At 41.2% G+C, this 72,089-nt stretch overlaps 1 protein-coding gene across 1 annotated transcript; it reads left to right on the plus strand.

The window, feature by feature from the left end:
- Positions 1–6,175: 6,175 nt before the first annotated feature.
- HAS2 (hyaluronan synthase 2) lies at positions 6,176–36,812 on the plus strand. The gene is made up of 4 exons (XM_049632945.1): positions 6,176–6,843; positions 17,887–18,513; positions 31,702–31,803; positions 33,635–36,812. The coding sequence occupies exons 2-4, from the start codon at positions 17,887–17,889 to the stop codon at positions 34,562–34,564; spliced, it is 1,659 nt and encodes a 552-aa protein (XP_049488902.1). The 5' UTR covers positions 6,176–6,843; the 3' UTR covers positions 34,565–36,812.
- The last annotated feature ends 35,277 nt before the right edge of the window (positions 36,813–72,089 follow it).

The following is a 72,089-nucleotide window of genomic DNA, read 5'->3' on the forward strand; positions in this document are numbered from 1 at the left end:
ATTTTGATAGACCAATAATATGAAAGTAAAGCTCCCACATATTCAGTGGTTTAAGGTGCAGTTCCAAAAGATAAAGTTTTCTTTCGATATATGTAATTAAATAAACTCTACATTCAATGTGGGGCTACAAGTCACTATCTTACTCGCATGCTCTACTGACTGAGCCAGCCCAGCATCTCTCTTTATTCTTTCTTAATGTTTATTTATGCTTGAGAGAGAGAGAGAGAGCATGGGAGAGGCAGAGAGAGAGACACACACACAGAATCCGAAGCAGTCTCCAGGCTCCGAGCTGTCAGCACAGAGCCCGACGCGGGGCTTGAACTCATGAACAGTGAGATCAAGACCTGAGCCGAAGTCAGACACTCAACCGACTGAGCCACCCAGGCACCCCAAGTCATATAATATTTTAAAGATAGTTTCCTCACTCATGGAAAGGAATGTTAGAAGGTGGTTACAAAGAGTGTCTGATGAGAAAGGGATTTCCATCCCTTTTCTTTCATTTGAATAATCCTTACAACATAATTCTAATAATAATCAGGATGTAATCTGAAATGATCAACAATTGATAATTTACTACTCTGATATGGTAAGATCTTCAAAAACTATAATAAAATATAAACTATCCTCTTCTACCTTTATCAGTGAATCAATAAGTATTTGGTCTTTTCCAATGTGTTTATTCTAATTTCCTGGATGTCTGATAGATGCTTCCATATCTCCCTATATTCACATCTTCAAATTTAGTCATAAACACAGTTAGCCATACCCTTTTCAAAATTTGGTCTGAATGAAAAAGAGAGCCTCAAAGTTTAGCCTTGGAATTAACATGAAAAGTAGTCTGATATCTATGTGATTCTGGAAACTCCTTCACATTATCCAAACTGGGATCTAGAAAACTAAATTCCAGTTCAATCTCTTTCCATTTTTGCACAGCTCAGACTCACAAACTTCTATGTTTTGTAAAGCTGAAAAATGTTGTGTTTTAATCCCTACTGGGGCACAGTCTTAGGGTTTAGAGAATGTTACATCTCAAATGTATATAGAATAAGGAAATACAGGGGCGCCTGGGTGGCTTGTCGGTTAAACGTCCGACTTCAGCTCAGGTCATGATCTCATGGTCTGCGAGTTCGAGCCCCACGTCGGGCTCTGTGCTGACAGCTCAGAGCCTGGAGCCTGTTTCAGATTCTGTGTCTCCCTCTCTCTCTGACCCTCCCCTGTTCATGCTCTGTCTCTCTCTGTCTCAAAAATAAATAAACGTTAAAAAAAATATTAAAAAAAAAAAAAGAATAAGGAAATACATCAACATTTGAAAATCCTGCATTACTCAGTGAAAGGGTATTTTCCAAAGAATCAATTCACAATGTAAATTCATGAATGGTTGTAAAGGATGCATTTAAATTGTAAAGTAAACCAACAGATTTTAATGTAACAGAGTATACAAAGTTCATTCCTATTGTTTTATTTTTTATTTACATTACTATTGTTTCAGATACAACATTGCAATTTACCTTTATAAAATTACTATTTGGGAGCGCCTGGGTGGCTCAGTTGGTTAAGCTGTTGGTTAAGTGTCTGACTTGGGCTCAGGTCATGATCTCACGGTTCCTGAGTTCAAGCCCCACCTGGGGCTCACTGCTGCCAGGGCAGAGCCTCCTTTGGATCCTCTGTCTTCCTCTTTCTCTGCCCCGCCCCCACAAATAAATAACATTAGAAAAATAAAATAAAAATAAAATTACTATTTGTTGGGATGCCTGGCTGGCTTAGTCATAGAGCATGAGACTCTTGATCTTGGAATCCTGAGTTTGAGCCCCACATTGAAAAAAATTTATTATTTTTATTACTTAAAAAAAAATTATTGGGCTGCCTGGGTGGCTCAGTCGGTTGAGCATGCTACTTTGGCTCAGATCATGATCTCACGGTTCTTGAGTTCAAGCCCTGCGTCAGGCTCTGTGCTGACAGCTCAGAGCCTGGAGCCTGCTTCATATTCTGTGTCTCCCCCTCTCTCTACCCCTTCCCCACTCATGCTCTGTCTCTCAAAGATGAATAAACGTTAAAAAAATTTTTTTAATAAAAATAAAAAATAAAAAAAATTATTACTGGTCAAGTTTTGACATAGTGCCAAAGAATATCTAAAAAGACGACTAAGATACTTCTCTAGTTTCCAATTACATATCTGTTTGAAGCCAGATTTTTTTATATACTTCAGTCAAAACAACAATTGGATGTTAAAGCAAATATGAGAATCCAGCTGTCTGCTATTAAGCCAGATAGTAGAGATTGCAAAAATGGAAAACAATGTTACATTTCACAAAAGCATTATTAAGTTGACAAGCCATTGTGTTTATTATTATTTTAAATGAACTAGTAAATATTTTAAAACTTTCAGTCAGCTTTTATATCTAATCTGGTAAATATTGATAAACATAAACCCTATAAGCAAAGCTTTGTGAAGTCTGCAATAATTTTTAAGAATGTATAGAGAGGTCCTTTACATCAAAAAGTTGAGAGCCCCTTATGCCTGGAATTGTGAAGGTACCAAATCCTTTTTCTGGAAACTGCCTCTCAGACATAGTGAGCACTTCTTTTGTGATGTGGGAGGAGGGAGATCAGCAACAAGATACTAACTCACATTAACTAAAGTAAAACTCCTACCTCTGAATTTCTTTGCTACATTGTCTTGTGTAGTCGACAACATAATAAGTAGAAGTTGTATAAGGTAGGAGTTAGGATGTCAAAACCTGAAACACCTGTCATCTGCTGATCCAAATAGCTCATGTTTGGGGCACCTGGGTGGCTCAGTCGGTTAAGTGGCCGACTTCGGCTCAGGTCATGATCTCGAGGTCCGTGAGTTCGAGCCCCGCGTCGGGCTCTGTGCTGACAGCTCAGAGCCTGGAGCCTGTTTCGGATTCTGTGTCTCCCTCTCTCTCTGACCCTCCCCTGTTCATGCTCTGTCTCTCTCTGTCTCAAAAATAAATAAATGTTAAGGAAAAAAATTAAAAAAAAAAACAAATAGCTCATGTTTAAAATAGAAGTTATATTTTAAATTAATTATCGAATGTTATTCAGGTGGTTGGTGCTGTAGATTGTGTAACTGAATCTCATGTCCCCTAATTTGCTGCTTGTGGATCAGTACTACATGGCTGGTGGCCATAATTCAGGCCTACGACTCAGAAGGGAATTTTGGTTAAATGTGAAGGTTTGGGTGTATCCATGGGCACAGAGAAATATTCAATCCATGAGATTCAGTGAGATGACAGCAGGAAGCTGAAGTAGGTCAAATAAATGAGCACAGGATAAAACCTCAGTCAATGCTCATCAAGAATAATATACAGAATAGAAAGCCAGGAGAAGGGTACTGTTGTTTGAATACCCACAACGGTTCTATTAGCAACCACTAGGTTACATTTGGAACCCCTAGCTTACATTACCTAAGAGTAGATTTTAGCCCTACCCTTATCTCCTAATATAATTTGACAAATTATATCATCATAACAACAGTGTAAAGCAGGTATTTTCTTCATTTCTCAACTAGGAAATAAAGGTCTAGTGAGGTGAATATGCTTCCAGGATCACACAGATTCCACATCACACAGTCCCAAATCAAAGACAGGGTTTGGATTTCAGGTCTCTCTTGGGGCACCTGGGTGGCTCAGTTGGTTAAGCATCTGACTTCGGCTCAGGTCAGGATCTCATGGTTCCTGGGTTTGAGCCCCACATCTGGCTCTGTGTTGACAGTTCAGAGCCTGGAGCCTGCTTTGGATTCTGTGTCTCCTTCTCTCTCTGTCCCTCCCCCACTCAAGCGCGCGCGCTCTTTCTCTCTCTCTCTCAAAAATAAACATTAAAAAAGAAAAAAAAAAGAAAATCTGATATATTTAAATATATATATATATATATAATATTCTACCCTTGAGGAACTTTCATTTCTGGCTTGAAATTGTACTAGCCTTTTCCCTATTCTCTTGAGGTAGGGGGAACTGATAGAAATGCATGGATATGTAATGAGGTTTTATATTCATTCACAGTCAGGTAACATTTTACTTTTTCTTTATGGGCCATGAATTGCAAGTAAAAGGGGACAAACAACAAATGTGCTTTTGTTTAATAAAGAAACCCAGTTTTACTAAAGGTTCTTATTGCTGGAACTATTAGCAAAGGGGCAGCTAAGTGCTACTGAGCAAAAATCTGCAATTCTGCATTACAAATAATAAGCATAGACATTTAGAGCTAAGATTGAGTGTTCCTGTGGGGTCCCACAGCTAGACACTTGGCACCCACAATTTTCACCGTACCCGTAAATCGGCTTAATCCGCATTATATGTAAGAGTACATAAGTCAAATAATATGTTTTTTTAAATAAATTTTTTTAGCGCTTTATTTTTGAGGGACAGAGACAGAGCATGAGTGGGGGAGGGGCAGAGAGAAGGAGACACAGAATCCGAAGCAGGCTCCAGGCTCCGAGCTGTCAGCCCAGAGCCCCAGGAGGGGCTTGAACCCACGAACCGCCAGATCATGGCCTGAGCCGAAGTCAGACGCTTAACCGACTGAGCCACCCAGGCGCCCCCCAGATAATATATTTTCAATTACAACTTAGCCTTTAAAAACTATCATACAACTAAAATTCAAGAAACAGTCTAAGTGGGATGAATCCGGCTCTGAAATTTAAGCCAGTTCCTCAAGAGTTGAATCACTTCAGGCAGTGTTCACACAAAGGCTGAAGCCTTGAAGATTTGTTGGGGAAAATCAGTGAGTGGGTTTCCCCAGACCAGCGTGAAGTCATCAGGCCAGGGCAATGCTTCCCAGAGGTGTAACCGCGGCGGGAGGGGGTGGTGGTGGTGGTGGTGGTGCGGGTGGGGCGGAAACGCGCGGTACTTTGCAGGTCGGCCCCTGGGGACTGGGTTGGCCGACTACCTGGCCTGGTATTGCAATAAAATTCTTGACCTCTAAGCACATCCCCTAACACCACACCCAGCGCGAACTTGTTGAAAAGCATCGTTCCTAGTTTACTCGGCTTTTCTGTTTTGACTTGTTCCTTATTGTCCAAAATACGTGATAAGGAGCAAGACCCCACTTTTCAAGGCCTAGCTGAGTTCCAAAGCAGTTCACACTTCAGAGGATCCTTGGAAGGTGGGGGAGGAGGGGGGGGGAAGCAAAGGAAAGGAAAGAAATCTCTTTTTACCCTGCAATAATTACAGCGGAACCTTCAATGGCCAAATTAGTGAATTTGTAAACCCACTCTCATTTTTTCCTAAACAGTGCCACCTAGTGTCCATTTTAAGTCATCAGGAGACGCTTTGGCGAGGACCAAAGAGAAAGAAAGGGGAAAAGAGTAACCGGGAAGACTCTTTCCAGCTTTAGGGCGTTGGGGAAAAGATGGAGAAAAGAGCGTCTCAAATATAAGTATTCTGATTCGTTTTCTTAGAAAGCTCGAAAGAAGCAGAAGCCATTTAAGCCATTCCCTTGGAAATGGCTTTTTCTAAGCGCGCTACTTTCGAGTTCTACGGAGCACGATTTTTATTTTGTTTTATTTTATAATGCTCGCTGCTTGCGTGTTTTTACGTGAGGGGGCCAAGTGAAGGAAAAAAATGTAACTATGTTTCCACTTTTCCCGCCACCCAAGACCGAAACTTCTGTGTAGGTAGGACTTTGACACTTGACGTCTGCTCAGAAACTTTTGAGCTACTGGGAAGAAAGGGTTAACACGCGGTAGACCTGTGGCCGATTTTATTTGGAGTCGCTGCCGGCGTTCGGAGGTTCCAGGTGTGCACACACACACACACACACACACACACACACACACACCCCTCCCAGCTATCTCTCCCCAGGGCTGTTACTTAGTAGCCTAAGGGCACCATTTGGCCTCACAGCAAATTAGTTAAACCGTTTGGGGAGTTTATCGCGAAGAGGGAATCCTTGTAACTCAGACCGGAGCTGAGGGATTTCTGCAAAGCGCGGCCTCCCAGCTCCGTCGCTGGAGGGAAGGAGGGAATCAGGTGGTGGCCAGCCTGTGCGCAGTGCATTTCTCTGCACACGTTAGCAATCAAGTTAATTGAATTCATTGGAGTTTAGAACCGGCCTCTAGCTCAGAGAGGGCTTTGAATGGCCAATTTCTCTTTCTTCCTCTCCCCCTCCCCGCCTCCCGCCCGCCCGCCCGCGCTCCCAGTTCCCTCCCCCCGGGTTCCCCAGTCCGCACCTCCCTTCTCCACTCCCCTCAACCCCCACTCCCTCCTCCGCCCTATTAAAACACCCACCGGCTCACTTGTTAAGACCCCCTTAAGTTGGAGGAGGCAGAAAGGCAACAACAGCGAGGAAGGAGAAGTCAAGACGTCTGGAAAGAATTACCCAGTCCTGGCTTCCAGCAGCCCATTGAACCAGGGACTTGAACCAGCCCCAGCCAAAGACTTTCTCCCGATTCTGCGCTTCCTGGGTTCTGCTGAGACTTCACCGGGCTTTTCTTGATACGAAAAAGAAAAGAGACTTTCCGTTATCAGGGGAGGGGGAACTGGAGCAAAATAATAATAATAATAATAATGATAATAATAAAATAAAAATAAAGTTAATTTATTTTTAAAGCACAAATTTTTCTTTTAAGAATTAGACTGAAGTGCAACGGAAATATTAAAAAGAATAGTGGTGAAATTTCCTTTTAAAGTGGGGGTGAACCAAACATTTCAGACTCCCCCCCATCCTTTTTAAATGTTGTTTTTAAATTTTTTATTTTTTTTGGCCGGTCGTCTCAAATTCATCTGATCTCTTGTTACCTCAATTTTGGAAACTGCTCGCCACCGACCCTCCGGGACCACACAGACAGTCTGAGGACAACTTTATGACCAAGAGCTGAACAAGGTACGTTACACTGGCGCGATATGGTGAACCAGGAGGGCCCCCGAATAGGCCAGGGAGAGGGAAGAAATTACCCACATAAGTGTTTAAAAATTGTAAAGCTAGTTTTCGACAGAGAAGTTTGAGGTCTGATAATTTCCAACAGACTGAAAATCAGGGGATATTTCAGATCACTGTCAGGCTTGGCAATACAACCCTGGCTTTCCCCATCCCTGCGGCGCTCGGCAGAAATCCGCTGCCTTTCTGGGAACACAGGTAACCTCTCTGCCTGGGAAAGACTGCACGTCCCGAGAGGTACTTTTCCACTCCTCATCTTCCGGAGCCGCAGAGGGGCTCCCGGGCTAGGTAACCAGAATTTCCACTGTGCAAGGAAAATGCATTCCGCACAGCTACCCCCCCCCCTCCTTTGCCCCTTCCCTTCCCATCCCTTCCCTTCCGTTCTTTTCCCCCCACACTCTACGTTGGGAGGAAAACCCTGGAACAGCCAGCTCAGTGCCTTTTACTTGTAAGTGGGAAACCCGCTTCTTACTTGGAATGCAAAGGGTTAAAGTGATTTGGACTCCCAGCTCCTGGGAGCCGAGACCCTCCGAGAAGGAGGGTCCTTCGCCACCTCCTCGCAGCTACCGGCCTCGCTCGGCCACTCCCACTTTCCCGGGCTTCCTGTCCTTTGCACTCCCTGGACCCCAAGGCAGTGTCAGGCTCGGTCTGCCCGGGCTCAGACCGGCTCCGGAAGCCTTACTTGGGCCAGGGGTCCCGGACACAGGCGGTGGCAGCCGCCGACCCGAGCGGGTGGAGGGCGCGCGAACCTCTGCTCGCCGCCGCCCGGGGGCAGGGCGTGCGTGGGGACCGCGCGCTGCAGCGCAGGCAGCTGCAACGTCCCGGGAGCCAACTCCGACGTGGCACCGAGCACGCTGGCGCTTCTCTTCGCAGCTGCAGCGCGGGGCCGCGCGGGTGGGGGGCTTGGGGGTGCCGTCCCCAGCGCCCGGCCTGGGGAGGGGGGACGGGGGCGCGCGGGAGCTGGGGCGAAGTGGGAGGCGAGCCAGAGGCAGGGTTGGGATGGATAATCAACACCTTGGGCGGAATTGGTCACGCTGGTTCCCGCCCAGCGTGAGCGAGGGCTCCGAAACGGGTCCCCGTGAACTGGAGGGCGGGTCTGAAAGGAGGGTCTGTGCGCGGGCCGGACGGGGAGGCGAGAGAGCACTTCCCCTCCGGCCAGGGAAACGCAGCCGAGGGGAAACGGCGCTGAAAGGATAATTAAGGCTGGAAAGAGGGGCTGGGAGCGGAGAGGCGGTGCCTGGGGAGGAGGGTTTACAAGACCCGGGTCCTATTACACCGGCTTAGGTGCCAGCGCCTCTTTTTCCATCCCCCGAACGCGCGCGCGAAGTACTTGGACTCGGCGACCCTGCGCGCCTCCAGGGCGTGCGAGCCGCTGCAGCCGCGCGCCCAGAAGGTGCGTGGAGGAGCCCTGCCGGCCCCTCCCCGCCCGGTTCCCCACGCTTGGGGACCGTTGCAGCCGGGCGTCTCCCGAGCTGCTGCCCAGAAACGCTGCGCTCCAACCCACGTGGCTGGCCTGGGATTGCCTTTGACGTCACACCCTGGGGGGGAGGTGTGACGCAATAGGTCGGGGAGCCCTGATTGGCCGCGAAGGGCTTTCCCGAACTGGAGGCCTGAGTATATATAGACTCTCAGCTCAGTATTGAGAGTAGAGTGAAGGGTATTGGTAGTTGGGCTCTGCTGAGAAACTGAGGTGACTGCCAAGATGGGGAAAGACTTCACTGCCCTTTGTAGATTTCAAGCCCTTTTTTTTCCCCCTCGCAGATTTTTCACTGCAGTGAGGGTGTATGATAATGTACCTTTGGAAGTGTTAAACAAGATTATAATTGTTTAGAAAGGTTTTTTTTAAACCACTTTTTAAAAGGTCAACACTTATTCAAACACATATGCAGTGATGAAAGGTTTAAAATTAAAATGTGCATTTATATAGAATTGGCTAGGACAAATATTTGTGTCCATCAAATTATTTGTAGATACTGTTTTAAATTTTACAGAATAGGATTGAAAAGAATACTTAAATTCTAAACTTTTTCTTTTCATACCAATGTGTGCAAATTGACTCATTAATTATATTTTTGCTGCGTTTTTCTAGTTGCTAGATACGATTACTGGAACCACTGAGGTGCTGCATTTTTAATATCCATCATGCCACATCTCAGGTTTTTCCCACTGCTTGGCCCTTTTACGTTTTCAATAAACGGTTAACTCTTTAACGTGCCTATGTTAGTGTCTATATTATGTCATGTGTGAGTTCGCAATTTTGGAACAAGTATTCAGAATCCTAGGTAAATATTTCTGGATGATAGCATTGTCATTAGAATATCATTACTCCTATTCACATTTTTTAATTTATGTATTTCCTGAGGGGAATAGAAAACAGTCTTGTAGATACATTGACAAAAGTATATTACCTCAGTTGCTTGTGTTGTACCTGGAACTAACTCTTTACCAGAGAAAGTTATGCAGCTTATAAAAATGAAGTTCTTAAATAGACGATTAGCATCAAATTTGCATGTCACTCTCCACAAAGCAAAGATGTAGTAGGTTAACCTTCCCGGAACACAGGACTTGAGCAGCAAACGAATAAGAAACTTACTAGAAAGTAAGTCAGATTGGAACTAATAACTTTTGGTAGGTTTATAGAATAGCATCACAGTTTTGAATTTCATAAACTCTTGTTTTACACATGGTTTCCTTACCAGCTTTCTTTTAAAACAATTTTTTTTTTTTTTGACATTTTAAGCACAGACTGATTCATTTAGTATCTATTATTGGAACTGTGGGGAAAGCCCTTGGGGAGCGATGTGTAGGTCTCCTTTGGCAAAGCTATATTACATTGTCATAGTTTTAAAAATTGAAGTATAGTTCCCACACAGTGTTACATTGGTTTCAGGTGTATAACATAGTGACTCAACAAGTCTGCTCTTCATGCTGTGCTCACCACCATTGTAGCTCCCCCTGCCCCCCTGCCCCCCTGCCCCTGGTATTGTACAAACATTGCAATACCAGGGATTCTGTTCCCTATGCTGTACCTTTCATCCCTGTGGCTTAGTCACACAGTTACATTTTTCGATCTAAGAGCAAGTAGTTTGTTACATTATCAGCATCCTGACTGTTACATAATATGGGAGTGATGAGTTAATGTAATTGGAGAACAGATCATAAACTCCACTGTCTCTTTCTGGTTCTGTTTTGTTTTTTGGTTGTTTTTGTTTGTTTGTTTGTTTGTTTGCTTGTTTTTGTTTTTAAATCCACCTTCACTCAGGCTGTGTTCCACTAGGAGCCTGCAAGGACAGAGCCAGTGGCAGCTAGTACGACAGCTGATTGGGGGAGACAGCTCCCTGTAGAAAAATCACCTCCACCTCAATTTGGTTTTAATCCTTTTCTCTCCAGTGGCAATCTGCATAGAATAAGTATCGCCCCACAGCATATACCTTAAACTATTCAAGTATATTTCGAATGTCACCAATACATATAGATTTAGAGAGTTTGTATATATACTGCCTTGTCCACAATCTGTCTTTTGAATTTGCACCCAAAGTAGGGCTTGGACTCCTGACCCCGAGATCAAGAGCAGCATGCTCTACTGACTGAGCCAGCCAGGCGCCCCACACAATCTAGAAAAATGTTGTTGGTATAGAAGTCAAAACAAATATAATGAGGTCACACTCTTAAATATTTCTTTAACTTAAATAATAAAATATTTACAAAAGAATGCCTCTAAAATGCATCATTTTACTGCAAACTAAAAAACAAAAACAAGATGCAGTTCACATTTTAATGGAATTTGTCATACAAAAAATATACTCAAAGAAGTCTGTAAATAACCACAGTGTAAGGCAAGATAGAAGAGGACCCACAAAAAGTGAAATAATGGCTACTATTTATTACATGTCTAAAATGTATCAGGCACGGAGTTAGATATTTTTTTAATGTTTGTTTATTTTTGAGAGACAGAGAGAGTGTGAGTGGGGGAGGGCAGAGAGAGAGGGAGACACAGAACTCAAAGCAGGTTCCAGGCTCTGAGCTGTCCGCACAGAGCCTCACATGGGACTTGAACTCATGAACCGTGAGATCATGAACTGAACCAAAGTCCCATGCTTAACCCACTGAGTCACCCAGGCGCCCCTATTTTATATACATTATATCTAATGTATATGGGCCAAACCCCCATCAAGAAAATTTTGTAATTAAAGGAGTCTTGCTTCAGAAAGGTTGAACAACTCAATCAAAGTCACAGTGTTTAGTGAGGAGTGTGGATGAAATTTAATCCAATAAATCTTGAATATAATGCCCTTGAACTGGACTATGCTGTGGCTGGACTAGTCAAATTTTCTGAGGGCTTAAATTGAGGAGAAATCACATCTGCGAGAGGTCAGGAAGGATTTTGTGAAGAGCCTTGGCACTTGTGGCACATACATGGGGTGTTGACCTAAAAGATAGTGTGCCCCAGAGCCAATGGAGGAACTTCGAGAACTAAGATTCCATGCCAAGTTTTGTTTTGTTTTTTGTTTTTTTTTTTGTTTTGTTTTTGCAAACTTTCTCCCCTTTGCCACACTGAACTCTAGGATGAAGTTTATGGCGGTGAAACTCAAGAACCAATAGGGCAGTTGGGCGAATTGGCATCCTGGGGGTCATGGATCATTGCTGATGGTACAAATGAGGAAGAAATCCGAGACCTACAGCTGTGGGTGCAGACACAGCTGGGGTGACAAGGCCTTTGAAAGGCTTATTGCCTAACCTTGCGAGCTTGGCTCCAGGGTCTCTGCCAGGATCGATGCAGTGGGACTGGAGAGACAAAGGCCAACTTCAAAGCCAGAGAGGGAGAGGAGGTCAGAAGGGGACAAGATGAGGGTCATGTGCTCTAATATGTCCCAGAGGGTAATGTTCTCTAATGTGAAGACTATTGAGAAGCTCCGTTTGGGTACTTTTACCTCGGATTTCTAGTTGAGGACAGTAGCAGAGGCAATATGCATGGAGGAATGCGTATCAATCCAAATAAATCACTGAGGTTTTCTTAGACTTTAACCCAGTGATTGCCAAACTTTGTTCCAATTAGAATCACTTATGGAGATTTGAAAATTACTGATGCCCTGTTAGCACCCCCTACCAATTAACTCTGGATGTTGTAGGAGCCACATATCAGTAATTTTTACAGATCCCCCCAGTTAATTTGGACATACATCAAAATTTGGGAACCACTACTTTTTAACCTCTGCTCACCACCATGGTTTCCTAATCCACTGGTAGCAGGCAAATGTCTACAAGCAAAGAATGTCTTGTAGTATAAAAACGTGGGTTTCCGTGCTCCATGCCAGTGTCACCTGCCTAAGTGAATATTCTTAATTCTGATCTACATATGATTTGAGGCTTAGCCCCCCCCCCCCCATCCTCCATACAGTGAGTTTAGGGGTAAAGAAAACCTGTGTTCCAGAACCAGTTCTGCTCTTTATGAGATGTGATTTTGAGCAATGCATTCTCTAAACAAATATTCTTTATGTATCTCCTTTTGGCCTTTGAGCCTTTGTATGTGTAAATATTGGCTACAAGTTAAAAAGACACCAACTTAGTCTTCAGTGGATTTGAGAACATAATAAAGAAGAGAGACAAGTGCACTTTATCCCTTAAGTTACTCTTCCTTTACATCAAAACCATTGGTATCCCATTGAAGCTGCAATAAGTATATATATTCCTTACCTACTTACAGTAAGCCTGCAAAAAAGTTGCACTCCCATTTTGCAGATGAGGAACTGAGGCTCAGGAGTAGATACCAAAAATGTACTCTTTGTACTGCTCCTTCAGATGACCATGATGAAGAACATGCCCACATTGCAACCTACATTCATCCTTCTTATAAGACACTCAGCTATGGGTGGCTACAATATGAAAATCAATAAAGTTTCCATCCTGTCCCTAAAATTTGAAGTTCAGAGATATTGATTGTCTAAGGACACATGGCTCATTCACAGGAACCCTCAGGTGATTTGCCTGAAGTCAGGCAGCTAATATGAGGCCAAACTTGGGCTTGAACCCATTTCTTCCCAGTCCTGCTAGTCTTTTCCCTATGCCACAGTTAACTAGCAGTGGATTAGAGGGCAGGGGAGCGAGTCAGGCTGATTAGGTAGTTAGTGAGCAGGCAACAAGTGGCAGAGATCTAACATCACTGAGCTCTAGCTGTTGATAATTCTTTTTGGGTACTTAAATGAGTTCTCTCTTTTAAATCAAGAATCTGTTGTGTGAAGTCTGTGGGATTATTTCCATTTTATAGATGAAGAAACTAAAGATGGCAAGTATTATGTGGCTTTCCCAATGTTGCCATGCCATTAAAAGGAAAAGCCAGGAATCTATCCCAATTCAGTCTGGTTCCAGAGGGACCAGGACATATACATACACACACACACACAAGTTATTAGAGCCGAACGCAAAACAGTGTATGGATCAATGCACCATAAATATTCTAAGAGTTCCAGATTTCAAGTAGATAAAAGATGATCTCATTATCCACCATGACCCACACTTGACCCCTGAATTCATAAGGTTCCTCAAATTGTAACTGACAGTTTCTGGAAATGCTTTTGGAGGGCCATTTGCCTTTTCTAACTTTATTATCCAAAGGTCTTCTACAGCTGGTCTGGTACTTCTTGCAAACCATTACGTTTAGGTAGCTGGGCAAGAGATTATGGAACTTGTCTTTTAAAAAGAAAGAAAAAAAAGGGGCACCTGGGTGGCTCAGTCTGTTAAGCATCTCACTCTTGGTTTCGTCTCAGGTCATGATCTTGCAGTTTCGTGGGTTTGAGCCCCACATCAGGCTCTGTGCTGAGAGTGCAGATCCTGCTTGGGATTCTCTCTCTCTCCTTTCTCTGCCTCTCCCCTCTACTCTCCTCTCTGTGCTCACTCTCTCTCTCAAAATAAAAAAAAACTTAAAAAAATAAAATAATTAAAAGAAAAAGAAAGAAAAAAAACCCTTTAGGATGAGGGGTATTAAGGGTTCAACATATATTCATTGCCACTACAGTAAAGAAAGGAGAGGGACCCACCCAAGTGCAAAAGGACTTACTCATTTATTCAAAATATATTTATTGTATGCCTACTATGCGCCAGCCTCTGTCTTTGGTACAAGAACACACAGTTGATTGAGATAATCAAGTCCCTGTAGCCAGAGAACGTACACAGGGCTAGTTAGAAAATCAAGTGTGGTCCGGGGAGAGTGACAGGGAGTGAAGAGAAGGTAGGGTGGAGGAGACATTTTAGAAGAGAATGGTAAACTGAGACCTCTCTGAAGAGACATCCCTTAGTTCTAACTCTGTAGCCTTTCCCAGATGCTGATGACTAATTTGAATTCACTTCCTCTTTTTCCCCAAATCTAAAACAGAAGGACCACTTTATGAAGCTTTGGGAACTCAGTTCTCACCCCTGCACCCCTTAGTGCCATGGGAGCGGCTGTCATTCCAGCTCATCCCACCTTGCCTTCTGGTTAATAGAAAGAATAGGAGGAAGAAAGGCTCCGTTATCCATTGACCTATAGAGTCCTACTTGGGGTATGTGAGCTCACAGCAAGGCTTCTATCTGCTCTGCAGGTGGAACAATGAATGTAGCAGTGCCTTTCTTAAGGTAAAGCAGGATTTTGGCTGTAGGCGGTAATAACATGCTGGCGCATAGATGGAACCACCAGCTTTCTCTGGGATAACCCCATTCTCTGTCCCTTTTAGCTGCATCCACGCAGAAAAGTCTAAGAACCCAGAAATCTCTGCGTGTTGGCTAATCTTGTATCTGTACCTGAGTGTCAATGCCCCGTTTTCCATAATAACGGGAAAGAGTTTTCTACCTTGTCCTTGCACAACATGTTTTATTAGCCGGAAACAAAAGGAAGCTGCCGGTTTTGTCATGACAAATCAAATCTATTCAGCAAATATTTACTGAGAGTACTGTAACCTGGCTCTATGCTACCATGCGGCTCCTACTTCTGGTTTTGAGACTGTTACTTAAATACTTAGAGTCTTGGTTTCCTCATCCTATGTGTATGTTATTTGTAACATGAGATTAAGAATACATTTATCACCTAAAGTAGTTAGGATTAAATGGGATCATGCCATTCAATAAGACAGACAATACTTAGCCCACTGCCTGGAACCTAATGAATGGTGAATAAACGTTAGCAGATATAACAACGAGGTCAATGACGATGTTGATGCATCAAGTTACATGAATTCATTCAGCAAATATTTACTGAATACCACCAGTAAGCCAGGCAGGGTTTTATGTCCTTGGGGCACATTAGCAAAAGTAGATTTAGAAAAATCTGTTGACTTTGTGGAACTTACATTAGGGTGCATCAATCTATTCTTTACGCTTGGTTTGGCTTAGAATTCTGTGAAGACTGGTACTGGTGAATAATTGGTATCCAATCAAATAGCAGCTTAAAAATCAATTGAAGTTTGATGTGGGCAAAAAAATAATTAAAATAAAATCCAACTTCTATGTTTTACATACTTACGGAAGGTAGATTCCTAAGTCGTCTCTCTCTTTAGCAGTAAACTCTTATGCTCCAGGACGGAACTACCGTATTTTCCAATTGAACAATGAAGCCATATGTCTGAGGAGAGTTTGCTTATGAAGCAGAGTATCTGAATTGAGGATTGTCTCAGAAAGTCTCACACATATGGTGCCCATATCTATGCAATTGCCCGGGGGAGATGATAAAGAAACACACACTGTGTGTCACTCCTTGAGATCAATGTATTCCCTCCGTAAAGTTGGCTCTGAAAATGTGCCTTTTGCCCTTTGGCCTGTACTGACATATGCTGCATGTGTCTTACCGGGCAATAATACGATACATCTCAGAAATAGACAGGTTCAGTTTTAACCAGGCTGCTGCAGTGTACTGGCAACTTTTCCCAGGCTTCAAAGGGACATTCTGTAGACTCCTATGATGTCAGAGGGTGTTCCCCCTCCAGCTGTGGCCAACAGATGCTACGCAAACACTCTTTGTCCACGTGTGCTGATAAAAGCAAGGAAAATGTGAATAATGGAAAAGAATGGCAGGCAGTACTTTTGCTGGCTATGGCGATCTTAAACCCAAGCGAAGCACACACTTCGGCTTCTCCCTGGCTGAGCGTTGCAGTCCCCTTGAAATTTTTCACTCTTGTGAGAATGACTCACGTCTTGGAAACGAAGAGTTCCAAGTCTGGTGCTCCCAGCACCTTTAGGCATTCGTTAAGGTGCCCGGTGGGACTTTTCAGCATCCTGTCAGCTGTCTTAATTAACAAGGGATGCTGTGCTCTCTGGCCTCTCACTGGAACTGTTCCCCGGCACCGTGAACTTTCCATTGGTGTTGGGGTTCCCTTTATCAGCCTCCCAGGTTACATACTGTGATGTCCTGTAGAAGTGTTGGAAGGGGAGCACATCTGTGTTTGGTTGTTTTAGCTTTCTTGTTAGCTGATACTTTGTCTATTTTTTATTTTATTTAAATCCAAGTGAGTTAGCATATAGTGGAATGTCGATACTTTAAACTGGATTGTGTTTTGGCTTTTTAAAACCCTCTCAGAAACACTTCGATTTGGCTCCTCACCGCAGCTCTGTGAAGGGTCCCTGGCAAATATTATTATCTCCATTCAACAAAAGAAAATAACGTCCACAAGCTAGAATCCTGGTCTCCAGGCTGTTCTGCATTACCTCGGGTTGTCTTAGTTAGGGTGAAGTCAACTCCAAATTTTAAAACACGCGGAGATTTGGAGAGAGTGGTGCTCTTGGAGAGACATGGAAGTTTGTGCCCTTTCCATACCCCCCTTTCAGCTGGCTGCTTCTGAGTAATGTCCTTTTATAATAAACCAGTAATCGAGCGGGTAAGCAGGTTTCCTGAGTTCTGTGAGCCACTCTAGCAAACTAACCAAACCCAGTGTGGGCAGGTCTTGGGAACCTCTGATTTAGAGCCAGTTGGTTAGAAGTACAGGTAACAACCTGGGCTTGGGACTGGTGTCTGAAGTTGGGGAGATGAGTGGCAGTCTTGTGGGACTGAACCCTTAACGTGTGGAGTCTGATGCTATTAGGGATGCTGTCAGAACTGAGTTAAATTGTGGGACACCCACTGTTGTCTGGAGAACTGTTTGTTGGGTGAGGAACCTCCTTTCCCTGACACGCTGGAGTGGGTCCAGGAAAAGTTGGGCCCGAAAGAAAAACAAACTAACAAAAGTCTACCAGGTACCTCTTCTATGTTCAGCCTTGGAGATACTTTAGGAAATACAAAAAAATATATAGTTCTTCTCTACTCTGGTTGTTCAAAACCTTATTCAGAAGATACACAGACCATAGGGAGGAGTACAAAACTGGCTGTTATTAAGAGCTGAGATGTGTTTCGGGTCTAATGTATCACAGCTTTTTGTTTTTCAGCTTAGAAGCATCTTTTTATTTTTTGATTACTTTCTTCTTTTTAAGTTTTTTTGTATTACGGCTTTAAAAGGATGGGAAATTTACCTGTTGAAATGAAGCGTGATGCTCTTTCTTCCTTAACTTATTTTATTATTATTTTTTAAAGGTTTAGTTTTGAGAGAGTGTGCGTGTGTTTGCCCGAGCAATTCGGGGAGGGGCACAGAGAGAGGGAGACAGAGGCTCCAAAGCAGGCTCTGCGCTGACAGCAGAGAGCCAGATGTGGGGCTTGAACTCACGAACCGTGAGATCATGGCCTGAGCCGAAATTGGACACTTAACCGACTGAGCCGCCCAGGCTCCCCTAACACATTGTGCTTTTCGGTAGAGCCTCGCCACCGTCATCTCATTTGATCCTTGAAACGGCACTCTGAGGTCTACCAGAAGGACATCCGTATCCCTGTTGTGCAAATGAGCAAATTGAGGTGCAGAAAGTCACTTAGCTAGTTAAGTGAGAAACTGAGGTTGGAGCTCCTGAGTGCTTCTAGTCCAACACTCCCCGTGAAACCATGTGTGTAACAAGTATGGGACAAGAGTGGTTAACCAAGAGTATCATTTGATTATATTACAGATGCATTGTGAGAGGTTTCTCTGTATCCTGAGAATAATTGGAACCACACTTTTTGGAGTCTCCCTCCTCCTTGGAATCACAGCTGCTTACATTGTTGGCTACCAGTTTATCCAAACAGATAATTACTATTTCTCTTTTGGACTGTATGGTGCCTTTTTAGCGTCACACCTCATCATCCAAAGCCTGTTTGCCTTTTTGGAGCACCGAAAAATGAAAAAATCCTTAGAAACGCCCATTAAATTGAACAAAACCGTTGCTCTTTGCATCGCCGCGTATCAAGAAGATCCAGACTACTTACGAAAATGTTTGCAATCTGTGAAAAGGCTAACCTACCCTGGGATTAAAGTTGTCATGGTCATAGATGGGAACTCGGAAGATGACCTTTACATGATGGACATCTTTAGTGAAGTCATGGGCAGGGACAAATCAGCCACTTATATCTGGAAGAACAACTTCCATGAGAAAGGTCCTGGTGAGACGGATGAGTCGCATAAGGAAAGCTCACAGCATGTCACCCAGTTGGTCTTGTCCAACAAGAGTATTTGCATCATGCAAAAATGGGGTGGAAAAAGAGAAGTCATGTACACGGCCTTCAGAGCACTGGGACGAAGTGTGGATTATGTGCAGGTAGGTTTCCGAATTCCTGCCAGGGCAAACATACATTTAAATAAAGCAGCTTTTGTGTCTCTCCAGGCATATGCTATAGCCCATCCTTGTCCCTCTGAACACAGTACTCCTTTCAGTTCATTTGAAAACCGCGTGACTGTTGAAAGCACATTTTGAAAGTGAGGAAAAAAAAAAATCTTGTGAAACTGTTAAAGACTATCTACGAAAATGCTGAACTTACGCAGTGTTATTGGTTGGAAATTGAGATTATTTTGAACAGGAGACCCTTCCTTCCTTCTCTCCCCCTCCCTTACCTTCTCTGCCCCCTTGGTTCTGCCAAGTCAAATCCAACGTCATTTTCCACAGTCTTAAAATCCCCAGACCTTGTACGAAAATAGTGTCTGCCGAGCAGAAGGGTCTTGAGAAAATCTGCAGGCTCAAGGGATGGCTATAAAACGTTTTTCACGGAGACTGGGCAAAATGGGGGTGGTGAGAACAATTTTGATTTTTAAAGGGTAAGGCATTCAAAGCTGGGAGACAGAAGGAGAAGGAAAATGAAAAAGGGAGAAAAACAAACACACACAAAAACCCTTCCCAGAGCAAAATCGAAGTAATGTTTATTTCACTCCCCAAACAGCATTACCTCACTCACTGCACTTGACCTTTGAAAGCATTTGTGATGGTGTTTGCTTGCATGAAAATGAGACAGGCTGTGTCTGTCATTAATTCCCTGACTGCTCTGCTTGCTCCAGGATTTCTCCCCTCCTAGTTCTCACTGAAGCTTTCTTTAGAATGTTAGTAGGGTCCCTGTGAGTTTTCTAACTGCAATTTTCTTGCAGATACTTCAGTTAAATTTTGGCCATGATGATACGGAGAAGGGAGAAATGTCTGCAGTTTAAGAGAATCCATTGGGACACTCTCCCAATCTCTAATCAGTGAAATCCAACTTTTCAGAACACCCATCATATACTTTAGGGTCCCTGATTGTCACAAGGTCATGCCCAGTGGGATGGCATGCTCTGTGTGATTGGGGGAGAATGGGCACCGGCTTCAGAGTCAGCTGGATGACCTGCCTGGAGCAGGACCACCTTTCCAAGCCTCAGTTTCATGGAGAGAATAAGCCAGTCTCACAAAGGGTTTGAGATTACCACGGGGTTAATTCTGGTTACTATCTGAGGAGTTTTGAGGCATTTTTTTTTTCCCCTCAGTTGGTACCAATCTGCATATTAATCTCTTCTAGGGAGTTGACAGAGTTTCACTCCCAAGTTTCTCCTAATTTCTAGAATGTTCACAATCGAGGTACTTTTAGTTAACTCAGGACATTTTTATGTATTTTCATAGTGTAACTTCAGGCCCAGATAGAGGATGAAATGATCCTTTTAAAGGAAGTGATGGGATGGCTGGAGAATTTACAGAGGGTTTGAAGACTGAAGCCTAAAATGAAGAAACATGTTTTGATATTTTGCCTTTAATTCTAGTTAAAACAATTGCTACATTTGTCGTTTCTAATCAAGATGTCATTGTGTGGGTTTTCTTTTTTCTTCTCTTTTTTTTTTTTTTTTAAGCCTGTTCCTCCCAAAGCCTCTTCTTCCATCATTCCTGTGTTGAACTTTGTTTGTATCCTTGACAACTTGACATTGTGCCTGACCAGGACAAAATAATACAAGCTATGGAACGTTAGCATGGGCTCCTTGCTAGAACCCTAATCAGGCTTGAGAACTTTCCTTCCATCAGGCTGAGGCCTCCAAATAGACTAACCTGAGCATCAGTTGTTAACTGGGCCCTAAATCCTGCTAGAATTCTCTATCCATTCCAAATGTTCAAGGGGACTGACACAAGAGTAGAAAACCATTTGGCATTCTGAAATCAGGTGATTTCATCCTGCCATTCCTCATCAAAATCCCCAATTTTTAGCCATGTGTGTTCTATAAAAGTGGAAACATTATAACAGTCAAACCAGTACATTCTCACCATCCATTCTTTTTTTTTTTTTACTATTTTATTTTATTTTTCAATATATTAAATTTATTGTCAAATTGGTTTCCATACAACACCCAGTGCTCATCCCAAAAGGTACCCTCCTCAATACCCATCACCCACCCTCCCCTCCCTCCCACCCCCCATCAACCCTCAGTTTGTTCTCAGTTTTTAAGAGTCTCTTATGCTTTGGCTCTCTCCCACTCTAACCTCTTTTTTTTTTTTCCTTCCCCTACCCCATGGGTTTTTGTTAAGTTTCTCAGGATCCACATAAGAGTGAAACCATATGGTATCTGTCTTTCTCTGTATGGCTTATTTCACTTAGCATCACACTCTCCAGTTCCATCCACGCTGCTACAAAGGGCCATATTTCGTTCTTTCTCATTGCCAGGTAGTACTCCATTGTGTATATAAACCACAATTTCTTTATCCATTCATCAGTTGATGGACATTTAGGCTCTTCCCATAATTTGGCTATTGTTGAGAACGCTGCTATAAACATTGGGGTACAAGTGCCCCTATGCATCAGTCCTCCTGTATCCCTTGGGTAAATTCCTAGCAGTGCTATTGCTGGGTCATAGGGTAGGTCTATTTTTAATTTTCTGAGGAACCTCCACACTGCTTTCCAGAGCGGCTGCACCAATTTGCAATCCCACCAACAGTGCAAGAGGGTTCCCGTTTCTCCACATCCTCTCCAGCATCTATAGTCTCCTGATTTGTTCATTTTGGCCACTCTGACTGGCGTGAGGTGATATCTGAGTGTGGTTTTGATTTGTATTTCCCTGATGAGGAGCGACGTTGAGCATCTTTTCATGTGCCTGTTGGCCATCCAGATGTCTTCTTTAGAGAAGTGTCTATTCATGTTTTCTGCCCATTTCTTCAATGGGTTGTTTTTCGGGTGTGGAGTTTGGTGAGCTCTTTATAGATTTTGGATACTGGCCCTTTGTCTGATATGTCATTTGCAAATATCTTTTCCCATTCCGTTGGTTGCCTTTTAGTTTTGTTGGTTGTTTCCTTTGCTGTGCAGAAGCTTTTTATCTTCATAAGGTCCCAGTAATTCATTTTTGCTTTTAGGCAAGGCATCCCCTTGCCTTTGGGGATGTGTCGAGTAAAAGAGATTGCTACGGCTGAGGTCAGAGAGGTCTTTTCCTGCTTTCTCCTCTAGGGTTTTGAAACTCACCATCCATTCTGACTGACCCAGGGTCTGAGAGTTGCAAAGCAGAAGCCACAGAAAGACCAAGGAGAGAGGTTCAAGGATGTTGGCTACTAAGCATTACAAGTGACTGAATGTGGAGAGCAGATTGGCTACAGAAGGAAGGAAGTAAAGTTTAGGTGCTCATACACAAGAGAGAATGGGGGCTGGGGCAGAAATAGGACCGTCTGCTCACATCCTTGCTACCCTGGCTGAAGACACTGCTTAGCTGGGCAGAGATGGCGCCGATGATTGTTTTTCTCAGATGTGGCTGAATCTTTGCACTGGCTGGTTCGCTTCACTTCGTCTTTTTTTTTTAAGTTTATTTATTTATTTGAGAGAGGGAGAGAGAGAGAGAGAGAGAGCGCGAGAGCGCGCGAGAGCGCATGCATGCGGGGGAGGGGGAAACCCAAGCAGCCTTCGCACTGTCGTACAGAGCCCAATGCGGGGCGCTATCTCAGAATCATGACTCGAAATCAGGAGTCGAACGCTTAACGGACTGAGCCACCCAGGCGCCCCTCCATGACCCTTTTAGCAGGAGAAAAGGAAGACTAAATTATTCAAAATAGTAGAGTTGACCCTTGTTATTCATGGAGTCTGTATTTGTAAATTACCCTACTCATTAAAATGTAGTTGTAACCCCAAATCAGTACTTGGCTGCGCTTTTGTGATCATTTTGAGACTTGCAGAACAGCAAGAAATTTGATTCACCTGATGTTCATGTTCCCAACTGAGGTCAAAGAAGACTGTGCTCTGCCTTTTTCAGCTTTTATACTGTAAACAAGTAACTTCTTCATAATGTATTTAGTTAGTATCATGTTTTTCACATTGTTGTGCTTTTTGTTGGTGATGTAGCTGTTTAAAATGCCCCCCCAAGTGTAGTGCTGAAGTGCTTGCTGTCTAGTGTTCCTGAGCACAAAGCTATGATTGCCTTATGGAGAAAATGTATTTCTTAGGTGGGCTTTGTTCAGGCATCAGGTACAGTACCTTTGGCCCTAAATTCACTGTTAATGATTCAAATACATATAGTAAGATGTATTTAAATGGGAACACAAATAACACAGTTATTTATTAGGTATTGATTTATTAGGTATTGATTTATTAGGTATTTATTAGGTATTGATCAGTAGACAAAGATGTGACCAGAGCCTCAGAGGAACCTAACCTTATATTTCTGCTAGAAGCCATTTTTTTTTTTTTGGTGTTCTCTACATCAGTGTTCATGGAAACTTCGTGGAACATAACTACCCTGAATCATGAGAATTGACAAGTATGTATGTAGTATTTGCTTGGTTCCCGTATTGTATGGGAAGCCTGAACTATTCTGAGGGCCAATGTTGAGAATGTTCTATGTCTTTTTATATCATTCATTTTAGAGGATAAGATTGGAGCACAGTGAAATAGGAATGGGACATCTGAATTCCAGACTTGAATCTGTTGTTTCCTTGCTATGGGCCTCAGCTGGTAGAACAGATGATCTCCGAGATCATTCCCAGCTCGGAACTCTAACTCAGTACAGTTTTTTTTTTTGTTTTTGTTTTTTTGTTTGTTTTTCAGTACAGTTTTAATTTCTCTGACATTTTTAACAGTTACTATCATATTTTTCACTTTCATTTGGTTTAGTTTTTTAAGATTTTATTTTCAAGTAATCTCTACAGGCAACATGGGGCTCGAACTCACAACCCTGAGATCAAGAGTCACACACTCCACTGACTGAACCAGCCAGACATCCCTCACTTTGATTTTTAGTACGCCCTTTCTCCCCAATTTGGGCTCTTGAATGTAAGCCCTGAGTTAAATGCTACCATTATGGGACTTCCTGATTCCCTTCTTTAGAATGAGAATTCCAGCCATTTGGAATAAGGGTGTTTCTTGGCTTCAGCCTTAGAGGTGACAACATTTGGTTTCCCACGTTCCCAGCTGTCTTGTCACCTTTGTTTTACACCTTCTATGACTTTCACTCATGTTTAAGCCTTCCTAAAAAGAAAAGAGAATGACCAAATGACTCCTTTTTTAACCTTAATGTTTTGAATAGATTCTAGGTTGACCAAAGTCAGTAAGTATTTTACAACAACTTGGGTAATTCATTCTCCCAAGGAAGGTATATATCTTCCTAATTCTTTTAAAAAAGAGCAACAGAGAAGGGCCAAATTGCTTAGATGTCTATGATACAGAGGCTTTCCACTGGATGGATTTGAGATGCTTTGTCATAAACTCAATTGGTGTAGGAGAGGGTAATCTTCCTTATCCTGCCTCCTTCTCATAAAAGAATGATGATTTTTTCATTGAGGGTATTTTTTTTTCTGGAATGGTTTTACTGCTAAATTTCAAAGTGTGTTTTTAACTCTAAAATTCTTTAATTTTATGATTTTGTATTTGCCACTGAATCTGAGGCTGGTAAATTTAGCTATAGACTTACTTGTAAATTCCATTTACCCCAAATCCAAGTAAATAGAAAATCAAGATTTTTAAAAATTGAAAGTATGATGCAATATTGATAAAGTCCTAGAAGTTGGTTATGATAAAATTAATTACCATCCATCATAAGCTTTTGAGTGACCTTGTTGGTTATATGAGAAATTTTAAATTGTGTGCAATATCCTATTTTTGTAAAGGTTATTTTCCATCCTAATTTTTTGGTCTCCCCTATCTCCTGCATGTATGTGGTTCCACCCAAATTATGTACTTCTTTTCAGCAGATAATTCAGTTTTCAAGTTGAGATTTGAAAAATAAAATTCTGTCTTCTACATTTATGTACTTCCGAAACCAAAGAATATGTTCCCATTTTAAATAGTATCACATGCATTAGGTTCAATGTCAATGAGATATGAAGTCAAGATGCAACAAACATTTTTTTAAGTTTTAATGGGTCCAGGGTCTACCCTTTGCTATATACGATGAATTTTCCCACAATAGAATGTACTTTCCCCAAAGGTACATTCAAGGCTATAAAGGAATCATAATCGGCTGCAAACTGCTCTCTAATTTTTTAATTTTCTCTAGTAAACAACCCAGTGTAAGGACTTTTACATTGCCTGCGCAGAATTGAGTTTGCTGAACTTAAGTTTATTGGGTATTGGACTAGGTAGGGATTGGTTCCCTGCTCTCCCAGTGAGTCATCACTTATTTACAGTGATTGTACGAAGGACCCCTTCTCTCATTGGATTAGTGTCCTTAGTGGGTGGCTCTGTGTTTGGTTTGTCACTTCTGGTTTTGGTTCGTCACTTTATGTCTTCCTTTTATTGAGCATTTACTATGAGTTAGCCAATATTAAGTGCTTTACATACATGATCGAACTAAATTACCAATATAACAAACTTCAGGTGGATGTGATTATCCATAGTTTTCACCTGAGAGGTGGAGGCTTAGGAAAGTGAGGTAAGGACACTACAGTCAACAAGCTAGTCCAAGTTTATATAAACTTGGTAAATGGTGGATTGAGACAGATCTGTTTAGTTCCAATATTTGCATGGTGCTTTCTCTTCTTTCAATAGTGTGTTTACTCTGGTATTATACTGTTAAGAGTTCAAGGAAACTGGCATCATCTTGTGTTTGCTAGTAAATAACTATTTGTAAATTTTGTTGTTGTTGTTCTGGCCTACCCCTTTTCACTAGATAAATGTCCCCAGGGAAAGGAGAGTGAGGGAGACTTTCCATTTACTTTGTGGTAAAGCTGTGTCAGGAAAGCTGGTAGCAGGGTCATGACCAAGAGTAAATTCCACACACTATAGAAAAAAATAGTCTCACTGGGTCAAGGTTAAGATGAAGGGTCAAGCCTTGCAAGCAGGCAAAGGATAAAAGCAGTAGCAACAGAAGGGGTCCTGATTTATTTTCAACCTGTTTCCTCATTGAAGGCAGCCAGAGTAATTAAGATTTCCTCTTAATCTGTGTAGCTCTCAGTGCCCTTTGAAGTGGTATGGGGCTCGAGGTGGGGGTGGGGAGATCCACCAGGCAGTCTGAAAGGAAACACGTTCAAAAAAGTGAAACATGGAGACTTGACATTTTAGACTTGGGTCTTAGAATTTGAACAGCATTTGGTAGAATAGGTAACAATGTTTCTTTCTTTCTTTCTTTCTTTTCTTTCTTTCTTTCTTTCTTTCTTTCTTAATTTCTTTCTTCTTTCTTTCAGTTCTATTTATTTTTTTTAAGTTCTATTATTTTTGAGAGAGAGCATGAGCAAGGGAGGGGCAGAGAGAAAAAAGAGAATCCCAAGCAGGCTCCGTACTGTCAGCATGGAGCCCGATGTAGGGCTCAGACCTACCAAAAGTGAGATCATGACTTGAGCCAAAATCAGGAGTCAGACGCTGAACCGACTGAGCCACCCAGGTGCCAGGTAACACTATTTCTAAAGGAGATTTTTGTTTAAATTATAGTGAGGTAGATTAAGATCAGTGAGATAAATTGGAATGAATTTATAGTCTAATAACTTACGTAATAAACTATACACTAATCGTTTGTAACTGGATTATAGATAGTTGCAGACACATTTGAATTTGTTCATTGGGATAAGACATCCTTGATATGTAATCAGTTCCCATGGTCATTTTAGAGATTCTTTACTGAGCCATCTCTCTGTGTTAAGGATTGTCATAATCCCTGAGGTTATGGGTTTACTTAGAGAGTATAAAAGTGTAAAGCTTATTACCTTAAACTAATAATACACTTCTCTACAGTCCTTTGTAAATTTACAAGGTACTTTGATATGCAGTGTCTCACTCCAGTACCATGATGATGGTAAGTGGCTTGTTAAAGGTCACAGAAGTAGTGAGAAACAGGACCCAAGACTTAATTGACGCTTCTTGATTCTGAGGGCATTTATCCTTATAATAGGCACACTTGACAAAAGGGAAAAAAAAACTACTTTATTAATGTTTCACACTTTTTATGCAGTTACTGTTCTTTATAACACATGACGATGGAGGCATTGGGGATTTTTTTTTTATTTTATTAAATGTTTGTTTATTTTTCAGACAGAGAGAGACAGAGCATGTAGAGGGGAGGGGCAGAGAGAGAGGGAGACACAGAATCTGAAACAGGCTCCAGGCTCTGAGCTGTCAGCACAGAGCCCGACGCGGGGCTCGAACTCACGAGCCGTGAGATCATGACCTGAGCCGAAGTCGGACACTTAACCGACTGAGCCACCCAGGCGCCCCAGGATTTTTTTTTTAATCCACTAGAATTAAAATTGGGCTTAGAATGTATTTAATCTCAACTTAAAAAAAATTTATGAAAGAGAACCCTCCCCCTGCAACCAATTACTTTAGTCCCACGGTTGGCAAACTCTGCTTGTAAAAGGTCTGATAGTAAATATTAGGTTTTGCAGGCCATATGGTCTCTATTACAACTATTCAACTTTGCTGTTTTAGTGTGAAAACAGCCATAGATGACATGAAAATGAATATGCTTGAGTTCCAATACAACTTTATTTATGGACACTGGGATTTGAATTTCATAGAACTTCCATGTGCCACAAAATACTATTTTTTAATTTTTTCAATTATTTTAAAAGGTAAAAGCCATTTTTAGCCCACAGGCCCTGACAAAACAGGTGGCAGGCTAGACTTGGCTTGAAGACCTAAGATCGTCAACCCCTGGCTTATTTATTTATTTTTTTAATTTTTAAAAATGTTTTATTTTTGAGAGAGAGAAAGAGACAGAGAGAGCAGAGGAAGGGCAGAAAGAGAGGGAGACACAGAATCTGAAACAGGCTCCAGGCTCCCAGCTGTCAGCACCAAGCCTGACACAGGGCTCGAACTCACAAGTCAGTCGTGAGATTGTGACCTGAGTGCGAGTAGGAAGTAGGATTCTTAACCAACTGAGCCACCGAGGCATCCCATCAACCCTGGTTTAGATAGGAAGGAAAGGGGAGGGTGTTCCTTCTTGACTGCACTGGGGAAGGATGAAGACGGAGGGACGATGATCTTATGCACTTTAGTTGGATTCTGTGGTTAAGACTGAGGTGGCTGGTTCCTCCCAAATGTGTCTTTTCTCCTTGACACTTTCCCACTCGTTTTAGTGAAAACTTTGCTTCATTTCCATAACTCCTAGTGAGAAATCCTATGACTAGTGATGATGTGGTTTAAACAAATTACAGTTGAGACATTCAGTGTGGACAGTGAGGTGTTTTGATTTGTTCTCTAATTGTTTCCTGTGTGCAAATCATGGCCTGTAGTTTGTCCCCAGGTGAGGTCAAGCTCTGCGTCAACTGGTGTTTGTCCCCCACCGTTTCTAGCCTAGAGCTAAATAGCCAACATTTATGAAATCACATACTTATTATTAATTGGTGGGGAGACAACTAGAAAGCCTGTTCCCACTCTACGGATTTTCAGAGGGACTAAAGTTACACTCTTGATATACTAATAAATACAAACTATTAGGTCGATGAACATACATACTGACTGTCATAAGTGATGGCTTTCTAGCTGGCATTCTGTCACCAAATAGCATCCAGAAGTTGGACCTCTTTTTTTCCTTTCTCCTCTTTTTAATATGGAATGCTTCACCTTGCGTGTCCTCCTTGCTCCGGGCCATGCTCGGCTCCTCTGTAGTGTTCCACGCTTCATTTATGTGCTGCTGAAGCACCTAACAGAAATCGAACTTCTTTAAAGCTCTTTGATCCTGCCACTGCAAACCCCTTCCCAGGAGATTTCTGGGAGCTTTCCCTTCTGACACAGTTAAACCCACCAGAACAGTCTCTCTCGGAGAACTGCTGGCTCTTTGCAGTTGGAAAGTGGGAGGGGCAGGACCAATTTAAACATTCAGAGCCTCAGAAGTGTGGTTCAAGGTCATTTCAAAGGGGCGGTTCCCTTGGCTCGCCCCTGCTCACAAGCAGGCGGAGTGACTTGCGCATTAATTCTAGATTGCCCCTTCCTGTTGTTTTTAGTCTTATTTTAGCTTTCTGGTTTTACCTTTCCCAGCCTGAGTCAATAGAGGTGGGTGTGGCCATAAGCTCAGGATGCTGGAGCTAAAGGTTGGGTCGAACTCTTGCCCCCACCCTTCTACCCGTATTACAGGCGGGACAGGCTTGCAGCCATCCATGTACAAGCTAGTGGTAGACCAGGCACTCAGAGAGGCAAAAACGTCACTTTGGCTGAAATTTGTTTAGGCTGCTTCTGAGGCTTGCGTCCAAACCCAAGTATTAGTAAAATCCTACTTTCTACATTGAAAAACTAATGCCCAGCTCTTGCCTAGATAAAGTGAGATCATGCCGGACCAAAAGAGAATACTAAAAAACAAAACAAAACGAAACAAAATAAATGGTTTTATTGAGAAAATGAATGGTCCTAAATAACTAGAGTAAAATAAGAAATTCAGATGTTAACCCTAAAATTACTATGATTACCTAAATACAGAGAGATTATAACTGAATACCCTATATACTTCTTAATTTATAAGATTTTTTTAATGTTTATTTTTTGAGAGAGAGAGAGAGAGAGAGAGAGAGAGAGAGAGATCGGGCGCGTGCATGCATGCACGTGTTCTCGAGGTGGGGAGGGGCAGAGAGAGAGAGAGAGACAGAATCAGAAGCAGGCTCCAGGCTCTGAGCTGTCAGCACAGAGCCCGACATGGGCTCAAACTCACGAACTGCAAGGTCATGACCTGAACCAAAGTCGGACGCTTAAGCGGCTGAGCCTCCCAGGCACCCCATATAAGTTTCAATCATGCATTTAAATCGCTATTTTACCAACGTTATTCATTAATATATAATATATATATTTTTGAAAAAAATTAATTTATACTTTTTTCAGAAAAAAATAGCTGTCAGTAAGTCAGTAAAGCTGAGACACATTTTTTAAAATGTTGAAATTCCTTAATTAATTATATCAGGGACTCATGATAGAGAGAGAGGGAGAGAGAGGGAGAGAGAGAGAATCCCCTTTAACTCAAGACTTTATGCTTCTACAAATTATTTTCTAAATTTTTTTTTCCATTCCAAACTGGTATATGAAATCCCTACTATTTTAATAAAGTAGTATGGAGAACTGTAAAGATAATTACTTTTGGTGTAAATAAATAGGCTAAATATTGATTAAATCCATTCTGGTGAGTCAGACTTGATGGAAAAATAATGGAATTGCTGATAACACTCCAGTCTCTACTAATTATTTATTGTTTGGATGGGGTTGTGAAACTGGTTCATTACATGTCAACCTGATCCATTTTTATCTACTAGGCTTTGCTGTAGTCCGCAGAAAGGAATACCATGTCTTATTGGTATTAATCAGGGATGGGAAGGTGGGGGCACTTCTCTTATTTCTGGTTTTCTTTGATCATGTGGAAGAAGCTCTATCCACAGGTATAGCCTACCTGCGGGAAAGGTGGTAGCATTTCTCAGCTGTCTCACTCCTCCCTCCCTAAGAGAAGTGATTTAATCTGATTGGCGAGTCCAGGAGAAGGGAAGCTGGCTCCTTCTTACCCATTCCTTCTGGGAGTGGGTGGCCACCAAGGAGCTGGCATCGGCCAGACCTTTAGAAGGGCATGCACTTTATCTGTAAGAGGAGGCTGCCCGCACTTAGGTGCTGTTTGGACTTGATAAGTCTGTCTAATACTGGAAAATGTAATTAGGAAGGCTGCTATTCCACAGGGTATAAGCCCTGTGCTCTGTATCAGCTTTACAATGATACCAGGGATATTTTGGTTTCTCATCTCCCTTATTCTTCTGTTTCATTTTCCAGTTGGCTCAGAAATCAGGCTGGAAAGAAAAGTATTTGTAACCCAGCCCCCTTGGGCCTCCAACAGGAATGTTCGTCAGAGGTTCACTAATATAGACTAATCCCAATAATTTTCTTGAAGTCATAATTTGGTTTGGTTTCAGAATTGCTTTTTTGGACCCATATAAAGATTTAAAAAAATTTTTTTTGATCTTTATTTATTTTTGAGAGAGAGAGAGAGAGAGAGAGAGAGAGAGAGTACGAACAGGGGAGGAACAGAGAGAGAGAGGGAGACACAGAATCTGAAGCAGGCTCCAGGCTTGGAGCTCCGAGCTGTCAGCACAGAGCCCGATGCGGGGCTCAAACTCATGAACCACGAGATCATGACCTGAACCGAAGACGGACGCTTAACCAACTGAACCACCCAGGCGCCCCTGAAGATTGTTTGTTTGTTTGTTTTAATTTTTTTTTTTAACATTTATTTATTATTGAGAGACAGAGAGACACAGAGCATGAGCAGGGGAGGGGCAGAGAGAGAGGGAGACACAGAATCCAAAGCAGGCTTCAGGCTCTGAGCTGCCAGCACAGAGCCCAACGTGGGGCTTGAACCCACAGACTGCGAGATCATGACCCGAGCTGAAGTCTGTCGCTTAACCAACTGAGCCACCCAGGCAACCCCCCTGAAGATTGTTTTTAAGAACAACTATTAACAGGTCTAGAATGACTTCAGATAATTTACATTTGCTTTTATGTACAAAGGGCTGGATGAATACTTGATGCTTTTGGATAAAAAGGTGGTCTGCAGATATGCTACCTCCCTTTCTGATGCTGTGTCAGTTGCTAAGTCCTGCTCTTATGGGCAACTTGCTTCAGAACTATACGACCGAATGGAGGAGAATGGCTTTCCTGTCTTCTAGTTACCATATGAAGATAGGGAGGAAAGTCGCTGTTAAACATGCCTCCCTTTCAATACACTCTTAGGATTTTATGACCATCATTCAGACCTGAGGGATAAGTTGCCTAAAGGAAAAAAAAAAACAAAAACAAAACCCATATATGGTGACCAACCCAGATGTCTACTAAATCCTGGAAAACTGGGATGTCACCTGGGAGATAAGACTTTCACTGCCATGATGAGGAACATCCATGGTAAACCAAGACGAGCTGGTTAGCCTACAAGACCTACCTAGCACGTCACTTCAGCTGTTCTAGCCAGCAATGCCATTTACTTCAATACTGAGCTCGTTCTTTGTATCGATTGTGACATAACGAACGGCCATCCCTTGCAATAAATAAGGCTGAAGACATAATATATATGCCCAATTTTGACTGTATTGACTACACTCCTACTTCTTCCTTTAACTCATTTTGTACCTTTTTCTTCACAGGTTTGTGATTCAGACACCATGCTTGACCCTGCGTCATCTGTGGAAATGGTAAAAGTTTTAGAAGAAGACCCTATGGTCGGAGGTGTCGGGGGAGACGTCCAGGTGTGTAAGCCTTCACTTTCGGCATGAGTCACTTTTAGTTATACTCTTACTCGTTGATTCGTTGAACACGTATTTATTACACACCAAACTCTCTGCCAGATATGGCTTTTGGTGCTAGAGACACATTAGTATGTGCCTTGACCCTCTTTATTGCCTCTTTCCTTTCCTAAATTGAAAAAAAGAATTAGGATTTCTTTGTTTAACCCTGGAATGTAACCCTTGTTTGCTGTGGCTGATAAGTGATATATATTTAATTTAAATGTGTAATGATTTCTACCGTATCTTCTTGAACCATAACTTAATGTTCTGGTAAAATCTGATGTTAGAGTTCATTTAGCTGTGAAGGTAAAAAAAAAAAAAAAAAGGAAGAAGGGCAGATGATGGATTCTATATTTTATACCTATGTATTTAAAAGCTGGTCAATATATGCTTGATTAAAAATCCAAATTGGAATACAAAGAAAGAAAAGAGAAGAAGCGAGTCAAATTTATACTGGTAAGAAAGGCAAAGGAATAATTAATAAGTGGATTTTCTGATTAGATTTATTTCCCACTATTTTTTTTTTGTTTTGAGAGGGAGGAGGGGCAAAGGGAGAGAAACAGAGAGGGAGAATCTTAAGTAGACTCCAATCATGAGCCGGAATCAAGAGTCGGCTGCTTAATCAACTGAGCCACCCAGGTGTCCCCCTGGTAATTCTCTTTATTTCCCAGTATTTGCTATAAGTGGAGGAACAGGTAAACAAATATTAATGAAGGCCACTTGGAATATGTGGGATTGGAAATGAATATATATGTGAATATGTGAAAATTAAAATGAGTGCTTTGTAGGGGCTCCTAGGTGGCTCAGCCGGTTAAGCGTCCAATTCTTGGTTTCGGCTCAGGTCATGATCTCACAGTCTCATGAGTATAAGCCCCACTTCGGACTCTGTGCTGACAGTGGGGAGCCTGCTTAGGATTCTCTCTTTCCCTCTCTCTCTGCCCCTCCCCCACTTGCACTCTCTCTGTCTCAAAATAAATAAATAAACTTAAAAAAAATGAGTGCTTTGCAAACACGTGATCAGATTTTGGCAAAAGGTGAGAAGCACGTGGAAACTTGACTTTACAATTTGGGTTCTGCGTTGCTGTATAACCCATTTTACACATGGATGGTGACACTGAAGGCAAAGACAATGCCTGGAACAGACAAAGAAACAGCCTGGTGATAAAAGAGGAAGCATGCAAAATCTAGATGAGAACTGAACAAAACTGAGATGAAAGAAAGAATTTAGAAATATTGCCAAGAAAAAGCTGCTAATTTTCAGTAGCTTTTGCATAGAGCATTATTTCAGGATTTAAGTTTTGGGGAAAGGCCAGAACAAACAATTTATCACTGGCATTGTGTAAAAGAGAGAAGGAAGGAGAAGGAAAATTAATAGAATTGAATGAGTTGGAAATTAACCAGAACAGGAGAGAAGAGGACTTAAAAACCTTCAAATCTTAGATGGTAGGAAAGAGTGGGAAACTTTAGGATCCGAGAACTAAAGCCTAAAAATATGATAGCATAACAACAAGAAGGACAAAAAGCAGCAAAAAGAGGAGAGAGTCATGAAGGAGAAAAACTATTGCTCATCAAGGAGTCCCAATGCATGGACACAATTGATCAGACTAATCTAGTAACATAGGATCAGAGAAAATAAAAGATAACTGTGTCAAAATGAAGAAGGATGCTTCGTAGGAGGATCAAATAACATACTTCGCGCTAGGCAGTAACCTCACAACAGCACAGATTTTGTTGGTATTTTAGCTAAGGCTTACCTTTATTCTTTTTTTTTTTTTTTTTTTCCTTCTTGCAGATTTTAAACAAGTATGATTCCTGGATCTCCTTCCTCAGCAGTGTGAGATACTGGATGGCTTTTAACATAGAAAGGGCCTGCCAGTCTTATTTTGGGTGTGTCCAGTGCATCAGTGGGCCTCTGGGAATGTACAGAAACTCCTTGCTGCATGAATTTGTGGAAGACTGGTACAATCAGGAATTTATGGGCAGCCAATGTAGTTTTGGTGACGATCGGCATCTAACGAACCGAGTGCTGAGTCTGGGCTATGCAACAAAATACACAGCTCGATCCAAGTGCCTTACGGAGACACCTATAGAATATCTGAGATGGTTAAACCAGCAGACCCGTTGGAGTAAGTCATACTTCCGAGAGTGGCTGTACAATGCGATGTGGTTTCATAAACATCACTTGTGGATGACCTATGAGGCAGTTATCACTGGATTCTTCCCTTTCTTCCTCATTGCCACAGTAATCCAGCTCTTCTACAGGGGAAAAATTTGGAACATCCTCCTCTTCTTGTTAACTGTCCAGTTAGTAGGTCTCATAAAGTCATCCTTTGCCAGCTGCCTTAGAGGAAATATTGTCATGGTCTTCATGTCCCTCTACTCAGTGTTATACATGTCAAGTTTACTTCCCGCCAAGATGTTTGCGATTGCCACGATAAACAAAGCTGGGTGGGGCACATCTGGAAGGAAAACCATTGTTGTTAATTTCATAGGACTCATTCCAGTATCAGTTTGGTTTACAATCCTCCTGGGCGGTGTGATTTTCACCATTTATAAGGAATCTAAGAAGCCATTCTCAGAATCCAAACAGACCGTTCTAATTGTTGGAACGTTGCTCTATGCATGCTATTGGGTCATGCTTTTGACGCTGTATGTGGTTCTCATCAATAAATGTGGCAGGAGGAAGAAGGGACAACAGTATGACATGGTGCTCGATGTATGATCTCACGTTGTTTGACGTTTGCAGTCACACACGCAGACACACACAAAACCTTAGTTCCTCTCGTGGCATCAGATAGTGCCACCAAAGGAGACATATCACTGCTGCTGGGACTTGAACAAAGACATTTCTATGGGTTTATTTTGATTCTGCCAAAGTAAAACAAGACATCAATGAGAAGAAACTCAGAGTTTAACCTGTTATTTCTATGAAAATGGGAAACATTCTTTGTTTATGCACTTTTTCCTTACTGTACATCCGCCTAACAGTGTTTGCCCTATATACCTCACTAGCCATGCTTTATGTGGGTTATCATGGAAGAAAAGGATTTTGGAAACTCAAGGAAAAGTTCTTTCAACGTATACAACCTAACTTATGGACTGTGTTGATAGCTAATTTTTTTTTTTTTTTAGAAAGGATTCTCTGTTTAACTCTACCAAATGAAATGCCAAAGGAAATTTTAAAGGCCGTTGGCTGTGCTGTATTTTTATATAACTGTACTGTGTTTTAAAATTTTGTATGCCAATTTTTAAAGCAAATTTTGCATATTCTATATTTTACTTCTCTGCCAAAATACACCTGTTCTTTTTTATTATTATTAAAATAGGTTCTGAAAAAATTCATACTAAAAAAAAAAAAATCTACCCAAAATGTGAAGCTTGGTTGACTGATGTTGTTCATGATAGAAAGAATAAAATATTTCTCTCTCTCTCTACCTTTTAAAATGGAATAGTTTCTTTCTGTGAAAAATATTTAAACTTTCAATATTTTAACTTCTTTTCATTTCTTTTAGAAAAGGCCAATATACCTGTCACACTTTGGAAGTAGAAATACGTACTTAGGTGTACAAAATAAAAGGAAAATCAGAAAATCAAGGCCAAAGGGGTAGAAAAGTGCAATTTTTCATAAGATTTAAAAAAAAAAGGGAATGCTAGTCCTTGAAAGAAAACACTAGGCATCAGCACTGGACAAAACATGGGTATCAGAGATGAATAAACTTTGGGATTTCTGGCAGTGTTTTCTCAGGCTGAGTACAATGGAAAGTGGAAAAAAATTATCTGTATTATTTGGACAAACAAATACAATGCAGTTCATCATTTTGTTCTGTGGCCTGAATTCACCAGATGCTGTCCACATATTGAACATAATTTACTGGTTTTTTTTTTTTTTTTCCAGCTTACCAGTTTACTTTACATGTTACCATGAGGTTTACACTGGTGAGTTGGATACATTTTAATAAGTGTAAAGCCTATAGATATGAAAATTGACACATTTAAGTTCCTCTTCTACTTTCTAGGGAGGATTTTTTTTCTGAATTTATGCAGATAATTGCTTCATCTGTCTTGTTATTGGCCTACCTAGGTATGTTTACATAGTAAAAATAATATCAAGGTTTAATAAGTGTATCAAGAATTGGCACATAAAAGAAATTGATGGACCAGGTACCCCTAACCCGGCTAATTTAGCTACTCCAAGGGCCTCAGTTACCCAGTTTGACATTTGACATGACCCATCTTGCCTTGTAGCTGGTGCTGTGTAGACCTGTGTTAAACACAATCGAACACATGAGTCGTCGCATAGAAAATGTTGTGACGAGGCAGAGTGTGAATGTGGCAAAGGGTTCAACTATGTGCCTCTGTCATTCTGCTTCCTTTCCGTGCAGATGCCTACGTTCCATCTGTCCTGCTTAAGAAAAAGCTGCACATTCTACCTTCGGAGTACAAAAGGTACATACCATTCTGCAACTCAAACTCACTGATGGGAGAGTTTGTGGGAAAAAAACACAGCATGCCAATAAATGAAAGTAAAACTTGAGTTTGCCTTTTTAACTATTTATGTTCTAAGTTAAGCTTTGATAACTTTCAAATGTCAAATTCTCTCATTCTTATAAAAGATTGAATTAATTGCCTGTATTTATTGTAGCAATTATTCAATGTATTTCCAGTATAGGATGTATAGTATAATTGATTTTTTGTAAATAAAATATTTTTGATAAGAGTATTGCCTTTTTTTCTAAGGGAAGGGGAAATTTCAAATGAAACAAAACCTCTGTTTTCCTGATGGTAGTGGAATAGATTTAAGAATGAGGTATATAGAAAATAAACAAACATACTTGGTAAAAGGTAATAGAAATCATTTCATGTTACTAATGATGAAGCAGAAATCCCTCAAATTAGTGTGGTTTGGAAATCTGGAAAACAGAGGAGCGAGAGAGAGAGAGAGATTCAGTTAATATAATCTTGCCTTTTCTTTAATCTTATATTTCCCTTGGAAGCATCCCAAATTTAGACAAAAATTATTTTATTATAATAATTTATCATAGTGGAGAAAAAAATCACAGATTTTCAGAAAATTCATAAGCAACTTTATTATTATAAATAATAACAAAATCTTAAAAATAACTTGAACTCCAATAGAGGGCAATAATTAAATGAATTATGGCATTTTCAAACAATGTAACATTATTGCCCATTAAAATGTTTTCAGAGAACATGAGGATATTGGAAAAATGTTACATTAAAATTTTATAACCATTTTGTACAGTAACATCTCAAGTTTGTAAAAAGAAACATGTTTAAATATCATCTCTACTATTGGGAATATCACAGGTTTCTATACTGTATACATTTTTGTATTTTCCAAATACCATGATCCTGTATTGTTTTTATAATCAGAAAAAGGACAATAAATATTGCTTTTTTTAAAAAAGTGGGTCGGGGCATCTAATAGCATTTCCTGGTTTGAGGAACTCTGATGCTAATCCATTTTGCCACTCATCCCTCAAATTCATCTTGCTTCCTGATTTTCTTTTTCTTACTTAGTTCCTGAGAATCTCTCATTACTTTGGCACAGTTACATTATACACACACACACACACACACACACACAATATAAAACAACGTTAAGCCACTGACCATTATTGCCAGTCCAGTGATGGTTCTAATCTCAGTGATCAGTGATTCACTGATAAAGTCACTTGGTGCTCTGTTAGAGGCCTGGCAAAGTTAACATAACGAGCCAGTATACAGGGTAGCCTTTTCTGGCTGGGTGGTCTGTCATGTGACCACTCTTCTCTTCTTTTGGACTACAAAAGCATCCATAGGCAATATGCCAACCAATGCGTGTGGCCAGCTTCCAATAACACATTATGGACACTGACGTTTGAATTTATAATTTGCATGCATTTTGAAGTATTCTTTTGAATATTTTTTAGTCATTTAAATATCTTAAAACTATTCCTAGTTTACCAGCATTACTAAAACAGGCAACGAGCCAGATCTGGCCTGCCGGCCATGGTTTAAAGACGCTTATTACTCTATAGGAATCTACTGACTCATCTGTACCATTAAATACACCAACATCTAAGTTTCGAGCACATACCATGTATCAGGTACTGCCAGAGCACATTGTACAGACGGGCTATTTTAGCTCTATCAGTCTGAAGGGGTTCCACTATTTTTGCCACTTACAGGTGAGTGAGGCTTAGAGTTGATATCTTGAGACCATAAAGCTATTAAATTGTGATGGTGGAATTTAGGTCCAGGCATTCTGATGTCAGAATTACCTTTTAAACAGTTTATACTCAGGGTGCCGTCCGTGGTCCAGCAGCACAAGCAGCGCCTGGAATTTGGTTAGAAATGAAAATGCATGGGGCGCCCGGGTGGCTCAGTCTGTTAAGTGCATGACTCTTGATTTTGGCTCAGGTCATGATCTTATGGTTTGTGAGATGAAGCCCTGTACTGGTCTCTGTGCTGGGCATGGAGCCTGCTTACGATTCTCTCTCTCCTCCTTCTGCCCCTTCCCCTGCTTGTGCACACACTCTCTCTCCCTCAAAATAGATAAATAAACTTTAGGGGAAAAAAAAAAAAAAGAAATGCAAATGCGTGCCCTGCCCCAGACGCACTGAATCAAAATCTTGGGCTGGGCCCCAGAACCTGCTTAAGATTCCTAGATGCAGGCACCTGGGTGGCTGAGTTGGTTAAGCGTCCAGCTCTTGGTTTTGGCTCAGGTCATGATCTCATGGCTTTGTGGGTTCAAGCCCTGCTTCGGTTTTCTTTCTCCCTCTCTTTGCCCTCCACCACTCGCACTGTCTCTCTCAAAATAAATAAATACACTTGAAAAAAATTTTTTATTGTTTATTGACTTTTAAGAAAGAGAGAGAGAGAGAGCATGAGTGGGAAAGGGGCAGAGAGAGACAGACACACAGAATCCAAAGCAGGCTCCAGGCTCTGAGCTGTAAGCACAGAGCCCAATGCAGGGCTCCAACCCAAGAATGTGAGATCATGACCTAGCCAAAGTTGGATGCTTAACTGAGCCACCCAGATGCCCCAATAAATAAATAAACTTAAACAAAAAAAAGATCTATAAATGATTTTACTCACATTAGAGTTTGAGAAGCATTGCTCTAATCTAGTGTATTGGTTTCCTCAGACTAAGTATCATCCCTATGATAACTATCATTTCAAATATTTGCATTTTCCTGTTGAGCTTTCTGCATTTAGTATCAAATATGGATGTTGGCAGATACCTGGTTTTTTGTTTGTTTGTTTGTTTGTACGTTTATTTTTGAGACAGAGAGAGAGCATGAACGGGGGAGGGGCAGACAGAGAGGGAGACACAGAATCGGAAGCAGGCTCCAGGCTCTGAGCCATCAGCCCAGAGCCCGACGCGGGGCTCGAACTCACGGTCTGTGAGATCATGACCTGAGCTGAAGTCAGACGCCCAACCGACCGAGCCACCCAGGCGCCCGGCAGATACCTGGTTTTAATGAAGTTTACTGAGCACCTCTTATGAGCCAGAAATCAAAATTTATACTCAAAGAGGTTATAATTGAGTAAGAAGGATATGGTGATTACACAAACATTTGGTGCAAAATGGAATAATAAAGGTATAAAGAATGGCATGGGGATATAAAAAGAAGGAATGAGGTGAATGAGTAGTTCTGTAAAGATAGGCTTCAACATAGTGTGGCACTGGGGTGATTCTTTAAGGTTGTGTGGCTTTATGGGGACTGAAGACTTTCCAGATGAAAAGAATGTGGTGTGATTTTGATATGTGTTCCTTTCCACAGAATTAACAAGTTTAATTAAAGTGTGGGCAGTATTTAACCAAGAGTTCAGATTTAGCTATAGAAAGAACATCTGAAGGTGCATCATAGAAGACCATAACCCAACAGGGAGAAATACTAGGATGAAGTGTTTGAATGTGATAGATCACGGTACCTGCGGATAATTTTGGATGGGGGTCTAACATTGCAAACTGAGCTACATGGTGGAGGTTTGGATTTGAACGTCCCACATAAACAAGTATGATTTGGTTCACGTGTGCTTATAATAAACTGGTATTGCTCTTCCAGGCACTTGGCTCCTTTCATCCTGTTCCCTGTAGGTCTCCCTCCAGGTATCCAAATACCATCTTTCAGCTTCTTTCATATGCCGTATAACCAGCTGGTCACAACAACCATTTGATTCCTGCCTGCCCCCCCCTTGCCATGTCACTCAACTTCGTCTCTCACCCTACTTAAGACATTCTGTATATCTTGCCTGAACTGTTAAAAACACTTCCTGACTACCTCTTTTCCTCATTTCTGTTTCATCCAATGGAGTCTCTACATTTCTGTCAAACTTCTCCTTCTAAGACCTAACTCTGAATAAAAGGTTTAATTTCATCTCATTGTCAGCAAGATAAAAGCATCACATCTTTACGAATGCATTCAAGGCTAATGATCTGTTTATGTCCTCTCTTGCAGTCCATAATCCTACTATTTTTTGTGGTCCCACTAAAGTAGTGTTGCTCCCTCGTGTACACATGTTGCTTTTTACCTTAGTCAAGTTTCTTTATTGCAGACATTCTCAGAAACCTCAATGTGCTGATGAGTTTTATGAATCTGTAAGAGAGGCTCATCACATAAAGTTCCTACACTTAGATGACTATGGCATCCATTCCATGGCGATGTTGACTAACGTCTGGATTAACATTGTTATCCTGCAGTATATAGTTTAGGTAACGCCAGTATATAATTCCTGACACCACAAGTTGGATTTGTGTTCTTTCAAGATCTAGAAAAAACATGCAAAGCTTAAAGCTCCTTATTTCTTGAGTAATCAGCTCCAGGTGTGGAGACATCAGGGGTTAAGGGGGAGAAGCCTTCAGGTTCATTATGGCTCAGCCTGTGGGCTACAGAAACAGGCTCTTCTCAAAAGAGTTCAATTCACCCACTTGCTGTCAGAAAGCTCTCCCTGCTCTGGCTTCAGCAAACCTAGGTGACACGTTTTTGCTCTGCTATTTAGGGCAACAAGAAGTTCAATCCTGATCCGTTGGGGAGACATGCAATGAGTAGGGAGCCTATTCTCTGAAAGAATTTGGCATTGTATAGAGAACTGACTGAAAAGAGGCACAATTACTTTATAAGCCAAAGGGAAGGTTGCCTTTTATCTTGGATTGAGTTGGTTGTTGGGAGGCAAAATCAAACACATTCATCTCTTAACCAGGTCAGGATAGAATCACAGTTATACATGTTTACTCAGAAGGAACAGAGGCATGAGCATGTCACGTAGGGACACATCCCGCTTTTCTAGAAAACACGTGATGTGTCTCTTCAAGTAAGACAAAAAAAAAAAACAAAACATAAACGAAAGTTTTAAGGATATAAAAATATTGGAAAAAAAAGGATCTCTGGGATCAAAACTGAGTGGCTGTTTAAGTGAAGCTCTCAGTATAGTCACAAAAGGAAACTTGAGGTTCATTCAGTCCAACTCAGTTGCCTCAAATCTTTGGTGGAACGAGGCAAGGACCTAAAGAAAGAGAGGGAGAGGCAGGCTCCTTATCTCAAAGGAATCAAACTGCAATTCAGTTATTTTAGCACTTTGCTCAAGGTTGCACATCTGGCTACAAATCTGGGTTTCTTTTATCCAGATGTTTTGGCCTGCTTTATACTGCAGAAAACCTCAAATTAGCGATTTCTGGGCAGCTACACTACTCTTACATCTGACATTTTGAGGCTATTCTTAGATCCATTCCCCTCAAAAGGGGTTGTAAATTATAAGCTTTGATATTTGGATTTTAAATAAAAACCCACCCTGGGCAGTCTACAACAATACCTGAAATTTTCAGCACTGTTAAGAAATAACATGTCAAAAATGGATATTCCAAAGTTCTTGCCCTAAAACAAATTGTTGCCATATCACCCACTTTGGAAGTGCATAAGGCCAGAACAAGTGTGGAGGTCTGACTTATTTTGTATTTGGGCTTTGGTTGCAGATTGACTTAAACTTGAGAAAATTATCCCACTTCTTATTTTCCTCATCTGGATAATGGGGGTGACACATCTCAAAGTTACCGTGTCAAGACAGCCCATTGAAAGTACCCTAGGAAAGAAAGTTGCCACAGAATGGAAGTTTAGTAAAATTTTCTTTTCTTTTCCCCCTCCTTCCTAAGCAACTAACTTTAATGCAACTAAAGCAATGCTCCTTTTCTTAATTTGTTTCCTTCACTTGTTCCCTACTTTCTTCTTAAAATTTCTTTACACAGCAAACCACTGAACAAAGGGCTGGGACGTTTAGCTCAAATACCAAGGAATTTTTCTTCTCAGGGATGCATTTTATCTTTATTTTGTTTCCAGGTTCATAATTCACGATGGTACAAATTGACTATCACGTGATGAGGCAGCATCAGCTTCTCCGGGCCCGGGAACTTAACAGATACGGCGCACTTTAAATTCTGTTTGTGTCTCTTTCACGGTTGGTGTTTTTAATTTTTAATTTTATTATTTTTTTATTTTTAAAATATTTTTATTAATTTTTTTCATGTTTATTTATTCATTTTTTAATTTATTTTGAGAGCTGCAGCCACAAGCAGGGCAGGGGCAGAGAGAGAGAGAGAGGGAGAGAGAGGATCCCAAGCTGTCAGCACAGAGCCCGATGCCCAGCTCTTTTTTTAGACCTTGACCTGAAGTGTAAGACCCTCAGAGCAAATGCCTCATGTGTGGCCAGTACACAATTCATTCTCCCTGTGAGAGGGTGAGTTGAAACTTTTCTGGTACCACTGAAATGGGATCGGGCATCCGTTTCTGGACCTGCCATGATTTCAATCTTGCAAAAGCCACCAATTCCACTGGTTGTGTCCTTCAACGTACCTCAAATGTGCATTTTAAATCACCCAATTGTTGGTTTCTATATGCCCTTAAGATTTCTTCTAGGAATAGGTGGCCTTCTTTTCCTTTAGACACAAAGCAGGTGAACCGTTATAATTGCCTAGTATGTTCTGACTTTGAGAAGAGCACTCAATACGATTTTGTGTCTGACAAAATAAATGTTTTGAAATGTCTAGAACAGGGTAGATGAGAAGTGGGAAGAGCATGGCGTTGGCATCAGATGGATTTGAGTCCTGCCTCCACCATATTCCGGTGGACTCTTAGTGAAAACCCTAGTTTTTTTCATTTGTAAAAGTATAACAACTCCCCTGCCACAAACCTTATAAGGCTGCTGTTGGGGTCAATACAAATAATGGAAGGGAAAGGCCATCGGAAATTCAGAAAAATCCTTCAGATTTGAGTTCCTGTTGTTAGTTCTGAGCGTCAAGAGGCATTCAGATTTTTACCATGGCTGAAGTGAGATTAGGGCCCTTAGTCTTAATGGACACTTTCTATCCTTATTGCTACACCCTAGTTGCACTGCCATCATCTTGTGCCTGTTGTCACAGACATCCATCTGTCCTCCACTCTCGCTCCTTGTTATTTTTCCATGGAGCGGTCAGTGGGAGATCATGTCACATGCCTGCTTAGAAGCCTTCAAATCCTTCAAATGTGTCTTATCTTGAGATACTATGCTCCACAAGGTCCGTCGTGATTTGCCTTCTGTTTCCATGACCTATTGTTGAATTCCCATCTTTCTTCCTTAGTATACAACGCACTGGAACTCTTTCTGTTCCTCAACCGAGACAAGCTTGTTTCCACTTCAAGATCACTACCTGTTACTATTTATTTTGCCTAAGAACTTAGCATGCTTGGTTTCTTCTTATTTAGGTCACCTCCTCAGGGAGGCCTTACTTGATTCTGCTCCCTAAAGTGACAACTCCATTCCTAGTCACTTTCTAACACATCATCCTGTGATTTTCCTCAACACTTTAACCATTAATGGAAACTAAAATATTTATCGATTTGTTTACTTGACTGTTGTCTCTCAGCTCCTAGAATAAAACCCAGAGAGCAGGGGTATAGTCTGTATTTCAGAGCCTAGAACAGTGCTGGATAGAAAGTGCCCAGTGAATACTGCTAAGTACATACAGGTATAAAATAATGGTGCTAAATGCTCAACTTTTGTAAATCTTGTACCTGCTTGCTCCAAATTGAAGCATAGCACAGGTAACAGAGGACATCAAGGGTATAAAGAATGGCTCATTTGTTATTCAAATTTTAAAAAGGGATTTTCCTCTTCTCTGCTGTTCATTTCCATGAAGCAAGAACTTACCCCACATGTTAGACCCAAGGAAATACTTGAAACTGTGTGGCTTGGTCATATACAGACTGCGGATCTAAATTTTTTTTTTCCATGTTTTAATCAATATTGCATAGATGTGGATTTAAGCACACAAAGAGGGTTTTATGTTTTTTACTCTCTTTGATAGCCGACAACCTTCTTTTTATCTCTGAGTATCTGGAGAAGATAACTTTAAAAAGGGAAATACGCTACGTCTGTGTGCATTGATGACCACAGCTATTGCTTGCCTAATTTTCAACTCCACCCAGGAGAAGTCCCACCCAGTCTTGCCAAGAATCTAGGAACTGGATGGTAATTTGGAACCAGTACTAGTTTTCCCCGAGTATATTTTTGGCAGAAGAAACAGCTAGAGATTAGGGAGTGTGAAGAGGGCTGAAAGCTTCCATTGACCTTCTGGGGCCTTGATTAAGGCTGCTTATGTTGCCGTGACTCCATCAGATGGCCACCTTCCAAACTGTTCAAAACATTACTTCTGGGCATATAGAGCTGATATCTCAGTGCAGGGATAGAAGCCCAGCCTGGACAAGGTCCAGTTAAGAAAGCATCTCCATTGGAATACTATCTGGCAAGGGACAAATCCAGTGATGCCATAGGCATTATCTGCCTTCCCTTTCCATGCTTGAATCATTTCCTTCATAGACCAGATAACGAGCAGTCTACAGAAATATAACTGGGTGAGAATCTGTATATAAACATTGAACTATTTCTTCAGAGTTGATCTTGTCCAGCTGAACTTCTGGAGTCAGACAAATATGGGCCCCAGCTATAATCTCATTGTCTCTTTCTACCATCATGAATGAGAACATGTATGGACCAGTTTCTTTGTCTTATTTCGTTTACTCTAAACTCACTGATAAATTCTTCTTTTTTTCCTGTTTAAACTAAGTTGACAGATGTAAATCGTACGGTGGATGGAGGCTTTGATTGGGGGTAAAAATTAGTAGACAATCACTTTAATTCAACTGATTCCTATTCATGACTATTTCGCCAGTCCTGATTAGTTCACTCAACTTGTCACGTCATCCTGTGAAGTAACAACCTCTGTGAAGCCCTTTGGTAGTCGCTAAACTCCATCTGGGAGTCAGTGACTCCATCTTTTATTTCCAAATGGCACTTGTATTTTCCAGGAATAATGCCCTTAATATAAAATACTATATTTAATGATTTAAAAGTTTCTCTCTACTTTCTAACAGGCCGTGATATGCCCAAGGAGAAGGGCTGAATCTTACTCACCTTTTTCAAAATTATTTTTTAATGTTTCTTTATTTTTGAGAGAGAGAGAGAGAGAACGAATGGAGGAGGGGCAGAGAGAGAGGGAGACACAGAATCTGAAGCAGCTCCAGGCTCTGAGCTGTCAGCACAGAGCCTGATGCGGGACTTGAACTCAGGAACAGCAAGATCATGACCTGAGCCAAAGTCAGACATTTAACCTACTGAGCCTCCCAAGTGACCCTCTTACTCACCTTTGTAAACATATCTTACCTCCATGAAATGCTTATTGACTGAAGACTTTGTATTTGCTGATCATGTGAGTAAATAAGTCATCAAGTGAGTACATAAGAGTTATCTTAATTTAGCAAAAAATACAGAATCCTTAAGTCAATGACAAGTACATTTTGGTTGAGAGCCTACCAAATGACAAGCAGTTTTGAATAAACGATTTCATAAACACTGAACAATCTTATAAATTAAACATTAATATCCTCCCCCGCCTTTTTTTTAGTAAAGAAGGTGTCATGAAACATAGGGTTGAGGGAGTGAATGCCAAATTCAAGATATCAAAACCAGGAAAGTCTCTCACTTAAAACAAATTTGTTCACCAAGTGGCCAAAATTGTGTTTTACTGAGTTTAATTAATAGAAATCAAGCTAAGTGGCATCAACAGAGATATCCCTCAGAATGATGACATTTGCTCTTCATCTTCCATAATAACCCCATTGTATAGATGAAGAAACTGGGGACTCAGCAATATAAAAAAATTACTAAAGTCTATAATGAGGCAGCATTAATTCAAAACAGATTTATTTCCTTCAAGTCTGATGCTCTTTCCAATTTCTCATAAGTTCCTTACAACTGTTTTCTTCTATAAATTCTAATAGTATTACATTAAATCATATCTCAATAAACACATTTTTGTGGGTGTTAAAATAATGGAGTCCATTTATGTTACTCTGATTACCCAAAAACAAAGATATGTGTTTATCTAACAATATGCAGCTTAGAGAATCTAAAAGGTTGATGCATCTAAAATTGGAGTGGTTAAAAGCATAGGTTTTGGACTAATTTGGGGCCAAAGGTGTGAATTAGAATCCCAGCTCTGCTATTCATAAGATGGGTGACACTGAGTAGGTCACACAGACTCAATGAGGCTAAATTTCCTCCTTTTTAAATAATCTTTTTCTTGATTGCAATGGAACAAGGCTGGCTAATCAAAGCAGAGAAGGAATGTGCTGGAGTTGCCAAAGAGGAAAGACCAGAGAACCAGGTAAAGAGGGTGGAGACATTAAAGGAGAATTCTCATCCTGATTCTTAACTCTTTTCCATGCCCACCTCCCACAAGGAATGACCTTCAGCCCACTTTCTTTAAATTATCACAAGGGATATTCTGATTGGTCCATGAGTTTATTCTGATAGGTCACATGACTACTCCTTGGCTGAAATTGTGCAGAGCTCTTCAATAGCCATTGCCATCAATTCCGTACACAATGTAAAGGAGGTAATTCTCCAAAAGGTAGCACAAATCCTTTTATCAAAAACAAAACAAAACAAAACGAAAACAAAAAACCCCCATACAAGCAAAAAAATCCCAAAAAACCCCAGGAGTCCCTAAAACAATAGACATCTAAGGAACTCCTTCATAGGGTTACTGTGAAGGTGGCAATCAGAGGGCAGGAAATCAAAGGAGAGTAAGAGAAAGGAAGAGATCGTTGGTCATCAAGTCCCAGATTGCTTGATTAATATCCATATTAATGATCAGGGTTTTATGATTTTACAATTGATTTTAGATATTTTAGAATTTTAAAAATGTCCTATGAAATTGATCATTAGTTGAAGAATCAGGAAGAATTGCAAGAGCTTTGATTTTCCTGCTATATTTCTATAGTTAAAATACTTCCTCCATGAGGTTAAGGAAGCTCCTTTGTCGAAGGGAGATACTAAAATATCAATCAGAAACATGATTTCAGGTCAAAAGAAACTTTGGACACAATCGGGTTTATCTACATCAGAGAGAAAAGCTAAAAGCTCAGAAGAGAAAAGGGGTTGGCAAAGTATATTTTGTAATCCTAGGTCTTTATCAGTTATACGGAGAACTAGAAACAAAAGGCCAGACCAATGAGGTCACCTATAAAAACCCTTTTTTTTATACGTGTAATTCTTGAAGTTCATGTGCGCCTGGCTGTTTAGTGGGTCTGAGTCATGATTTGTACACCGTGAAGACGAGTTGTATGTCGGGGGGGGTCAGAACTCCAGAAGCAGTGGACAAACATTAACACTAAGCCAGGTCTCTGAATAAAAAGCCAAATGGTCTGGTCTACAAGCTGTGGAAAGGAAGTCAGTGAAAGTGATGGAGATCTGGTCTGAGGGAAACACTAATGCTATCTGACTTACCCTTGGTAGACAGTGGTTTCATTTGTTCAGAGATCACTGCCTAGACAAAGGTTTCTTGAAGACACCTAATCTTCTGTCTTCATTTTTGAAAAAAAAAAAAATATATATATATATATATCCATGTACCATGCACATAGCTTTTTGGAGGTTTAGCAGAGGACATGGCATTCTGGAACACTTAAGTACCCTGAGCTCTCTGTAACAAAGAGGAGGGTCCCTGGCAACCTGCCCCCATGACAAAGCTTGTGTTCAAACTTTAGGCTCCCCTAGGGTTGGCAATGATGGTTTTCATTTAGGCCTGGTTGGGCCCCCCAAGTAGAAGACTTGGAGACTAGTTCTGAATCAACTCTGTCATGCAGTTGCTTGGGGGTGCCAGATTTGAGAAGAAAAAAAAAAGGCAAAACAAAAAACACTCTCGAAGTCCAGAAAAGTTTGGCTCAAGCGTTTGCATATAATAAAAAATAACAAAGAGGAAGAAAAGTGTGTTTGTTCTTATGAAATACGGAGTCAGTGCTTTTATGTCATCATCAAAAGGCAGTGTCAAACCTCAGTCACAGCTGCTGCTAAATGCGTCGGAGAAAGACCCTGAAGGTGAGCGCTAGGGTGGGATTATGGGAATCCTTGCCTGACAAATCTGTGGATTTCGACAGCCCAGCTAATTACAGGGCAGGGCAGCCCAAACGCTGGCTCTGACAGAGACTGGGTTCCACACTCAGGGTAGTAACTTAAGCCACCCTGGGTGTCCAACCTCTGCTCTCAATCTACCCTCAGAACAGGCTGTCCTCAGGCTTAGTCTACAGAACTCCAGAGGACAGAGAAGGCAAAGAGGAATTTTTGCGTGCCCTTTAAAACTCCAGCTGAGTTCAGACTTCAAACAGCAAATGAGAGATTCCCATATCCCTGCTCTTGACTTTTCCCGTAATCCAATCTCCAGGATTTGAAGGGTTTTAAATCAGGGCGTCTCCACCCTGTTTGGAGGGTGTCATGGGAATCTCCAAACAAAGTTGTATTTCGCTTTTACTCCAGCCTGTGGGAATGTGGTGCGAGCCTCTATCAGCTGTGCGAGTCCCCAGCCTTTGGGTTGCGATGGCCCGGTGCCAGCTCTCTAATGGTTGCCGGCTTTAGTGATTAAACTCAATTTAGATGCGGAGTGTTGAGGTTTTGCGTGCAAGCTGCAGAATCCGATTGCCTATGGTCGGATTTCAGCGCCACTATTTAAAAATGGCATAAGCTCTGTCTAGTCAGTTAACCCCCGAGTCTGTTTCTCCTTCCAAAAGAAAGAGATAAGGAGAATAGCAAGCATTGGTTGAATTCTTACTCTGTGAAATATGCTCAGAACACTCTATGCTTTCAACTCATGTAATCTTCATAATCCTCCTATAAAGCAGGTACTCTTATCATAATTGTCACCCCCATTTTATTGAGCATCACAGGGCACAGAGTGATTAAATACCATGCCCTGGGTGCCAGGCTCGCACACAGCGGACAGGGATTTGAACTCGGCAGGTTTAGCCCCAGTGACTCAGTGTCCACTTACTACGCTGTAGTGCCTCTCCGATGGTAGTGGGAAGGAAAAGTACCTAACTCAAAGTGTTCTGGTGACACTAAATGAGCTCTACATAAACAGGTTGTAGCACCGTGCCTGGAGCACGGTAAACACTTAGTAAATATTAATCATTATTGATAATGGTGATGGCGGTGTGATGGTTATGAGAAGGCGATGATGCTAATAGTGACGGAGTTTGAGAAAATGCACATCCATCCTTTTCAACCATGTGTCACCTTCTTGAGGACAGGAATCCAGGACAGTGGCGTTTCTCATCACCTTGAACTGATGGAAAGGGAGTGACGCTCCCATCTCTTTAGAAAGAAAGCCCGACCATCTTTATTTTACTTTTTTAAAGTCTATTTATTTATTGAGAGAGACACAGAGACAGAGAGATGGGGAGAGGGGCAGAAAGAGCGGGAAAGAGAGAATCCCAAGCAGCCCCCATGCGCTGTCAGCTCAGAGCCGGATGCAGGCTCGAGCCGAGATCAAGAGTTGGACGCTTAACTGACTGAGCCACCCAGGAGCCCCAAAACCTACCCTCTTTAAATAAAATAAAAAAAATAAAGGGCTCCACTGTTCCTGGGTGACTGTGAAAGGGAAGGAAAGAAGAAAAAAAGGAAAAGAGTCAAAGCAAGGATTTCTCTGCCCTCCTTCCCCACATCCGACTGATCCCTCAGGCCCTGCCCTAGGTGATTCCCACAACAAATTGTTTGGGTGCGCACTATTTTGAGATTCTACCAATTAAGACATTTGAGCATGAAACACGAAAGAGGCTAAGAAACCCGCTGAGACACCACAGCTGGAATCTCTGAGCCAGGGTTTCACCCAGGCCCGGGTGCCATGCTGCTGTCGCGGTCATCAGTCATCACTGTGGAAAATAATTGAAATACCCCTTAGAGCATCCCCAAGGTAACGCTCGTCTCTGACTCTTCCCAGCATTCTCTCATGTGACAAACACATATTGAGCGTCTCATCGATACGAAGGCTGGCTTCCACCACCTCCACGACAGGCCACTGGGCAAGTGTCTGGTCCCAGTTGGAAGCAGGGCTCCAGACCATTATAGCAGGAGGCAGCTGGCCAGGAAGATATTAAACAAGGACACAGACTCATAATTCCAAGCAGTTGGGAGTCTGTTGTTTTAAATACCCTGCAGCTCCTCTTTGGTTCTCTGGAGGCAAAAATAGCTCAGTTGCCAGGGAACCTATGTGTAGCGATAACTTCTCACTAAACAGATGTACAGATCTAAACTCTAAAAGATTGCTCTTTAAAGCTTCCACTGACGTTTGCACAATATAAGATGGGTTCATCATTAACACCCTAAGAATATGTTGTCATGTTGAAATACTATGAATTAAGAGAACACACCGATCACAAAAAATTAGGGACTAGATGCTGTCCCTATCAAGCTCATCCCAGAGTCACGGCCTCCCATGTCCCGCCAGACACTGTAGTTGAACAGAGGTTGAGAAAATGGTTTCTGAGAATTGCAAGGTAAATAAATCAGGTAGATCGATATGGTTAGTAGGATATGGTATAGTGAGTATAATATCTAGCCCAGGGAAGATTTTTTTTCTTACATCTTAAACTGAGTCACTATTCTTAGAGTGACCTATGTATTCATTTCCTAAGGCTGCTGTACTCAGGTAGCAAAAGCTAAGCATCTCAGAACAACAGGAATGTATTGTCTCTCGGTTCTGAAGGCTAGAAGTCTGAAATCAAGGTGATGGCAGGACCATGTTCTCCCTAATGCCTGGGGAAAAGAATGCTTCTTGCCTCTTTCTAGCTTCTCACAGTTGCTGGCAATTCTCAGCATTCTTTGGCTTGTAGACTGCAATCTTGTCTCTGTTGTCACATGGCCCTCTTCCTCCTGTGTCCCTCTCCTTTTCTTTTTAAAAAGTTTTTTTTTATTCATTTTGAGACAGAGACAGAGAGAGAGCTTGAGTTTGCGCCAGCGGAGGGAGGGGCAGTGCTTAAGCATTCGGTGAATGAATAAATGAATGCATTGACCTAGGTGATGTCTTTATCTCAATGCCCTCCCTTCCTGATTCCTCCACTTTCCCTGTCTGGGAGACCTTTCTTGATCCTTCCTACCACAATTTGTAACTTTTTCAAGACATCACTTTGTTTCCTGGAAAGGAGGAACTGTGTTCCCAACCTTCCAATTCTCCAAAATCCCGAACAGTGCTTTGTATGGAATAAGCACTGAATTGCTCAGTAAATATACATTAGATTGAATTAAATTAGTGCTACCTCGGGGCGCCTGGGTGGCTCAGTCGGTTAAGCGTCCGACTTCAGCTCAGGTCGTGATCTCGCGGTCCCTGAGTGCGAGCCCCGTGTCGGGCTCTGGGCTGATGGCTCAGAGCCTGGAGCCTGCTTCCGATTCTGTGTCTCCCTCTCTCTCTGCCCCTCCCCCGTTCATGCTCTGTCTCTCTCTCTGTCTCAAAAATAAATAAACGTTAAAAAAAAAAAAACATTTTAAATTAGTGCTACCTCTGTTTTCACTTTCTTGGTCAAGTCTGTCCCAAGCTTTGCTTCATACTCTACCTGGTTACTGTCCCTTGTCCCACACTTCGAAGACCAAGGTTTTAGGACAGCTGTCCTAGTCCCTTTAGCGAGGTGATGAACAATCGGACATTTTGCCATATTTACTTCATCAGTTTTTGCTGAAGTTTTAAAAAGAGATATCAGACATGATGATACTTTACCACTAAATACCTCAGTATGCGTTTCTAAAAGGTAAGAACATGTTCTTACGTAATGACAAGATTATTATCACACCCAATAAAATACTATAATTGTATCGATATTATCTAATACCATCCTAGTTCATATTCTGCTTTCCCTAAGTATCTCAAAATGTGTTTCATGGTTGTTGTAGTCAAACTATGATCTAATCAGTTTCCATTCATTCCTTTTGACTGTTTGGTCTTTCAATTTAGACAATTGCTCTGTTTCCCCGCCTTCTTTTTTTCATAACATGATGTTAAATCTAGTTGATGGGTTTAGAGAGTTTATATTTCTGTTCATCTGTATGTTCAAAATTCATTCATAGTCAAAAGTTAAAAAAATTGAGTTCAAAATGGATCATAGATTTAAATTTAAAATATAAAACTGTATACTTTCATAAAATGGCATAGAAAAAAATCTTTGGGGCCTAGGTCTTGGTGAAAAATTTTTAGATATGACACTCAAATCTCCATTCTTAAAAAAAAAATTGGTAAATTGGATTTCATCAAAAGCAAACAAAAAATTGCTCTGGGAAAGATTCTATTAAGAGAATGACAAAACAAGCTAAGACAAGGAGATAATATTTGCAAACCTCTTATCTGACAAAGGGATATATAGAGAATAAACAATACTCAACAGTAAGAAAGCAAACAATCTGACTAGAAAATGGGTACAAGTCATGAATAGAAGAGGATGTATTTCACCAAAAATAAGATTCAGATGACAAATAAGCCTATAAAAATTTGTTCACTATCACTTGCCATTAAGGAAGTGCATACTAAAACTGTCATGAAATATGACTACACACTCTTAAGAACTACAATCAAATAGTGACAATACCAAATACCCAAGAGGATACACAGAAACTGAATATCTCATACACCATTGGTGAGAACATGAAGTTGTAGAGTTACTTTGGAAAATCATTGGACAGTTTCCTAAAAATCGAAAACTTAAACTAAATATATATACTTGTCATACAACCAAGCAATCATAGTCTTGGACATTTATTGCAAAGAAATGAAAAATTATGTCTGCACAAAAACTGGTACATGAATGTTCATAGAAGCTTTATTCATGGTAGCCAAAAACTATAAACAACCCAAATGTCTTTCAATGGGTAAATGATTAAACAAACTGGTACATCCATACTAAGTAATATTCAGCACAGAAAGAATAAACTATTGGTATACTTAACAACTTGGATGGATCTCAAGGGAATTATGCTGAGTTAAAAAAAAAAAAGCCATCTTTAAAGCGTCATATACTATGTTATTCCATTTATATAACGTTCTTTAAATGGCAAGATTATAGCAACAGAGTCCAAAGTAGTGGATGACAAGTGTAAGAAATGGTAGGGGGGTGTAACTAGAAGAGATCTTTGTGGTGATGGAATAGTTCAGTATCTTGGTCACATCTATCTACACATGTATTAAATATGGCATAGAACTATATATGCACATTGTACCAAATATGATAACTTCCTGGTTATCATATTTCACTATAGTTATCTAAAATATAACCATTGGGAAAACTGGGCCAAGGGTTCATGGGACTTGCCTGTACTATCCTTCAACATCCTGTGAATCTATCCTTTTTCAAAACAAAAAGTTCAAATGAATCCAAGAATAATAGGTTGTATTCCAGGCAATCTGATTGCGTCATCATCCCACCTTCTTATACTCGATTTAGCACCTCTTTTTCCTGACCTGTACCTCTCAGTCTAGCTTATCTCTTGTGTTCTCTTCTCTACAGTGTTTAACACGTGGCGATGTCCATGCCACATCACAATGGCACTGTGTTTCTCAAATCAGAATTACGTAGGGGGCTTGTTAAGACAGATTCCAGGCTCCAGCCCCAAATATTCTGATTCAGGAAGTCTGGGAGATGCCAATAATTGACATTTCTAACATAATCTTGGATGATGCTGATAGGGACTACACTTAGTACTACTGGCATAGTGTTTTGTATAAAGCTGGTAGTCAAGAACCCTGCAACCTAGTCTCTACCCTATATGACGTTCATCAAGACAACCTCTCAGAGCTTTGGTTTCTGAAAATGTGAGGTACTCAGCTTATGCAATTGTTGTGAAAGAGGTAAGATATAACAAGCTACTGAAATAAGGGAAGTGAGGACTAAGGTCACAGAGGTAGCCAGGGGCACTCAGGTATAAGGAGTCAGGTGTTTGGGGTGCCTGGGTGGCTCAGTTAAGCAACTGACTCTTGGTTTCCACTCAGGTCATTATCTCATGGTTCGTGGGTTCAAGACCCACATCGGGCTCTGCAGCTGGCAGCACAGAGCCTGCTTGGGATTCTCTCTCTCTCTCTCTCTCTCTCTGCCCCTCCCCTGCTCACAGTCTCTTTCTCAAAATAAATAAATCAACTTAAAAAAAAGTGTCAGATCTGTGAACTTTCAGCTCAGGTTCCCTTCCTCTACGCCAGGCAATCACTTCTGGAACTCACCTAAGAATCCTGAACATCTTAGGGGTGCCTGGGTGGCTCAGTCGGTTGAGCATCTGACTTCAGCTCAGGTCATGATCTCACGGTTCGTGAGTTTGAGGCCCACGTCAGGCTCTGTGCTGACAGCTCAGAGTCTGGAGCCTGCTTCACATTCTGTGTCTCCCTCTCTCTCTCTGCCCCTCCCCCGCTTGCTTGCACACACATGCTCTCTCTCTCAAAAATAAACATTAAAAAAAAAAAAAAGAATCCTGAACATCTTCTACAACTGACACTTCTTGTAATATGAGCATACTTAGTGCCCCTGAGTAAAACCTAGTTCAGACACTACTCACTGATTCAGCTCGACTTTGGTGTATATTTCTGCCACAAACACCCACAGGGGGAAACATAATTCTGGGGACATTTTTAGATGTACGTTGCCATGCATAGTGTGTGACGTTACAGCACCACATACTGCTTAAAATCAATTCCCTAGAGCACCTGGGTGGCTCAGTCAGTTAAGCATGAGACTCTTGATCTCGACTCAGGTCATGATCTCGAAGTTCATGAGTTCAAGCCCTGCGTCGGGCTCTGTGCTGACAGTGCAGGGCCTGCTTAGGATTCTTTCTCTCTTCCTCTCTCTCTGCCCCTCCCCCCACTCTCTCTCTCTCTCTCAAAAGTAAACAAAAAAACTTAAAAAAAAAAAAAAACACAATTTCCCACCCCAACCCCAACCCAAAAGTTGAAACTTTTGTAGTGGACCATAAATCGGGGGACCTGTGTTTTCTAGGTCTGGCTCCGCCATTAAAGGTCTCTGACCCTCGGCAAGACACAGCTCCTCCCTTGTCTTCAACTTTCTCATCTGGAGAATAAGACATTTGTCTAGCTGGCCTCTAATGGCCCTTCAAGCTCTGGGATTTTGAGTCTGATTTTGCCAAAGAGTTTTTTTTTTTTTTTTTTTTTAAGATTATTCCTTCCAGGAGCCTGGCTGGTTCAGTTGGTAGAGCATGCGACTCTTGATCTTGGGGTCATGACTTCAAGCCCCACGTTGGACCTAGAGCTTACTTAAAACAATTTTTTTAAAGATTATTTCTTTAATCTTTTCTCTACCTTGCCAATTAATAGCAATAGTGAGGATCACTACTTCAAAAACCATCGATTTGGAATTTGATTAAGATTCAGTCTAGTTTGGCCAATTATTAACAATGCAAACTTGTTCACTGACAGTTTTTATGGACTTCTGTTTCTTTTTCTGCAAAATGAATATAATAACACATCCCTCCTAATTAGTTACCATTATTAAATACTATAATATATGCAAAAACTACATACAGGTGTAAAGTAAGGTAGCATTCTCTGATCCTTGTATATTTCCTCTTCCTGTTTTTTTCTGTCTCTCATCCTTCTTTCCTTTTGTCTTCCATCGTCACTCACAAATTCTCTTTTCTCTATAAGACCTTGATATACAGTTTCTGGATACTAAGAAAATAAGGCCCTATTCATCAAGCCAATAAATATTTAACTAGTCGCTAACATGTGGCTGGCAAATTCTTGGATTCAGGGGAAGTCGTCTTAAAGGGATAATTTCCTATTTTTCCCAGCTGAAACTCCTGTTACATTGATCCTTGAATGAATTACTGTATTCTCCATCTTTTTTTTTTAAGTTGATACAATATCAACTTAATTTTTTTTTTTTAATTTTAGAGAGAGAGAGTGCAAGCAGAGGAGAGGGGCAAAGAGACACACAGAGAGAGAGAGAGAGAGAGAGAGAGAGAGAGAATCTCAAGCAGACTCCATGCTCAGTGTGGAGCCTGACACGGGGCTTGATCCCATGACCCTGGGATTGTGACCTGAGCCGAAATCAAGAGTTGGTGGGCTGCTCAACTGACTGAGCCACCCAGGTGCCCCTCATTGTGCCCCTTTAAAAAACAACTCTACGAGTATTCTATCGAGGGTTTTAGCGGCATTTTACAATTGAGAAAACTCAAGCATAAAGAGATCAGGACTCAACCTTGAGTTCTATGTGTTGTTGTTGTTTTTGTTTTTTTGCCAAATTAGTTCCGTTTCTTTGCAGAGACTGGCTATTCACCAAAACCACTTTCTCCTCTTTGTACTTGCACAGATAGACAACACTCTTCACTCTGCCTTGCTGCTCAGTAAGATCGCATATTCGAGTTCTGGTCAATGGAATGTGAGTGGAAATGTGTCGAGTACCACTTCTGGATCTGGTCTAAAAAGCTTCCAGTAAGATCCTCCATGCATTATACATTCCTGTTTATTACAACAGGTAACATTGCCTTAGCTTACCGTCGCTTCCTATCACTCCTATGTCTCTGTTTCTCCTTTTCCCCAAACATTCTGTACCTACGCCTCCCTTCCTCACAATGCTTTCCTTTCGTGATATGCACTAATCTTCTATCTCTCCTTCAAGGCTCACATGTGAGCACCATATCGTGTGAGCAGCCTGACGCCATCCCCAAATCCTTTCAAGTACTCTTTGTAAATACTTGTAGCGTGAACAATCAAGTATTATACCTTTTGCTACTTGATTAAATTGGGGAATATTGATCATGCATATTGGACTTCACTCAAATCAGATTGTCTTAGATCACCACATACCCATGATACCCCGTGAGGTATTGAACATATGGTAAAAACTTGATAGATTTCTGCTAATTAGTTGCAAGGTATTGTTTGATAAGCAAAATTGAAAATACCTGACCATTTCCTGGCTATTTATTAATTTTCAGTGATTTACTGAGTATCTATCATGAGTTTGGCATTGCTCTAGAAACTAAGACCAAAGTAAGCACACTACCTCATTTATCTACCCTTCGCATTAAGTGTCTTTTCACTTTTTCCACCCTGGAGCCTTTCTCTGGGAGTTGGCTGCTTTCTATGTATTGGCAAGGGATATCTATATAGTTTGTTGAATAGACTAAGCCTTAAATTCAGACAATTTGATGGTCATATCCTAGTTCCTTTATTTACTTTCTGTGCAACCTGGGACAATATCTTTATTCTCCCTGTACCTCTAGCTCTGCCACTATAAAACAGAGCGAGTCATATATGACTCACAAGGTTGTCATGACAATGAAATAAATAGCATATTTAAAGAAAGTACCTAAACCTAGATAAATAAAGCAGATGCGCAGGAGAGGTTGGTTACCCCTTAGTGTGGCCCAGTCATTTTGAAAGAAGAGGGCATCTTTCTTAGGGGCCACGTGGACATCTAGAATTACATTTGAGGTGCGGTAGGTGACCTGCCTAGAGGGCCTACGGTACCTCTCTCCCTTGTGTTTAAGAATTCCCCAAAGGTCCTTAACGGGGCTCTTTGCAGAGAAAATATGGCAACAGAGAATTTTATTTTTATTCAGGAGGAGGACAGAAGAAAACTGTTGATTTATTAGACATCCGAGGTTGGAGGGAAACTGGAGAATTCCCTAATTTTTTGCATCTTTTTCTGATTTACTTAGTCTGTTACTTAGCCTCACAGGGCAGATTAATGGCAGTTTCGGCTTGTTTCTTCCCTTTGTCGCGATGGTTATGCAGCGTGTGAGATTTCCGTCCTTGTGAATGAGATGGTTTTAGGGAATATGAAAATGCAGCATTCAGGCTCCGAGAAGCAACCCACCAGGCCAGGATGGGGGAGACGCACGTGTGAGAGGGATTAGCAATTTCAGCTGCCTGCCAGCCCAGCATGAGTCACCAGTGTGTTGGGACTGCCAAGAGCAGAATTTGATCTGGGGCTGAATTAACAGGGCTGCAGTGTCCAGACCAAAGGGAGTGATACTCTCGCTGTCTCGGCATGAATCAGACCACACCTAATGTACTGCAGCTCTTACCCCAAATACTCTTTCTAGCTGATTATAGTTTATTATAGTGTGAGCGTGGGTTGTCTAATAATTGCATGAAAAATGCAATCCTTGGGGCGCCTGGGTGGCTCAGTCGGTTGAGCATCCGACTTTGGCTCAGGTCATGATCTCACGGTCCATGAGTTCGAGCCCGCATCGGGCTCTGAGAGCTCAGAGCCTGGAGCCTGCTTCAGATTCTGTGTCTCCCTCTCTCTCTGCCCCTCCCCCGCTCATGCTCTGTCTCTCTCTCTCTCTCTCTGTCAAAAATAAGCATTAAAAAATTTTTTTTAAATATAATTCTTTACCTTATTTCTACTCTAGAATTTACCACGCAAGTTGTGTTATCTATATGTAGATATTTGCATCTTTGAGGGCTAAGCACGTCTTTCTCTTTTGTGTGTCTGGTAGTATAAAGGGGACAGAGATGTGTTTGGTTCTTCCTCTTTTATGAAAATGGATCAGCTTCTGGAAGCAGTGTCTGCTGTATGGAGCTTGACTGCTGTGGTCGAACAGGCCCGTATTCAAATCCTGTTTCAACTCTTAGGAACAAGAAGCATTATGCAGTGGCCCTTCTCATTTCCAGTTCTACATTTTGGGGTGAGAGTATTTTCTTCATACTCCTGTGTACCCCCAACCTAGCAGACATAAACCCATAGACATACACCACCCTTATCTTCCTTTTCTACAAAGCAGTAAGTATTGAGCCCTGAGGACAGGGTCTCCATAATAAGGGAGTTTTGGAAGTTGGGTAGGTAGGGAACAGGGCAATGCAGAAATGGTGAATCTGGTAAGAGATCACACTGGGGATTTCAGGCAGAGGCACTGAGACTGCCTCTAGAGGCAGAAAACTGCCTCCCTCTCTCTCTCTCTCTTTCTCAAAAATAAATATTTAAAAAAAAATTTTTTTTAAAAGACTCCCTTTTTCTTTGTTTTGTTTCTTAGACTCCATATATGGGTGAGATCATGTGGCATTTGTCTCTGACTTATTTCACTCCACTTTATACCTTCTAGGTCCATCCATGTCGCTGCAAAGGGCAAGATCTCATTCTTTTTTATGCCTGAGTCATATTCCATTGTAGATACGCACCACCTCTTCCTTATCCATTCATCTACCGATGGACACTTGGCCTGCTTCTACTTCTTGCCTGTTGTAAATAATGCTGCAATAAACATAGCAGCATGCATATCTTTTTGAATTAGTATTATCATATTCTTTGGGTAAATATCCAGCAGCGGAAGTCCCGGATCATATGGTAATTCTATTTTCAATAAACTTTTCTCATTTTCGTTCAAATTGTTTTTCATGTTTTTTTATTTATTTTTGAGACAGAGAGAGACAGAGCATGAGCAGGGGAGGGGCAGAGAGACAGGGAGACACAGAATCCGAAGCAGCCTCCAGGCTCTGAGCTGTCAGCACAGAGCCTGATGTGGTGCTTGAACTCACGGACTGTGAGTTCACGACCTGAGCTGAAGTCGGTTGCTCAACCGACTGAGCCACCCAGGAGCCCCCTTTTCTCATTTTCAACTATCAATTTAGAAACAATTAAAAAATACTTAATGAGGGGCACCTGGGTGGCTCAGTCAGTTAAGCGTCTGACTCTTCGTTTCAGCTCAAGTCATGATCTCATGGTTCATGAGTTTGAGTCCTGCATCGAGCTGTCAGTGCAGAGCCTGCTTGGGATTCTCTCTCTCTCTCTCTCTCTCTCTCTCTCTCTGCCCTTCCCCCACTTGTTCTCTATCTCTCTCTCAAAATAAATAAAAATACACTTAAGAAAATACTTAATGATCTGAAAAGTGTGACTAGCATATTGTGGTAATAAAAGCTCTGTGGCCTCTTCTGAAGGCAATCTGGAAAAAACAATATTTATCAAGTGTCTGAGTACAAATACTCATACCTTGCACCCAGTAATTGTATTCCTTAGAATGTGTGTTGACGAAATGTTGAAATTTTGACGAATATGCATGTATAAAGTCTTATGTTTCCTAGCATTCTATGTAATAGGAAAGACAGAAAAACCCCAAGTATTGAATAAAAGGGAAATTATGAATGTATGATAACCTATTGAGTAGAACTTACATACTTTAGAAGAACATGATAACTTATATGGCTATGTAAAAGCGTGGTACCATATATCACTATATAACCTATAATTACATTGGGAATATTCACAAGCAGGATAAAAACAAGTAAGGTTATTGACATCTTATTTTCTTCTTCATACAGGTTTGTATTTTCCAAAATGCCCTCAGCTCTTTTGAAGAGTATTCCCAGGTAGGGCATGATGTTTAGGGCTCAAGAGGTGGTAGGGACATGAGGGACCAGAGAACATAGCAGCTTCTTGGGACACAACACAGACTTATCACAGTAGCAAGTGAAATCGACATTAAAAAGGTATAGTAGCTTCACTCCACGGGTCAGACGATATATGAGATTCACATTGTCTGGGTTTATTCCTATTGTTTGCACTATCATCTCTCTAATTTTTGGGAAAGTCCTCCCCTGCTAATTTCCTGACCTCACCGGTATTTATATCTACATATATCCTGCCAAAGACAAAGTTGATACTAAAAACAACAAACAAAAATAAGATTTGCAAAAAATTAGTCTTTCTGTGTTAGGTGACTTAGAAGAAATAAATATTATCTCCAATGATGTTACAGTTCACCTGGGGGAAAAAAAAAGACAGATATACAAGAAAGAGAGGAAACATCCATTCAAAAATAATGCATGTGGGTCTGATTCTGGGCCCTTAATTCTGTTGTTTCTTTGGTCTACCAATAATTCCACAAATAGTATTCTGATTATTATCTTTTGTATCTCTACGTTTTTTGCTGGTATATATTCATGCAGTTGATCTCATATCCAGCTATCTCTAAATTTTCATGAATTATATTTTGTAGATTACTTTGTGATTTCTAAAGAGATGATTATATTATCTGTGACAATTGCAATTTTATGTCTTTCTAGTTCTCATTTTATTTATGTGTATTCTTTTGTGGAACAGTACAAGGTTAAATAAAAAGTGAGAGCATGCTTCTGAGATAGTTTATCATTTAATAAAACATTGGCTCCTGAGTTTGCTACCTAAAAATAAAAAGTAACATCCAGAAATCAGTGATGCAGCCAGAAAGTGCTCTGAAAGATCAGTCAGGGGGAGCTAAAGATGGGTTTGGGATTTGGGCAGGTGTGGTTTACTGGAAGCAAAGTCAGACTGAGTGAGCAGCAGTGGAATTGTTCAGGCAGGCCTGCAAGGACTAAGAGATAAAGCGATGCAGATAAAGCGGGGCCCAGGTCTGTGTGGATCTCTACGGTCCCTGGTCAGCATGTTCCAGTTCCTAGGGGAAAATCTAGAGATTAATGCTAACACCAAGCCCTTACACTTCACAAAAACATTTCAAAATATTATCTTATTCTACAGTAATGACTAAAAAAATAGCAAGGAGAAACTGACAATGGCTAAAAGAAGAAATCCACTCAGAAGGTCAAGGAGAACCCAATATGACAGCTAATGTTTATTCAGGGCTACTGGGTGCCTGGCACTGTTCTGAGAGCATTGAATGTATTGACTCGTTTAACCTTTGCAACCATTTCATGTGTCAACTCTCGTTATTCCTGCGGTAGGGATGAGAAAGCTAAAGTAAAGAAAATGCCCAAACTTCCCAGCTTTTACCTATCAGATCTGAGATTGTGCCTCCCCCTGCCCTGGGGAGGGAGGTGTGCACCTGCACAGGCAAGAAAAGTATGAAACCTCAAGATCATTCTGTAAGAGCCTCCATCCAGGTTGCATTTAAGCCACTATTTTAAAATTTATTTTGAGAGAGAGAGAGGGGCAGACAGACAGCATGAGTGGGGGAGGGGCAGAGAGCGAGAGAGGAGAGAGAGAGAGAGAGAGAGAGAGAGAGAGAATCCCAAGCAGGCTCCACACTGTCAGTGCAGAGCCCGATGTGGGGCTCGAACTCATGAACCTTGAGACCACTACCCTAGCTGAGATCAAGAGTCAGACGCTTAACCAACTGAAGCACCCTGGTGCTCTTACACTACTATTTTATTTTTATTTTTATTTTTATTTTTATTTTTATTTTTATTTTTTTCCTACACTACTATTTTAAAGGGATGTGATATTCAGCCTGAATGGAGACTGCTTGAAGTAACAGGTAAGAAATGATGCCTTCTCTGGCTGGGGAAACCCAGAGACTTTGGACAATGGCCACAGCAAGGAGCGAGAATAGGTACTTCCTGGGAAGGAGTGCCTGATTCTAGACAGGCTGGATCCAGAGAAACTGGAAACTGAGAAAGTTATTCTTGATTATTTTTCAAGGGTGATTTGCATGATTGAATTCTTACTTTGTTCAGCTTTCCATTAAAAATGTATAAATAATTGTATGGGAGTCACAGAGGTGACACAGAGGATGATGTTGACCCATACCTTACTGCCCTTAGTGTTTTTTGTATTCTCTAAAATACTACAATGATAATGCATTGTTTTTGGAATGAGAAATAAATATTATCAAAATAAGCAAGTTCAACTATGTGAAGCAAATAAGTAAAAAAGTATGCACATAAAAAAGTGTAAAAAATATGTTCTAAAACTTTTTCTTTTTCCTATATCCTTTTTTTCTGTAAATAGTATGCATTACGTTTATAATGGAAAAAAAGGAAATTTTTTTTTAAAGAGAGAAAGAGAGAGCACGAGCAGGGGAAGGAGCAGAGGGAGAAGGAGAGAGAGAATCTTAAGCAGACTCCACATCCGCATGGAGCCCAACACAGGGCTCACTCTCATGACCCCGAGATCATGACTTGAGCCAAAATCAAGAGTCGGACACTTAACTGGAGAAGCCACCCAAGAATTACGATCTTTTTTTACACAGAATATTTTTATTTAAGCTTCAGATGAATTACTCTTTTCAAAATGTGTCTCCTGCCCAAGAGGACAGGAGCTTCCTTCACCAGGCATAGACGAGGCAGGCTACGAGTGACATGAATATATTTTATTCTGATATATCAATATATGTCTTTTCAATCTTGTCAATACTAGTCGATTTTATTAACAAATGGAATTTTTCAGATTCACAGCACATGTATGTGCACACACACGTGTGCATGGACTGTATTGACAGATCACCATTTGCTTACAGATTAATCAGTGAGTAAAATTGAGGGAACATCTATGTTTGTTGCCTTTTTACATCATAACTAGATTTTTATCTCAATATTTATCACAAATATTTTTTTAAATGCTGAAAAGTTGAGATTTTTACAGGGAACATTATAAATCCACCTCTTGGAGTCAATAATTAGCATTGCACTGTTCTCGCTATGTCCATCTGCTATCCGTCCATCTATCCATCCAACAGTCTGTCGTATTTATTTGACGCATTTCAAGATTAGTTGCAGATACCAGTACATTCCCCCCTAAATACTTCAGCAGGTATATCACTGTAACGAATTTTTATGTTTCTGTGTGCCTTTTTTAAAAATGGAGACTTCATTTTTTTAGAGAAGTTTGAGGTTCACAGCAAAGGTTGAAGGAAAGGTAGAGATTTCCCATATACCTCCTGTTTCTGACTCATGCATAGCCTTCCCCATTGTCTACATTCCCCACTAGAGTGGTGCATTGTTGCGACTGATGGGTCTGCATTGACACATCATTATCACCCAAAGTCTGCAGTTCATAATCCAACATTAGGGTATCATGCAGAGGAATTTTTACGGGCCCCCACATCTTCTGTGCTCTGCCTATTTATCCCTCCCCCTCTTCACCCTGGCAAACATTCATCTCTTTACCATCTCCATAGCTTTACCCTTTCCAGAATGTCATAGAATTGAAATCACACAGTATATAACTTTTTAGGTGGCTTTTTTCATAGTAATATGCGGTTAAGTTTCCTTTGAGCCTTTTTTCCGGCCTGGTGGCTCATTTCTTTTTAGTGTGAAAAATATTCTATTGTCTGGAGGTACCAAAATTTATTTATCCATTCACCTACTGAAGGATACCTTGCTTACTTTCAGGCTTTGGCAATGATGAATGAAGCTGCTATAAACATCTATGCACAGGCTTTTATATAAACTTCAGTTTTCAGTTCCCTTGGGTAAATACCAAGGAGTCTGATTACTGGATTGTATGGTGAGAGTATTTTTAGATTTATAAGAAACCTTCAAAATGTCTTTCAAAGTGACTACCATTTTGCCCTTCCATCAGCAATGAACGATGGAATTGTTCCACATTTTTGCCAACATTTGACACATTGTTATCACCCCAAGTCTGTAATTCCTAATACAGTTCACTTTTCTCTTTGAGTTGTACATTCTATGGGTTTACAGTTGCAAACTTAACTAGTGGTTTGGTTAAATGTATGAGAACATGTATCCATCATTACAGTACCATGCAGAGTACTTTTCACTGCCTTAAAAATTCTCTGTGCTCTGCCTATTTATTCCTCCCCCGTCAACCTTAGCTACCACTAATCCTTTTACTGTCTTTTTTAAATAGATTTTTTTAAGTCTATTTATTTTGAGACAGAGAGAGAGAGAGAGCACACAAGTTGGGAAGGGGTAAAGAGAGAGAGGGAGAGAGAGAATCCCGAGCACCCTTCACCACCAGTCCAGAGCCCGATGTGGGGCTTGAACTCTTGAACCATGAGCCCTTAACTGACAGAGCCACCCAGGCACCCCTTTTTACTGTCTTTTTACTTTGGTGTTGTCAGTGTTCCAGATTTTGGTCATTGAAATAGCTGAAATTTTTTTTTTAATGTTTATTTATTTTTGAGAGAGAGAGAGTCGGTGAGGATGAGTGGATGAGGGGCAGAGAGAGGAGAGAGAGAATTCCAAGCCAGCTTTGTGCCGCCATGCCAGAGCCCGACTCAGGGCTCTGTCTCATGAACCGTGAGATCATGACCTGAGCCCAAATCAAGAGTGGGTGCTTAACTGAGCCACCAAGGCGCTCCTGAACTTCTTCTTCTTTTTTTTTTTTTTCTTAAAGATAATGCACTCTTTTTCTAAAACAGAAATTTAAAAATTAGGGCAAGAAATTCATTCTCTGGCCCTGTATTCTGATTTCAGATTCATTAAGTATTATAATTTTAAATAATTTATTGCTCCTGACTTTTGATTGACATCCAGAAAGCTGAATGTATAATAAGTCTTTGTCCTCGTGGCAGAATAAGCTCCTGGATCATTCTAGAATTTCAGGCGGAGCACTCATGGTCAGGATAACTTTCTACATAGAGGAGTGAGGCATGCAAGGAGAGACCAGACCACAAATGCAGGTCCCACACCTTTGCGACACACCCAGAATGCTCCACACCTCTCACTGTAACTGCCACCTAACTTTCCTCCCTGACCCTGGAGTAAGTTCATTATCAGAAATGTATTGAGTTGTGTTAAGATGTTTGGAAAAAAACATATAATTGGAAGGCACAGGGGTTTCTAACTAATCAGGAGAAAGAAAACATAGAATATACGTATTTTTAAGGTTTTCAGTGTTAAGTTATCTCTATACCCAAACTGGGACTTGAACCTATAACCCTGAGATCAAGAGTTACTCGTTTCACCAACTGAGCCCCTGAAATATTTTTTTTTGAAAAAAGAAAAAGATTTTTGCAGAGTCAACGCACAGTTTCAGAGTAAGGAGAAAACATTGTGGGCCAAGGCTCAGAGGTTTCATGGGTAAAACTATAATCTTGAAGGAAAGGTAGGATGTGGACAATAGAAAGGGAAGGGTATTTTGGACGGCAGCCACAATGTGAGCAATGATGCTATTTATGGGAAAGCAGGTGTACTTTGAGGCTGGAGTGGATTTTTTTTAAAGACATCATAGATGCTTAAGCTCTCATTAAGCTCTTCCCCATCAGAAATTCTCACGTCACCACCATTCTAGTATTTCCTTGAGCCTCTGATCAATGTCATATTTGCTTTATGGTTTATCTGATATTGCATTACTCCTATGATTACCTTCTAATCACCTCTGGCCACAGCTTATGCTGTTTGACTTGGCACCATTTTATTTTATTGAGCAATATGGTGGACATTTATCACAGTAGAGAGATCATTGTACAATGTGATTATTGTTGTTAATATTGCCTTGGTTTTTTTCCTGTGAGAATGTCAGGTCTCCTGGATGGAAGACGTCAGTCAGGTGTAGTGAAAAGTGCACTGAACTGGGAGTCAAAAAACCTGGCTCCTCATTTTATTTCTGCAACTAATTTATATGAGACCTTGGCCGAAACATTTAATTTCTCTCGAGATTGTAATATAAAAGTGGTCTGAAAGGGCCTTCTATAAAATAGCTCCAAGCATAGGACTGAAATGTCATCATGAAAGACATGTTGGGAATGAAGATGAAGAGACTTGAAATTTTTGCAGCTTTTTAAAAAATATTTATTTTTGAGAGAGAGAGGTGGGGAAGGGGTAGAGAGAGGGGGGACAGGATTTGAAGTGGGTTCTGTGCTGAAAGCAGTGAGCCTGATGTGGGACTCGAACTTATGAACTGTGAGATCATGACCTGAGCCCAACCAATGCTCAACTGACTGAGCCACCCAGGCACCCCTGCAGCTTTTAAGAGTTTCCTTAAGAAGCAAAATTTCCGTACTGAGGAATGGGGTAGATGATAGAAGCAAATGATTGAATTTCTGAGGATGCCTGAGGTCCTGAGAAAAGTCCCTCATAGGAGACCCAAATCTGTGTGTGTGTGTGTGTGTGTGTGTGTGTGAGTATTGGCAATGGAGGAGATTGACATTAGGATGTAGCAGTTAAGAAAAGATATCTAATATGTTTTCCCATGCTAGTCTTTTGGAGAAAGAAACCGATAACACAAAGCAGCACAGACAGAACAACCACCATAACAACTACAACAAAAGACAAGTAGCAGGGGTTTGGCAAAGAAAAAACACACAAAAAAGCCAGACGCTCAATACCTCTTCCACTCAGTACCCGCACAATACCCTCCCATGGTTACAGCAAGAATCTTGAATAATGAGGACCAATATTGGAAACAAAAGCTAGGAGGATCTGAAAAAAAACCATTGGTATCAATCAACTGACATCAATTGAGCCTTTAAGTGCCAGGCAATTTGCTAGATGTTGAGGATATACCCATTAAAAAGGATACTGACTTTGGAACTCCCCCAAATTGCTTTGGGCTCTAGAATTCCACGAAAAAGGAGACCCTTCCTTAGGATTGCATTTCTGGATCAAGTTTCCTTAAATATTAAATGGACTACAAGTAGGCCACTACCTGAAGCCCTCCTCCAGAGAACCCAAGCTGGCTATTTCCCTGGTGGCGGGGAGACTACGAGGCTGGCTGTGAAGCATGTGTTGTAAGTGTTAGTAATGGAAAAGTAAATGCGCGCAAGCATTCAGGCTTTGGGAGGCTTTGTGAGGCGGTTACCAACTGCTTGTGGAAAAAAGTGGAGGCCACTCAGTCATTCTACATCACACACGAAAAATAAGGACTGTGCTTTATTAACAGGAGCAATTCTTGTCATCATTAAGGGCTGATATAGCACAACATGACTTGTGGGAGGTTTCTTGTTTTATTTTTTTAATTCTTTTTGTCATTGCTCTTTTTTTTATGTTTATTTATATTTGAGAGACAGAGAGAGACAGAGCACGAGTTGGGGAGGGGCAGAGAGAGAGGGAGACACAGAATCTGAAGCAGGCTCCAGGCTCTGAGCTGTCAGCACGGAGCCTGATGCGGGGCTCAAACCCATGAACCGGGAGATCATGACCTGAGTCGAAGTCCGGTGCTTTAGCGACTGAGCCACCCAGATGCCCCTATCATTGCTCTTTTTAAAGCAACTTAAGTTCTAACTTTGAATACAGTCTTCTTTCTTATCACACAAACGTGTTTTATGGGTGTGAGAGGCAAAGTGTGCTGACCAAAAAAAAAAAAAAAAAAATCCCTGCAATGAAACGTAGCTAAACCTTCTTTGTGGATGTGTATCTACATTGACAAAGAAGCTTACAGAATATGAGGGCTCTATAAAAGACCCGGGACAATAACGTACCTTGGGTTTAAAATAATCCCCTATGGCATGCTGTATCTTGTTGCTACCCATAGAAATAGCTCACACCAGCTGTTTCTTTCCACTCCCATCAGCCCTAAATGAGTAAATATGAGACAAACGGCTGTTTAGTCATCTTGTTGGCATCTAAATTCTACACTGGTCTCCCTCAGTTAGAAAAATATTTGGTGTATCCTGGCCCAACCTGCTTCACTCATATTTACAGTCAGAAAACACAGTCCTCTTTCTTAAAATATCCTGAAGTGAGTAATGCAAAAAGGCCAGGAAGACCACGGGCCAAGGGTTACTACAAGCTCCAGCCTTTGTTCACTGTGCACTTGGTTTTCTTCCTTGGCAGGTCTTAACCCCCTTGAGAAGCGGCGGCCGTCTTAACGACATCTACCTGCCGCCAGAATTGCAACATACGGTGTGTGTGTGTTTCATTTCACAGACTCTGGACAAGGTCGACTTACCTTGGTGGGGCTCTGCTTAATGGTGGTGAGATGGTTCCAGACTCTTCTCCACAGACCTCCGCTTTGAAGTTGACAGCCTGTCCAGAATAAAGTGCGTGGCATTTACAGTCTTCCCCTGACAGTTGCAGCCTCTGATAAAATAAATAAACCTCATATGGGCACTCTCTTTCCTCCTTATCTTCTGCCAGGTTATTTAGTGTGGTGCTCACATTTGTGGCTGCAAGAGGCTGTGGAAAACGGTGTCGGGGGTCGGCTGGCTAGCAAAGGGGATGACTGTTTACATTATGCTGGAAGACAGGATAGGATCGTTAAAATAAACTCTCTGATTTCCTGTCACTTCCTGACTTTATCTAATGAGGCTAACACGCTTCCACACAAAGGCCTCTGCGTGTTGGCTGCTCTGTCTGGTAGATGGTTCTGTCATCTGGATCAATTCTTCCCTCTAAAACAAATAATTCGAGTGCAGTGAGTCCTTTCTTATTCTAACTTCTTTGGTGGACTCTACAAATTCCCATGAGTCAGGAAGAAATGGCCCCTTGTTACTGAGGCTGTGGAAATCATTTAGGGACCTGGTCCTACCTGCACTTGGAATGACTTTTTGCATTTTTAAAAACAGAAGTATAAATTCCAGGCATAACTTTAAGCCTAACGAATCCCAAATATTTTATGACAAAGGAGAGAATGGGTATAATGACAAAATAAAGCATAATTTTTCAAGTAGAGAAATGGAATAACACCTCCTCTCCCCAACTCCAGCCTGTGACTCATACTGAGTCTATTATAGGTTAAGTGTGTGTGTGTGTGTGGGGGGGTGTGTGTTCACGAGTATATGCGTGTGTGCTTGCGTGTACACATGCTTGTGTGTGTGTGATGACAATTGGCTCGGTCAGGGGCAGCTGGATAAGAGGAGGTGGATACTTCTAAGATTTTTTGGAAGGAATTTTAAGGACTCTGCCTGCTGCTATAGGGAGAGAGTGAGAAGTCTTCACTTACATTATGACGGTGACCAGGCCTAGAGACCCTATGTTTCCCTAATGTTCAATTGTTCTGAAAAAGTTTTCTTCTGCCCCTAACATCGGCATTTTTTCCACTTTATTTGTTTGGTTTGTTGAGGTGTATTTAATAACTAAAATGGTGTATATTTAAAGTGTAACGTGATGATCTGATGTACACATAGCGTTGTGAACTGAGTGCTGCAATCTGACATCTGGTCTAATGCTTCCCAACCATCAGGAATTCTCGGTGAACCTTGTTCTTGGGCCCAGCCTCCGGCGTGACTGCTTTCTTGCTTTAAGGAACTGAGAATAGTTCTAGAAAATAGCTGGAGTTCTTCCCCCCAGCTCTCTGGACTGTATCAAGATCAGGGCTTCGGCACAAATCAATCCAGGTGAATATGGAAAATCAGAGAACAATTGATTTGTGGACCTCACAGGCCAATGTTCAACAGATGTTTATCAAACACTTTCTATGTACCTAGAACTGTACTAAATATATGTAATCTATATGAATATTATATATAATGGATTTATTACATATGACACATATAATTTTCTATTTCTACATACACAGTTGTAAATACTTCATTATGTTCTAGGTAAACACACATGAAACAATTGGAAAATAAAAGAGTTGAAACAGAGCATTAGCTCCTTCTTGCTCTGTTGAATATCTTCAGTAACATTTTTTACAGCAGCCTTAACCTCCCAGCAAGCGTAAATCAAAATGAGTTTTGTGGGTTTAATCTAGTTTCTAAGTGGCCTGGTCCTTGATACCGCATCAAGGAATTGCCTGCCCACATCAATACAACTGGGTTTCTGCCCCAGGCCCCTCTCCTACACACACACACACACACACACACACACACACACACTTTCTCTTTTTCCTATTTCCACGTGGGACTTCAGCTGTCCCTGAGAGCAGTCTAGTTAACCCTGTCACAGCCCAGCTGTGTGTCTCTCACCAGTCCTTTCCCTACGGAGCTCAATGCTGTTCTCAGTCTACCAGCCACCACCCCCCCCCCCTTCCACCACTCTCCCAAGATCTAGCTACAGTTAGAATAATAACTGGAACCATAGTAGACAGGCACTTGTAGAAAAAGCTCTCTCCTCTGGATGTGTTCTGCCCTTCCTAATTACCTCCCTGGATACTGATAGCCTTTCTAAGTAAGGCTGAGATCACCATCCTCACCAGGAGAGTCCGCTTTGGACAGTTGGCCACACCTTCTGTTGATTTTTATAGTTCTCCATTATGACTTATTCTAGCATCTTTTTCATTCTCAACAGCCCTTGTCCTGAGAGAGCCTAGTTGGCTCTCACCTGAGTGTGGGAGATGGGGAGGAGGTGGTGTTAGGGAGACGTGAGACTTCAGTCGAGCCCTGAAGAAGGAGTGGGATCTGTTCTATGCTTCTTCTAACTCCCTAAGTTTTCCCAAAACTGTAACTACCACAGAATTAGCCCGATAGAATGTTAGGGCTACAGGAAACTATATGGTCCTGATAAAAATTATCTCCCACGGCAGATAACAAGATTTAAAAAATTATCTAGATTAGGGGCACCTGGGTGGCTCAGTCAGTTCAGCGTCTGACTCTTGGTTCCAGCTCAGGTCACGATCTCACGGTTTCGTAAGTTCAGGTCCCACATTGGTCACCGTGCTGGTAGAATGGAGCCTGCTTGGGATGCTCGGTCTCCCTCTCTCTCTGCCCCTCCCCAACTCATGCTGTCTCTGTCTCTCTCAAAATAAATAAATAAAATTAAAAAAATAAAAATAAAAATAAAAATCTAGATTAGAATAAATCTATGAAAGTAGAGAGAATCTCCCAATGCTGGGGGTGGTGAGCCCTTGGGACATGGCCTGGAGCAGAGCTGCCACACGGCACAACTGAAGGTGCCATTGTCACCTGCCTGGGCACATAGAGCCACCTGGAGTTGGGCCAGGCCCAGCATGCATGACCTCATGTGGAGGTCCTCCATCAGGGGCACCTGGTGGCTCTCAAGTTTTTGACGAGTCGGCCTATGTATCAGAGAATTCCAGGTGTCCAGGACAACGAACAGCTCTAAAACTGTGACGAATGTACACGGATTGATTTGGCTCCAGTTGCCCTCTGTCCTTAATGTGTCCCCTTTCCTAACCCTTTACCTTTACCCCGGCCCCCACATCCTAGCTGGTACCTCTCTAGCAACTATCAAAGACAAATAGTCTTATTTTCACATGTTTTTATCTCTGGCTCCATCTTGAGTATTCTTTCTAAATATTCTTGATCATGCAGAGATTTTTGTTTTGTTTTGCTCAACATTGTAATCCCAGCACCTAGAATTGAGTCTACATAGTATACGTTAAATATATATTTAGTGAATAGATGAAGGACGTTAACTTTCTCTC

Source organism: Panthera uncia, chromosome F2 (assembly GCF_023721935.1).
Source record: "Panthera uncia isolate 11264 chromosome F2, Puncia_PCG_1.0, whole genome shotgun sequence".
Taxonomy (NCBI): Eukaryota; Metazoa; Chordata; class Mammalia; order Carnivora; family Felidae; genus Panthera; species Panthera uncia.

What these genes read in the sequence shown, in the direction of transcription:
- HAS2 (XM_049632945.1), top strand. Translation starts at nt 17,887, where the DNA reads ATGCATTGTGAGAGGTTTCTCTGTATCCTGAGAATAATTGGAACCACA. An exon ending in GAAGTGTGGATTATGTGCAG is followed by an intron (nt 18,514 to 31,701) that starts GTAGGTTTCCGA and finishes TTTTCTTCACAG; the next exon opens with GTTTGTGATTCAGACACCAT. An exon ending in GTGTCGGGGGAGACGTCCAG is followed by an intron (nt 31,804 to 33,634) that starts GTGTGTAAGCCT and finishes TCCTTCTTGCAG; the next exon opens with ATTTTAAACAAGTATGATTC.